Source organism: Apium graveolens, chromosome 7 (assembly GCF_009905375.1).
Source record: "Apium graveolens cultivar Ventura chromosome 7, ASM990537v1, whole genome shotgun sequence".
NCBI lineage: Eukaryota > Viridiplantae > Streptophyta > Magnoliopsida > Apiales > Apiaceae > Apium > Apium graveolens.
Genome location: NC_133653.1, coordinates 10,751,347 through 10,823,435, shown reverse-complemented (window position 1 = coordinate 10,823,435; position 72,089 = coordinate 10,751,347). Strand labels below are relative to the sequence as shown.

Below are 72,089 nucleotides of genomic sequence, written 5' to 3'. Positions count from 1 at the left end.
ATGTTACCTCCTTAGAAGGATTTGATACGACATATATGGACTCCGTATGGTTAGATATTAAGATTTCATGGAAAATGAATGACGACAGTAGGTCAGTAGTGGACCATAGTAATGCAGCAATGATTCTGCGAGTAATGAGCTGGTTACAACCGTGAGAGTTGTATTGGAATGGATGTTGAGATTGGGTACCACTAATCGGGTCGTGGTAATGTATAGGTTATCATTGATAGACTAATTAAGTAGAGTATCTACCTATTGAATATTTATTCCCTCTTATAAAAGAGAGTCGTATTACTATATGAGGAAGGTTGCGGTACAAGCATAGAATTCTAGAAACGATGATGTCTAGAATGAGATCCCAGATTCGATTTTCGATATCGAGGGAGTTTCAAAGGTGATTGTGTATAAGCTCGAGGAAGAGCCTGGGTCCATAGAATGATGGACGAAATAGTGAAAATATTTAGGCTTGTGAAATACGATGCTATAACACTTGATGTTGATATAAATATATATGTTTTGTTCTCCTATGACAGACCTCTATAGTTCAGAGGTAGATTCCAAGCCAGATATTTTATGGCAATAAATTTTTTTTTTACGTCTATACAATTCTCTTCAGTTCGTTCTTTTCTCTTCTTTTTATTTCATATAAACTGAGAAGAACAACCCTTCCAGAAGGGGAGGTATTGCCGAATGACTATCTATATGTGTGATAGAAGCCGAGTAGGATACCAGCTATTGTTTAATTGCTTGTCAAGTACTAAAGGCTGGCCACCTTCTGTACTAACTATGCGATATAACAAGTGTTCATGATCATAGTGATCTCTCAATAAGTTCTTTTACTTCTATATGATTGATCAAACCTTGGAAAATGGAAACAGCTGAGAAAGGAGTAGTAAAGTTATGGTGGTAATCAGAATGGAAGCACATTCGTGATACTAAGGTTGGCGTGGTTATTAAAAGGTTATCGAGCGCTAACGAGCAAAAGTATAACCAGTATAATATTAGGAACGGAAGGTAGTAGCGATTACGAACTGGAAAAGAATGGGTATTAAGACGCCAAAGTTATAGTGCTAGAAGCTGTGATAAAAATTCCATGCAATAGACTTGAAAGAATTTGGAATGATCACTTAACGCGGATTGAGTTATCTTACGACAATAGATCATATGTCATTATCGAGATATCGCCTTATGAGATCCTTGAGGGAAGACAATGTCGATCTCCCTTATGTTAGGATGAAGTTGTAGAGCGCAAGATACTCGGACCAGCAGTGGTCCAAAGGACCAAGGATTCAATAGATTTAATCAGAGGACGGCTGGTAGTAGCCCAAGATGGACATAAGAATTATGTTGATTTGACACGAAAGGACAAGGAATGGGAAGTAGGGGACCTAGTGTTGTTATAGGTATTCCCTTGGAAGGGGTTAATGAGATTCGGAAAGAAGGGAAAGCTAAGTCCACCAATTGTTGGACCCTTGGATATATTAAGAAGTATTGGGAAGTTAGCATATGAGCTAGCCTTACCCCAGAACATGTAGCAAGTCATAACGTGTTCCATGTATTAATGTTAAGGAAGTGTAATTCGGATGCCAGACAAATAGGGTGACTTTGTGTGGTTATCAAACTATTCAGAGTTTGATAGAAGAACCACAATGTGGGAAAATTTACTCGAGAGTTAGAAAGTGCAATGCTAAGAGAGTATCCCTATTCATTTTCTATCTGATTCCGGGACGGAATCCTTTTAAGGAGGGGAGACTGTAATAACCCCAATTTTTGGAAATTTTTGAAACCCTTATGAATAGTGTTTTTGCTGAATGAGAAAACTTTTCATGCCCCACTATGTAGTGATTCTGTTATGGATATTCTGAGATTTTATTAGTACTTTATATGGTATATAAGTGTATGTAAAGATCGTCAGAATCCAATTCCGAATACTTTGATTTTTCCCAGGAATCCACTAGATACGGAAAGAATTGAGTATAAGGTAACAGGATAAAAAGGATTTAAATAAAAGGATTATAAGAAAGGATCATAAAAGGATTATAATGTATTGAGAAAGGTTAAGGAAACCCAAGTAATAAGATCCCGGGTATGATCCCTCAAACGAGAAACGAGAATGAAAGTTAAGCGAACCGTATAACAGATCAGCGGTCATTAGGCAAACAATTAGAAGCTAATCAAAGAGATTAGAGGGGATGATGTCATCCAACCAATGAGAAGAGGGCAAGAAAGGGATGATGACATAGCAATGTGATGTAAGCATGACATAGGAGGGAAGGAAGTGTGGTTGAATGATAACCACACAAAGTCAAGGTTAATTAGGTAATTAACCTAAAACAAATCAAAATTCAACCAACCAAGCAAAACATTTCATTTTTCATCAAACAAAACACAAAACCCTCCATTTCTTCATGAAGCTCTCGGCTTCTTTCTTAGCAAAATGAAGATCCAAGCTCCACCACTTACTATTTAGCAAGGTATTTATCTAAGCTTCCCCATGGATAGTTACATACTTCCTATAAGTTTAAGCTTCTAATTCCAAGCCAATCTTTTTTTATAAATCAAGGAAGAAGATGGTGAATAGTAACCTTCAAGAAATAACTTTGGTTTTCTTGATTTTTTATGAAAGTTCAAGGTAGCTTAAGCATAGATCAAGGCTTACATGGGCATTCCAAGGATCTTTCATTGATTAAGAAGCTTCAAGGAAGGTATAAAATCTCCAAACCCTAGCTTTACTTTGTATATTAGAATGATTTTGGTTGATGTGGTATTAGAGTAGCTTAGTGATTATGGTTTAGAGTTGGGTTGGAATGGTGGTGAATGGATTGTTGAAATCTTATGATTTGGTTAAAGAATGTAGTATAGTTTAAATTCAAGTTTTAAGATTTATTAAATTGATTATAATGAGTTGATTTGGGGCTGTTGTAATGTAGTTTGGATGAAGTTTTGATTGGGTTGTGAATTGGGGTTGAATTGTGGTGGATTTGGAATGGTTTAAATTTGGGAAATCGCGTAAACATAGCCGTCTTAATGTCCGATTTACTTTAGACTGCTTTTGTTCATAACATTAGGACCCGAGAACTCCCTGATATATTTTTACCATTGCCATGTTTAGATAGTTCATGTTACGAGCTTCGTTTTGATATGTAGTTCGTTTGATTCCGATGTACGGTTTAGGAGAAACGACCGTTTTAAGTAACGGCATTTCGCGAACGAAACTTTTCCCCTCGCCTTACTTTGAAACATAGGTTAAAGACCAAAAAGGGTTAATTAGTGTATGAAACAATTATGGTAAGAGTGTTAGGCAGTTGGTAAGACACTCGCGAAGGAATCGCCTTAAAACTCGTAATGGTTAAATTATTAAAAATGGTGGAGCCGAGGGTACTCGAGTGACTTAAGAGAATCAGTAAGCGCAAAGCGAGCGTTAGAGTCTAAGTTGGTTAATGTATAGATTTACAAGTGACTTTGGCTTAATTCCAAATTACTTGTTGTTTATAGGTTACCAGACTCGTCCCGAGCCATTCGTAACCCCCAGTCGCTCAGGCAAGTTTTCTACCCGTTATACTGTTGTTGTGATGTATATATGTATATGCATTATCTTGTGATAGATGCATGTTGGTTAATTAGCAAATGTTGCGATATATTGAAGCATGCTGATATGGTATATATATGCATGCCTGTTTCGTATTCTTGCCATATATATCTGTTGGTTCAGTTGATAATACATATGCTAGAGAATAGCAGTAATTTGCATATACCCTTAGTATAGGGACCCAAAGGTGAAAACATTTTCTAAAACCGGGAGTCGAGGATCCCGAGTAGATCTTATATATATATATTTATATATATATATATATGGTTATAGTTTTCAAAACTATTAATCGAAGAAGGTTTATTCGATAACTTTATTTTATTATTGAATATTATTTCGAATATTCATCCGAGGACTTATGACTCCTTTATTTTATTATTGAATATTATTTCGAATATTCATCCGAGGACTTATGACTCCTTTATTTTATTATTGAATATTATTTCGAATATTCATCCGAGGACTTATGACTCCTTTATTTTATTATTGAATATTATTTCGAATATTCATCTGAGGACTTATGACTCCTTTATTTTATTATTGAATATTATTTCGAATATTCATCTGAGTACTTATGACTCCTTTATTTTATTATTGAATATTATTTGAATATTCATTTGAGGATCTATGACTCCGATTATTTGCTGAGATATATTCTTTATTTTATTAAAGAATAAGGTGTCGATAATCAAACTCACTTTTGATTATTCAAATAAAGATAGTACTTTCGTATAGGTATATCTTTGGTTATTTAATATTCATTTCAAGTATAAGTTTTAAAACTTCTACTTCAATTATTTTTATAAAGATTATTCTTTATGGGAATATTATTTAAATAATAATATTCAGATATTTTTTAATATATTGGGACTGATTTACCTTGTTAAATCAGCATCACTCCAAACATTCTTAAAAATATTTTGCGAGTCTTTAAAATGATTTTTAAAAGTTAGAGCGGATCCCAAAACTCATTTTTATATTTAAGATCCTCCTTTCGAAGGGTATTTAAATACTCGCTCAAAACCTGAGGGATCCGGCTCTGTATTTTGTATTCGCAACAAGGTTGCTGTTTTGATAAATGAATTAATTACTTACCCAACACTCGGGAAGTAAAATTCTTGGAACAAGTTAATCCATTAGCAGGCATCGCCTGGGAAATATCGGTGAGTTTTCCTTTCCAACTAGATACGACTTCTTGGTGGAGCCGTATCAACAAGTTTCTACTTAGGGAAAGGGGGAACGAGCTTTACGTTTCAGAGTCATGGATTTCATCTGAACTAGGAGTGGCGTAAGTGGTCGAGTGGCGCCGGCCCAGCCTTATTATATTGGCCCAAATGGCCTGGAAGTTCCGCTAAGGCGGTCCATTCCTTAGGAGTTCAGTGTTCGGTTGACAAGTAAATCCGACAGGTTCTCCTCTACATGTAGAAAATGGTGGGGTTGCACTACTACGACTGATCATCGTAAGTGGTCTTCCTGGCGCGGCAAACTCCCGTAATAAGTTCATCATCCAATTGGATATTTCTGCAACACTACCCAGAGCACTTCGATAGAAAGGTTACGGTTGGGCGATTGTTGAGTGTTGGCAGGGTCAAGTTTTCAGAATGATGTTTGCATCAAATGAAGTATCTCGTAACTTCATTTTATTTTGATGATATTTTAAATATTTAATCTATTCAAATCTGGTCTTGTAGTCTCATCTATGTGATGAACTTTGGAAACTAATTATAACTCTAATGGTGGTAGTTCAAGTAGTATTTGGAAAAAATATAAGTATATTGGAGTATCTTGTAACTTCATCATTTAAACTTATATCTAGTAAATGATTATCTTATGCATGACAAAGATTTTCAGAAAAACGTTGAGACAAGGTTAGATATATGAGATCACCTTGCAACGATATTTTTATACAGTTATACACTGGAACTCTGTGTGTATTATGCATGGAAGAGGACTTCCAATATTTTGAAAAGTATATATGTATATATATATATACTGAATGTTTTGCGACTTCATCGCATTAAGATATCAACTTGGTTCATGTCTTTTGACCAAGACTTTCACGAGTACTATGAGAAGGCTCATATATTGTTAATCATTATACATATTATTTTGGTGGGCTTGCTGCTCACCCTTGCTTTCTTCTTTCATCACACAACATCAGATAGACAAGATGAACAGGACCAAGCTCCCAATTCGCGAGCGGATAGGAAACGTTCCGCAGTTTCCTATAGGCGTTGATGTCGTTGTAGCTGAGGTAGGAGCTACCAATAGGCTAGGCTTTCAACTTTTGATGTACCAGATTTATGTATATTTATGAATTGTAATAATGGCAAAGAAATGTAAATTTATTCAGAAAACCCTTTTTAGGTGTATTGGCATATTGGTGGAATAAAACGACTTGTGATTATTTTTGGATATTCATCTCTGAGACTATAACTTGTGGTGTGTGTGTTTATTGTGGGGTCACAGTACAGAGTAGTTGATTATTTATTAAGATTGGGTGTTATTAAGGGAAATGGAACTCGTGACAACCCGGATCTCCGACCTCGGATTTGGGGGTGTTACACAGGTGTTGGAGCAAATCCTGAAAGATTGAATCGACTTGAATCTGTACAAATGGTTTACCATACCTTTTTGAAAGAACATATCTTATTATATTTTATGACAGATGGAAGGGTATACCAGATTAAGCAGAATGTTATACCACTGAAGTATTTTGAGGAACTGGAACATGTTCTATTCCTACTTCAAGTGAAAGACAGATTAACAAATAGTGCTGCAGGGTATTTAAAGTCTCAAATTCAAAGACAGAAGAAGCTTTATTCTGTAAAGTCTGACAGCACATACTGTCCCATGTACAGAGATCACAAAGGTGATATTGTCGAAATGAAGCCTAACTCTGCTAAGATTATAACTACTTTTCTGGGTTATAAAGCTGTGGAATTCAATCTAGAGTCTGACGAGGCATATCTGATAAGACTAGATCAGGAGATAAGAAAAGCTAAGATAAATGATCTCAGAGCAGCTATTTTTCAAATTGGAGAAGATACAACTGAATTGATAAATGCTAAAAGGAGGATGGTTAATGAACTTGAATATGCTGAGAGATGTTTGTTGAAGAACTATCTCAGAACAACTCCTGATATCAAAGAGATCAGAAATTGAAGCCAAGTCAAAGATCTACAACTGCTTAAATTCTGAAGTGTATACAGACTGAAGCTGTTATCAGAAGTTTAAGATGGTAAAGCTGAAAGGACTGTAAGTTGTAGTTATCTAGTCAAATTCTCATGCATTTGTACTTAATGTTTTTGACATCATCAAATATATGTTGAACTTGTATATTATGCTAATTTACAAGTTGGGGGAGATTGTTAGATATATTTGATAATGTCATGTGTAATATGATTTGTATTTAGTTTTCAGATCTTACTTAACAGGACAAATCAGTTCTTAACTGGAAATCAGCACTTATACTGAAGACAGAACTTAAGATATCAGAACTTAAGTTATCAGAACCTAAGTGATCAGAAGATATTTATCATGAGATAATATCAGGACTTAAGATGACTTTTAGATAAGACAAACGGCTGATTGAAAGGAAAGAAGATCGAGACTAAGACAAAAAGAATTATGCATGAAGAAAGAATTCTATGAAGAATAGAATACTTGGAAAAAAAGATAACTAGTTGATATATTTTAGGAAGCAGAATTATATTCCATATCAATTAGAATTTATCTTGTAATTGTGTAGTATATAAACACAGGCATAGGGTTTACACTAAAAGTGTTATCATTATCGAAGTTATTATTCTTTATAACCCTAGCAGCTCTCGTGATAATTTGTTCATCACTGAGAGAGGACAGTTCCATATTGTAACAGAGTTTATTGTGTTGAATAAAATCTGTTTTCTGTTACTTGAATTCTTATATTCGATTTGATTGTGCTAAACACTGTATTCAACCCCCTTCTACAGTGTGCGTGACCTAACATAGGCAATATGTGAACAGTCAATAGTTAAAGCAGGAATTAATGGGCACGGGAAATAAGTAATAATTACTGTGCACATGCAGTTTTTCAAGGCAAACACATTTGCCACTAACCCAAATGATTATGACTGTTTTTATCTCACCTAATTATATTCTGATTAAATATGACCATTATAGTATTTACCACAAATAAGTCAAGTAAATAATAATGCCACGTAAGCATCAGAGTTTCCATCAGGATTTAATATCAGAACTTGACTATTATCATATTTTAAAAGTCATCAGAACATATCTTCTATACTCAAAAAGTGAATGTCTTTTTCTGTGATTCTTCATACAAATACTGTCTTGTTTCTTCAGAGTTTAATCATCAGAACTTGTCCTCGGAATTTATGCAAATGACACTTAACTGTTTGTCAAAAACAAATTAATCACCACAGTAATTTTCATCATTCATATGGAGTGAGAGTGTGTGTATTAGCAAAATATCTAGATAAAGATTAAAGTCTTATATACTTCTGTACATCTTAGAAATAAGGCATAACTAAGAAAAGTGATTAAAATCTGTCATTAATAATTAAGTCTACTATAGTATAAATTTGTGCATGAGTCCACCTCAACTGTTTGTGCTCATTTTATGCATCTTTTAGAATTCTTTTTCACAGTGGCTTCTCAGTGTAAATGAGTCACAACTATTATCAGAATTTATGCTCTTATTAGAGTATTTCTTCAGTAATTAGAGAATGTGAAAAGTCACCAAGAAAGATTTATTTGCTTTTCTAATGCATATTACTTAATACCAGCAATACACTTGGGTCTTCCCTTCCATATATTTACTCTATGTTAGGTCACACACACATTGTAGAGGGGGTGAATACAGTGTATAGTACACTCAAATCGAACTTTAAGATCTTAAGTAACAGAAAACAAACTTTATTAAAATAATAAACTCTGTTACAGTATGGAACTGTTACCTCTCAGTGATGAACAAATATCACGAGAGCTGCTAGGGTTATAAAGAATAATAACTTCAATAATGATAACACTTATAGTGTAAACCCTATGCCTGTGTTTATATACTACATAGTTACAAGATAATCGCTAATTGATATGGAATATAATTCTGCTTCCTAAAATATATCAATCAGATATCTTTTCTTCCAAGTATTCCATTCTTCACGGAATTCCTTCTTCATGCATATCTCTTCTTATGTTTATCTCGATCTTCTTTCCTTTAATCAGCTACTGTCCTTATCTGATTATCCTTCAGCACTTAAGTTCTGATATCTATCTTCTGATGATTATCTCCTGATAATATAAGTACTGATATCCTTAAGTCCTGACTTCCAGTATAAGTACTGATCAACAGTTAAGTACTGATTTATCCTGTTCACGTAAGATCTAAAAGCTAAACATAAAACATATTAGCCATGACATTATCAAATATATCTAACAATCTCCCCCAACTTGTAAATTAACAAAATATACAAGTTTAACATATATTTGATGATGTCAAAAACATTAAGTACAAATGCATGAGAAATAGACTAGATAACTACAACTTACAGTCCTTAAAGTTTTTACCAATTTCAACTTCTGATAACAACTTCAATCTGTATAAATATCATAATTTAAGCAGTTGTAGATCTTCGACTTGGCTTCTTCATTTTCTGATCTCTCTGATGTCAGGAGTTGTTCTGAGATAGTTCTTCAACAAACATTTCTCAGCATATCTTAGTTCATCAATCATTCTCCTTTTAACACCTTTAAACTCTGCAGTATCTTCACCAGTTTGAAAGATTGCAGCTCTGAGATCATTAATCTTTGCTTTTCTTAACTCCTGATCTAGTCTTATGACATAAGCTTTGTCAGATTCAAGATTGAATTCAAGTCCCTTAATACCAAGATACGTTCTGATCTGTGCAGTATTAGGCTTCATATCAACAATATCACCATTGTGATCTCTGTACTTTGGAACATATATGCTGTCAGACTTAACAGAATAAAGCCTTTTCTGTCTCTGAATCTGTTCTTTTAAGTAGTTTGCAGCAGTCTCTGTTATTCTGTCATCCACTTGAAGTAAGAAAAGTACATGCTCCAATTCTTCAAAATACTTCAAAGGAATGGCATTTTGTCTTATATGATAAACCCTGCCATCTGTCATGAAATACAACATGATGTATTCTTTCAAGTAGGTATGGTAAACCATCTGTACAGATTCCAGTTGATTCAATCTCTCAGGAGTTGCTCCAATACCTGGTTCACTCAAGGAAGTTGGATCATTGGTAGTGTTGTGTACTCTTCTTTCATCAGCACTTCCCAATCCAGTTTTATCTCTAGCTTCCTTTTCAGTAACTACTCTTGCTTCAAAACCACTTGCAGTAGTCTTCAAAGATTGAGTTTGTTTTGCTTTAGTGAATCCTGGTAGGAGTGTTTTAGTTCTATTTTCTGATATCAAGTTAACTTGAGCACTGTCAGAGGTTACTTGCTTCTTCTGAATATCAGAACTTACAATTTCTTGACTCTGAATAACTTGAGCCATGTCAGAGGTTGTTTTAAGAACTTTTCTTGTAGTTAGAGCAAGATCATCTTTTCCATCAGTAATTTCTTCTTCCTCAGGAGGTACATAAGGCTTGATAGGTTCACCAACCTTTTCTTTACCCTTGGATCTTGGATCTATCTGTGGTTGTGATCTAGCCAAAGTTGCTTCAGTATGTATCCTTTCTTTGATCACAATGCCTTTAGGTTTTGGAAGTAACTTTTTACCAGAAGCTTCAGATTTAGATGTGACTTTCTCTGATTTAAGTCTGGCTTCTTCTTCCTTTAAACTTTCCAAGTCCATCCCTGGATTTTCTTGAAGAAATAACTGTCTTGACATTTCCTCATCAAGATCTAGAAGTTCATCAGAACTTATCCTTTTACCAGCAGCAGAACTTATTCTTTTCCCAGTATCAGAACTTGTTCTGTGACTAGCTTGTCTTGATGTAAACCTTCTACCTTGACTATGACCACTACCCATTCCAGAGGTTCCTTGGTCATCTTTTCCATCATCCTTTCCTTGCAGTGTCTTGTTGGTTTTGCATTTGGACTTAATTACCTTCTCCCCCTTTTTGGCATCAGCAGGTAATAAAAGAGAGATAAGTAGTTCCACTGAGGTCTGGATTTCAGTAAGTTGCGATTGCTGAGAAGCTTGATTTGTCAGAATTTGATCAATCTGAGCTTGTTGCTTCTCTTGAGTTTTCTCAATATAAGCAACCCTGTCAATGGTAGGTTGGAAGAACTTTTTCTTATCAATTTTTCAAACTTGTTCCTGTTTGATAAAGTTCTCCTGAATCTTGTGTAGCTCTGTATGAGTATTGGAATGAAGACCTTGTAGATGTTTAGTACTCAATGCAGTGACTCTAAGCTGGGTTTTAAAATCATCAGAATTTAACATTTCATCAGCTTTAGTCAAGTGCTCAGCAAGATGTAAAGCATTTGGAACACATGAAACTGAGTTCCATTCCTTAGTCCACTCCTGACCTGCAGGAGTTTCACTCCAAGGTACTGGTGCATCCCTGATAACAAACTCCTTTACCAGTTCAGACTTAGGAAGAGTCGGTGGAGGAGTATGTCCTTAAGGACCTGCTTCATCAGCATCTACAGTTGTAGCAGCTTCACCAGTATCTCCAACATTTGCAGCATCAGAACTTAAAGAATCAGTATCTTCTGATAAGACAACAGTGTGAGTAGCAATGGAGGCTTCAGCATCCTCTAATTGCTGATCTGATACTAAGTTCTGATCAACAGCCATATCCTGATGCTCACCTAAAATCTGATCATCAGCATCTTGATGCAGAGAAGGTGTTGTTGATAACTCTGGAGTTTGAACAACATCAATAACAGGTGTTGTAGAAGTATTATTTGTTGTTGGAGCTTCTAAGAAAAGTATTTCAGGCACAACCAGGTTCTGAATATCAATTTCAGCACTTGTGCCTGGATCAACAAGAGACACAGATGGTGAGTTAGCCTTGTCAGATACAGCTTCCTGAGATGGAGTTGATGCAGAAGAAGTGACTGGAGCAAATTCCTTGTCTTGTGAGAACAGAGATTCCTGATCCCCTTCCTTAGCTGCTTCCTCCTCATCATCTGAAACTGGCCTTTGTGCCCTCTGTTTCTTGTACTTCCTTGTTGATTTGGATTCCTTGGGAGTTTCAGGAACTATCATGCGTCTAAGCCTCTTGAGAAGCCTAGAACCCCCAATTGCAGAATCCTTCTGAGAAGTTGCGTTCTCAGCTTCAACCACAACAGGTTCTGAAGAAGGAATCTGTTCCTCAGAATCTGATTCATCTCTCAAAGTAAATCTCCTCCTCTTTTGAGGTGTTTGAGGAACAGTCTTTGTTCTCTTTGGCTTAGAGGATGTAGGCTTCACAGTAGGTGCTGAAGAAGAAGGTTGAGCAGTCTGTGAAGTGGAGAGATAGGATTTGAGATAAGTTCTGAGGGTAGATTGAGTAGAATGAGAGGTAGGTACTGAGGTTGATGGATTTTGGTTATGGTGAGTTGGTTGAACATTTAAGTAAATAGATTTGTAAGTAGCAGGATCAGCATTTACCAGAATCTGTTTCACAGACTGAGGAATCTGTAATTGTCTCACCATTGATTTCTTTGTGTCAGCATTTATCAGGTCGTTAAAGTACCTTTTTGCAACCTTAAAAGGTGGGGTTTGAGTGCTGACTAACTGGGGTTCAGCAGTACAATATGTATAAATAAGTTGACAGAATCTAGCAAAATAAACAACATCTCGATCCTCTGTCATCCTATCCCCAATAAAACCAATTATTCCAGTTGCAAAATCAAAATGAGTTTGATGGATAATAGCATACCCTATGTGCTGACTCAGAATTGGGATAGCATCAAAATTTGAACATTTGTTCCCAAAAGCTTTGGTGATGCAATCAAAGAAGAAACTCCATTCTCTTCTGATATTAGCCCGTTTCAACTGTCCAAGTTTCGTCAGACTCTTTTCATATCCCAATTCAGCCATTAACTCCCGAAGGGCTGAGTCCTCTGGAACTGAGAAAGTACAATCCTCGGGAAGATGTAAAGCCCTGCGTACTGTACCAGGAGTGACTACAAAAGATGAATCACCCACTTAGGAAGATAATACTGGGAGTTCCTACGGTTACCACCATCATCAAAAACGCCAGTCCTCCAGAACCTCAGAACTTGTTGACTTGAAAATAATTCAGGCTGAGTTAAGGCGTACCCAACCTCACTATGTGCAAGAAGATCTTGCACAAAGTGCAATTCAGATGGAGCTTCAGCATGATCAAGAATTGCAGCATAGTTGTTTGGAACAAACTTTGCTCCATCAATGATTAAATCCTTTGGTGCCATGAAAAAATTGAGAATTAAGAATGCCTGATAGTTGTTTGATATAATGTCTGTAGGAAAACAACGGAAAAAGTAAAGTGAAGGAGAGTAAAAGTAAGAAGAGAGATAAAAGATGAAGAAATTAAAAAGATTACAGAAATCTTCTCTCTGCTGTACTTATACAAAAAAAATATTACCGTTGGACACCTGTCAGACATGCAGTAATAACGGATAGTTACTGGGCTCGAGAAAACAGGAATGATTACTTACCCAGTTGCCTTGTTTCAAGGAAAAACCGTTCCTTTAATCAAGAGAAACAGTTTTAATTCAAAATTTAAACCGTTAGCACTGATTGAATTATTTTTCACTGCAACATTAATATTCTGAAAATAAATCATGTTAAAAATGACCGAGATAATTTCGATGAATAAGTGCTGACAGAGAATCAGAACTTAAATAAAAGCACAATTTAAATGGTCATCAGAATATCAATCAGGATTTATCAACACAAGATAAAATAACTCAGAGACAAAATCTTGAAGTAAAAACAATTTTCATTAATATATCAAGTCAATACATTTATGAAATGGAAATGACATCAGTACTTATACAAGATTTTCCCTAAGCTTCTAATCCTAACGTCAACAGCTTTAGTCCTAGCTAAGAAGCCTGACAAAGCTGATGATGAAGAAGAACAGGAAGAAGACGAGATTAAGTCATCTTCCTCTTCCTATCTTCGACGAACAAGATGGCGAGTCGTATGATTCGCTCTTGCTGACGGATAGCTTCCCGCCTTTCCTCCTCCAATCGCTCCAGATGGCGATGGTAATCCATATAGAAGAATAGAAGGTGAGTCAGCACCTCCTGTGGGACAGAATCCCAGATCTCCTCAGGAATGGCTGTTACATGCCACTCCTGCTGCCAATCGGCACAACTTAGCTCCATTGTGAAGGTTTGGTTGTTCAAAAACATGTTGTATCGAACCATTGTGTTTTTGATAGAAGAAGGAGGATAAGTGTGTGAGAAGAATGTGATGGAAAGACTGATGTGAAGTGGTTGCTTATATAGGCAAGAGAATGCCAAGAGACGCAAAGATATTTAATGCTGACAGGTAGAATTAATTCTACCTCGTCTCCCTAGACTTTGAAAAAGAATAACAGTCATTGGAAAGAGGAAGCATGGTCTAGACCGCACAAAACACAAGAAACAGTGGTCTGTTCAAGTACAAATACCATTAATCCTAATCACAGTGACTATTAATCTTCCACTTCAACATATTCGAGTACAAACTGAGACTGTTATCAAATTTTATTCAAAGATAAGCCAAGTAAAGGATTAGACTGAGAAATCAGAACTTAGACCTATACCAGAACTTAACAGTCATCAGAACATAATTTCTTAACTCGAAAAAGGAATGCCTATCTTAGTAAATACTCATACAAGTTCTGAGTTATGGACGTCAGTACTTAATCATCAGAACGTGTAACTTAGAACTTGTCCTCAGAATTTGTGCAATAATGACACATTGACTGTTTTATCTAAAATAACATAGACCACCACAGAAATTTTCATCATTCAGATGGAGTGATTAGTGTGTGCATTAAGCTAAAAACAGACAAAGAGTAAAGTCTGATTCACTGCAGTACATCTTAGAAATAAGGCATAACTAAAATTTTGCTAAAGATCTGTCATTGTCCTGAAACCGACTGAAGAATGAGTTTATGCTTGAGTCCACCTCAACTATTTTGTGCTAATTTTATGCATCTTTTGAAATTCTATTTTACAGTGGCTTCTCAGTGTAAGTGAGTCACGACTGTTTATCAGAATTTATGCTATTTTCAGAGTATTTCTCCAGTAATCATAGAGTGTGAAAAGTCACCAAGAAAATATTTTGCTTTTCTGATGCATATTTACTTAATACCAGCAATGCACTTGGGTCGTCCCTTCCACATTTTTACTCTAGATCTCAAAGGAGTACCTGATTTTAATCTTTGATCTTTTTGCTTTTGCTTTTGATAAGAGAGGTCTATCAGCACTTAGTACATTCAGCAGTTTTACTAGTATCAGAACTTAACAGATGAGTAGCATTATTCTAATTTGTGACTTAGTAATAAGATATACAAAGTGAACTTAACTAAGCTCAATTATCAGAATTTGCTAGTGTCATAAGTTTTCCACTGAAATAATTACTTCTTCCATGGAATCATTTGTTTATTGAAGACTACTAGGTCAGTATCTAGCACAGTTATCCTCATAGGATTGAATAGGTACTAGAACAGACATATCACTTATCAGAGTTTAGAAACATATATCAGACAACAGTCAGTACTTAAAGACATTTATCAATTAAGCACAGAATACACAATGAGATGAATTCTGTAAATACTGAGCATAAAGTCTGATAACACAGAACAAGTCTAAGCAGATTTAGAGAAGGAACCTGAAACCATTCCAAGTTCATTTACCAATCTTGTAAAAGTAGCTTCACATAATGGTTTTGTGAAGATATCTGCCAACTATTGATCTGTGGGAACAAAATACAATTCCATTGTACCTTCATCCACATGTTCCCTGATGAAGTGGTACCTGATGCTGATGTGCTTTGTCATTGAGTGTTGAACTGGATTACCTGTCATAGCAATAGCACTTTGATTATCACAGTAAATAGGGATTTTGAAATATGTTAACCCATAATCCAGTAACTGATTCTTCATCCAAAGAATCTGTGCACAACAGCTTCCTGCAGCAATATACTCTGCTTCTGCAGTTGATATGGAAATTGACTTTTGTTTCTTGTTGTACCAAGAAACCAATCTGCCTCCAAGAAATTGGCAGCTTCCACTTGTGCTTTTCCTGTCAATTTTGCAACCTGCAAAATCTGCATCTGAGTAACCTATTAGTTTAAAATCTAATTCTCTAGGATACCATAATCCCAGAGCAGTTGTTCCTTTAAGATACTTAAAGATTCTTTTTACAGCTGTTAAGTGAGGTTCTCTTGGATCTGCTTGAAATCTTGCACAAAGACAGGTAGCATACATGATATCAGGTCTACTAGCAGTTAGATAGAGTAGAGAGCCAATCATACCTCTGTAGTCAGTAATATCTACTGATTTACCGGTATCCTTATCCAGTTTTGTTGCAGTGGCCATTGGAGTGGATGCACTTGAACAATCTTGCATTCCAAATTTCTTTAGCAAGTTTCTGGTGTACTTGGTTTGACAAATAAAAGTGTCTTCCTCATTCTACTTGACTTGAAGGCCCAGAAAATAGCTAAGTTCCCCCATCATACTCATCTGATATCTTGACTGCATAAGTTTGGCAAACTTCTTGCAAAGTTTGTCATTTGTAGATCCAAAAATGATATCATCAACATAAATCTGGACCAGAAGTAAGTCATTTCCATGGTTGAGGTAGAACAGTGTTTTGTCTATTGTCCCTCTGTTGAATCCACTTTCCAGAAGAAACTGAGCTAAAGTCTCATACCATGCTCTAGGAGCTTGCTTAAGTCCATAAAGTGCTTTGTCAAGTCTGTAGACATAATCTGGATGTTTGGTATCTACAAAACCTGGAGGTTGTTCAACATATACCTCCTCCTCCAATTCTCCATTGAGAAAAGCACTTTTCACATCCATTTGAAAGACAGTAAACTTTTTGTGAGCAGCATAAGCCAAAAATATCCTTATGGCTTCTAACCTAGCAACTGGTACAAATGTTTCATCATAATCAATTCCCTCCTGTTGAGAATATCCTTTTGCAACCAGCCTTGCCTTATTCCTTGTAATTATGCCATCACTGTCAGTTTTGTTTTTGAATACCCACTTTGTACCAACAACAGATCTATTCTTTGGTCTTGGTACTAGGGTCCAGACTTTGTTTCTTTCAAATTCATTCAACTCTTCCTGCATTGCTTGCACCCAATCAGCATCTTGAAGAGCTTCTTCCACTTTCTTTGGCTCAGTCTGAGAGAGAAAAGAATTGTAAAGACACTCATTTGAAGTACCTATTCTAGTTCTGACACCTGCATCAGGATTTCCAATTATCAAATCAGGTGTATGTGATTTTGTCCACTTCCTTGCAGATGGAAGGTTTTCTCTAGAACTGGATGCTCCCCCATGATCCATGCTATCTTTATTTTCATTTTCTGATGCTCCCCCTGAAACTATGCTTTCTGAGTTGGATTCTTCAGTATTTAGATTTTCAGTACTATCAGAACTTGGCTTATCAGAACTTGACGAATCAGAACTTGAAGAGCCAGATGCATGTTCGAATGTTTCTTGAGATGTGGTAGGATTTTGAGTATGCTCCCCCTGCATAGGAACATCTTCATTTAACGTAGTCACCACAGTTTCAATAACATCAGAGTTTAATCCATCAGAGTTTGCAGTATCAGGACTTAGACTGTCAGGATTTTCAGTATCAGAATATGAGTCTTCATTTTCAAATCTCAGCTGATCATGGTCAACGAAATCTTTAAGACCAGTGATCTTCTTATCATCAAAAGAGACATTGATAGATTCCATGACCACTTTTGTTCTCAAATTATAGACTCTGAAGGCTTTTGTGGAAAGTGGATATCCAACAAAGATTCCTTCATCAGCTTTTAGATCAAACTTTGATAGCTGTTCAGGATGAGTCTTGAGAACAAAACACTTGCATCCAAATACATGAAAATATTTCAGATTTGGCTTCTTTTTCTTCACCATCTCATATGGTGTTTTTCCATGCTTGTTAATGAGTGTTGCATTTTGAGTAAAACAAGCAGTCTGCACAGCTTCAGCCCAGAAATAGGTTGGAAGCTTTGCTTCTTCAAGCATTGTACGTGCAGCTTCAATGAGAGTTCTATTCTTCCTTTCAACAACTCCATTTTGTTGTGGAGTTCCAGGAGCAGAAAATTCCTGCTTTATTCCATGGCTTTTGCAGAACTCTTCCATTATCAAATTCTTGAACTCAGTGCCATTATCACTCCTTAAAATTTTTATAGAATCTTTGACCATTTTATCCAGCCGTTTGACATGATCAATCAAGATAGATGCAGTTTCACTTTTTGTGTGCAAGAAATACACCCATGTGTATCTGGTGAACTCATCCACTATGACCAACGCATACTTCTTCTTTGCAATAGACATGACATTTACTGGACCAAATAGATCAACATGTATAAGATGATAAGGCTCAAGAATTGATGATTCAGCCTTACTCTTGAATGAAGATTTTCTTTGTTTGGCTTTCTGACATGAATCACAAAGACCATCAGGAGCAAATACTGTGTTTGGCAATCCTCTCACAAGATCTTTCTTGACCAGTTCATTTATATTGTTGAAATTTAAATGAGAGAGTTTCTTATGCCAATTCCAGCTTTCTTCAATTGATGCTCTACTTAACAGACAGATTGCAGAGCCATCAGTACTTGTTGAAAGCTTAGCTTCATAAATGTTACCACGTCTGTATCCTTTCAGAACAACTTTGCCTTTAGATTTACTCACAACTTCACAGTGTTCTTCAAAGAAATCAACATGATAACCTCTGTCACAGATTTGACTTATACTCAGTAGGTTGTGTTTAAGTCCTGAGACCAGAGCTACTTCTTTAATGATGACATTCCCAAGATTGATATTGCCATATCCCAATGTTTTTCCAATGTTGCCATCTCCATAAGAAACACTTGGGCCAGCTTTCTCCACAAAGTCTGATAGCAGGGCCTTATTTCCAGTCATATGACCTGAACATCCACTGTCCAGAACTAGAATATTTTTCCTGTTGCCCTGCAATCACAAAGACGACTAATTATTAGTTTTAAGGACCCAGACTTGCTTGGATCCTTTGGCCTTATTAAGTTTGTTAACATTTGCAGCGGATTTAGCATCAGAGTTTATGTTAACATTTTTCTTATCAGAATTTACATTATCAGGCTTTGAATCAGAATTTACACTAGAAGGAACAATGGAAACTTTCTTCAAAGAAGGTTTTATTTGATAATAATCATAGTACAAACTATGATATTCCTTACAAGTATAAATGGAATGCCATAAACTACCACAATGAAAACAAGGATTTTGTGGTTTGTATCTAACTGACTGACTCTTAACTCCTGATTTTGAAGGTAAGGAGTTAATATTCTTATTTTTCCTGTAAAAAGAAGCCAGATGGTTAGAACTTCCACAGTTATGACATGTTTTCCTAGGAGCATCAGGAACAGGTTTATAATCATTGCTTTTATTCACACCTTCCTTTCCATTCCTATTTTTCCTAGGTGATTTTACCTTGTTTGCATTCTTGACATCTTTCAGCTTATGCTTAAGCTGGTTCTTTGTCATTAAGCCTATGTTTACTTCAGCTGTCTTTTCCTATTTTAGTTTGTCAGAAGTTAATTCCTCTTTAACTTCTGATTTCTCATTATCAGACTTTACAGTTACAAACTTAACAGGTTTTAACTTTGGCTTTTGCTTAACAACAGGCTTAATTTCTTCAGTTCCTTTGTCATTCTTATTCTCTCCATAACCTAAGCCCTCTTTCCAATTTTCACTACTTAGCAAATTTTGAGTTGTTCTGCCAGAGTTAGTCCAAGTCCTGATTATCTCTCTTTCCTTTTCTAACTCAGTTTTTAGAGATTCATTCATTTTTAGCACTTCATCCCTAACATAAAAAGCATCATCTCTATCCTTCTGAGTTTGATGGAATATAACTAACTCTTTTTCTAAGAAATCATTTCTTTTCTTAAAAGCAAGATTTTCAGAAGTTAATCTTTCACATGTTAAGGTTTGATATCTATAACTAACAAACATGGTTTTAAGATATCTTCTCAACTCATTAATATCATCAGTATAAAAAGCATAAGTAGTCTGAGGTACCTTTGTTTCAGCAGCTTCAGAACTGCTCTCAGCACTTTCTTTATCAGCATTTGCCATCAATGCATAGTTCTCCTCACTTTCAGAGTCTGAAGTGTCTGTCCAGCTTTTCTGCTTTGTGACAAGAGTCTTGCCTCTGTCACCCTTTACCTTCTTGCAGTCAGGAGATATGTGGCCTTTCTCACCACAGTTATAGCATTTAACATTGGTGTAATCTCCTCTGTCAGACTTTCCTCCTCTGCCTTCAGATCTTCTGAAATTCTTCTTATCAGAACTTATGTTTTTTCTGGAAAACTTCTTTCCCTTCCTGAACTTCCTGTATGCAATCTTGGTGATTCCTTTCACCATAAGAGCACACAGCTTCATCATCTCCTCATCAGCATCGGTCTCAGGCAAGCTTTCAGAATCTGAGTCATCATCACTCTCAGAACTTGATGACTCAGTATCAGACTTTATGAAAAGAGCTTTACCCTTGTCTTTCTTTAAGGAAGCTGCCTTGGGAATTCTTCTTCAGCCTTAAGAGCGACTGTCCTTGACTTTCCTCCTTTCCTCTTGCTTCTTTGTTCCATCTCCAGCTCATGAGTCTTGAGCATTCCATAGATTTCGTCAAGAGTTGTTTCATCAAGATTGTAGTTGTCTCTTATTGGCGTTGCCTTCAAATCCCAGCATTCAGGAAGAGCTAACAGGAACTTAAGGTTTGAATCTTCAAGATCATACTCTTTATCAACCAATGACAAATCATTCAAAAGTTTGACAAATCTATCATATAAATCATTCAATGACTCATTAGTCTTTGAGTCAAAGTGTTCATACTCTTGAGTGAGTATTGTCTTCCTGTTCTTCTTAATTGTGTCAGTTCCCTGACACCTTGTTTCCAGAGCATCACATATCTCCTTAGCAGTCTTGCAGTTGATTACCCTGTTTGACATTACATTATCAATGGCACTATGCAGTAAGTGTTGTACCTTAGCATCCTTAGCAATTGATGCTATGTCTTCAGCAGTATAATCACTCTTCTCCTTTGGTACGGTCATTGTTGCTTCACCTGCAACTGCAACAGCGAGTTTGGTTGGTTTGTGAGGACCTTCCTTGATTCTATCCAGGTATTCTGGATCTGTTGCTTCCAGGAACATGGTCATCCTTACCTTCCATATGGGATATTCAGATGGTCTCAGTATGGGGACTCTGATGGTCTCATACCGACTCTGAATTAGTGTCTTTGATGGTTCCTCAGTTGTGGTAGGCTTAGTTGGAGTTTCTGTGTCCGACATGATTGTGTTTGGATCTTTAACTGTATGTAAGTTAACAGATAGGCTCTGATACCAATTGTTAGGTCACACACACACTGTAGAGGGGGTGAATACAGTGTATAGTACACTCAAATCGAACTTTAAGATCTTAAGTAACAGAAAACAAACTTTATTGAAACAATAAACTCTGTTACAGTATGGAACTGTTACCTCTCAGTGATGAACAAATATCACGAGAGCTGCTAGGGTTTTAAAGAATAATAACTTCGATAATGATAACACTTATAGTGTAAACCCTATGCCTGTGTTTATATACTACACAGTTACAAGATAATCGCTAATTGATATGGAATATAATTTTGCTTCCTAAAATATATCAATCAGATATCTTTTCTTCCAAGTATTCCATTCTTCACGGAATTCCTTCTTCATGCATATCTCTTCTTATGTTTATCTCGATCTTCTTTCCTTTAATCAGCTACTGTCCTTATCTGATTGTCCTTCAGCACTTAAGTTCTGATATCTATCTTCTGATGATTATCTCCTGATAATATAAGTACTGATATCCTTAAGTCCTGACTTCCAGTATAAGTACTGATCAACAGTTAAGTACTGATTCATCCTGTTCACGTAAGATCGGAAAGCTAAACATAAAACATATTAGCCATGACATTATCAAATATATCTAACACTCTACATCTCAAAGGAGTACCTAACTTTAATTTTCTTTTCTTTTCTTTTCTTTTGATAAGTGAGGCTTATCAAGCATGTGGTTCATCCTTAAGATTTACTGACATCAGAATTTGACAGATAAGAAGCAAGAATCTAGTTTGTGACTTAGTAATAAGATACACAAAGTAATTTTGACTAAGTTCAAAATCAGAATTTGCTTGTGTTAATGAGTTTCCACATAAACAACTAATTCAAACATGGAATTTCTAGTATGTTAAAGACTACTAGGTCAGCATCTAGCACAGTAATCCTCATTGGATTAAATAGTCACAGAACATTCAAATCACTATCAGAGTATATAGATCCACATCAGATAACAATCAGCATTTAATGTATTTCAATTTAAACACAGACTACATGAAGATAAAATAATCTGTAAACATTGATCATAAAGTCTGATGCATGAGAACAAAAACTAAGCAGATTTTGAGAAAGAACCTAAAACCATTCCAAGTTCATTTACCAGTCTTGTAAAAGTAGCTTCACATAGTGGTTTTGTGAAGATATCTGCTAGTTGTTGATCTGTTGGAACAAAATGCAATTCCACTGTACCTTCCATCACATGTTCCCTTATGAAATGGTACCTAATGCTGATGTGTTTTGTCATTGAGTGTTGAACTGGATTACCTGTCATAGCAATAGCACTTTGATTATCACAGTAAATAGGTATTTTAGAAAATTCTAACCCATAATCCAGTAACTGATTTTTAATCCAAAGAATATGTGCACAACAACTTCCTGCAGTAATATATTTTGCTTCTGCAGTTGATGTGGAAATTGAATTATGTTTCTTGTTAAACCAAGAAACTAATTTACCTCCAAGAAATTGGCAGTTTCCACTTATGCTTTTCCTATCTATTTTGCATCCTGCTAAATCTGCATCTGAGTAACCTATTAGCTTAAAATCTGATTCTCTAGGATACCACAATCCTAGATCAGCTGTACCCTTGAGGTACTTGAAAATTCTTTTCCTAGCTATTAGATGAGGTTCTCTTGGATCAGCCTGAAATCTTGCACAAAGACAGGTAGCATATATTATATCAGGTCTATTTGCAGTTAAATTGAGTAAAGAGCCAACCATACCTTTGTAGTTAGTAATATCTACTGATGGAACAGTATCTTTATCTAACTTGATTGCAGTGGCCATGGGAGTGGATGCAGTTGAACTGTCTTGCATTCCAAATTTTTTGAGTAAATTTCTGGTGTACTTGGATTGACAGATAAAAGTACCTTCTTCATTTTGATTGACTTGAAGTCCCAGAAAATAACTAAGTTCTCCCATCATACTCATTTGATATCTTGACTGCATTAGCTTTGCAAACCTTTCACAGAGTTTGGAATTTGTAGAACCAAATATGATATCATCAATATATATCTGTACCAAAAGTAAGTCCTTTCCATGGTTGAGGTAGAACAGTGTTTTATCAATTGTACCTCTGTGAAATCCACTTTCCAGAAGGAATTGAGTTAATGTCTCATACCATGCTCTAGGAGCTTGCTTAAGGCCATAAAGTGCTTTGTCAAGCCTGTAGACATGATTTGAAAATTTTGAATGTACAAAGCCTGGAGGTTGTTCCACATAAACCTCTTCTTCCAATTCTCCATTGAGAAAAGCAAATTTCACATCCATTTGAAAGACTTTAAACTTTTTGTGAGCAGCATAAGTCAAAAAGATTCTTAAGGCTTCCAATCTAGCAACTGGTGCAAATGTTTCATCATAATCAATACCCTCCTGTTGAGAGTAGCCTTTAGCAACCAACCTTGCTTTATTTCTTATAATTATGCCATCACTGACAGTTTTGTTTCTAAACACCCACTTTGTGCCAACAACTGATCTGTTCTTTGGTCTTGGCATTAGGGTCCAGACTTTATTTCTTTCATATTCATTTAACTCTTCCTGCATTGCTTGCACCCAATCAATATCTTGAAGAGGTTCTTCCACTTTTTTTGGTTCAGTCTGAGATAGAAAAGAATGATAGAGATATTCATTTGATGTTGCAGTTCTAGTTCTGACATCTGCTTCAGGATCTCCAATTATTAAGTCAGGTGTATGTGATTTGGTCCACTTCTTTGCAGATAAAAGTTGATTTCTAGAACTGGATCCTCCCCCATGATCCATGCTTTCTCCATCAGCATTTTCTGATGCTCCCCCTGTAGCTATGCTCTCTGAGACTTCAGAATTTGAGTTGGATCCATCAGGATTTGAAGAATCAGAGTTTCCAGAATTATCAAAATTTGGCTCATCAGAATTTGATGAATCGGAACTTGAAGAGCCAGTGACAGGTTTTGATGCTTCTTGAGAGTCTTGAGTTATGGTAGGATCTTCAGCTTGCTCCCCCTGGACAGGTGCATTTTCCTTCGGAGTTGTTACCACAGTTTCAATGAAATCAGAACTTAACTCGTCAGAACTTACAGGATCAGAGTTTAAGTCATCAGAATTTACAGAATCAGAATTTAAATCTTCATTTTCAAATCTCAGTTGATCATGTTCATTGAAATCTTCAAGTCCAGTAATCTTCTTATCATCAAAAGATACATTGATAGATTCCATGACAACTCTTGTTCTTAAATTGTAGACTCTGAAGGCTTTTGTGGAAAGTGGATATCCAGCAAAAATTCCTTCATCAGCTTTTAGATCAAATTTTGACAGTTGTTCAGGATGAGTCTTAAGAACAAAATACTTACATCCAAATACATGAAAGTATTTCAGATTTGGCTTCTTTTTCTTCACCATCTCAAATGGTATTTTTCCATGCTTGTTTATGAGTGTAGCATTCTGTGTAAAACAAGCAGTGTGCACAGCTTCAGCCCAAAATTAGGTTGGTAGCTTTGCTTCATCAAGCATAGTTCGTGCAGCTTCAATGAGAGTCCTGTTCTTTCTTTCTACAACTCCATTTTCTGTGGAGTTCCAGGTGCAGAAAATTCCTATTTGATTCCATGCTCTTTGCAGAACTCTTCCATGATTGAATTCTTGAACTCAGTGTCATTATCACTTCTTATAATTTTGACAGAATCTTTGACCAACTTATCCAGCTGTCTGACATGATCAGTTAGAGTAGATGCAGTTTCATTCTTCTTCTGCAAGAAATACACCCAAGTGTACCTTGTAAACTCATCAACTATAACCATAGCATATTTCTTATATGCAATAGACATGACATTGACTGGACCAAGTAGATCAACATGCAGTAGGTGATAAGGCTCAAGAATTGAAGATTCAGTTTTGCTCTTGAAAGAAAATTTTCTTTATTTTGCCTTTTGACATGAATCACAAAGGCCATCAGGAGTAAATACTGATTTTGGTAGTCCTCTCACAAGATCTTTCTTTACAAGCTCATTTATGTTGTTGAAATTTAAATGAGAGAGTCTTTTGTGCCAATTCCAACTTTATTCAATTGATGCTCTACTCAACAGACAGATTGCAGAACCATCAGAACTTGTTGAAAGTCTGGCTTCATAAATGTTACCATGCCTGTAACATTTCATAACCACTTTCCCTGTAGAATTGGTTACAACTTCACAGTGTTCTTCAAAGAAATCCACATGATAACCTCTGTCACAGATTTGACACACACTTAGCAGATTGTGTTTAAGTCCTGAGACAAGAGCTACTGTTTCAATAATGACATTCCCAAGATTGATATTGCCATATCCCAAAGTTTTTTCCATGTTGCCATATCCATAAGAAACACCTGGGCCAGCTTTCTCCACAAAGTCTGATAGCAGGGCATTATTTCCAGTCATATGTCCTGAACATCCACTGTCCAGCACTAAGATATCTTTCATGGTGCCCTTCAATTCAGCAGTTTCAGGACTGCTATCAAGATTTGCCATCAAGGCATAGTTCACCTCATATTCAGAATCTGAAGTGTCTGTCCAGTTTTTCTTCTTTGTGATAAGTGCCTTGCCTTTGTCACTTTTTCCTTTCTTGCCGTCAGGAGATATGTGGCCTCTTTCACCACAGTTGTAGCATTTGACATTTGAGTTGTCTCCTCTGTCAGACTTTCATCCCTTGCCTTCAGACTTTCTGAACCCTTTCTTATCAGAACTTCCACTTTTCCTGGAAAACTTCTTGCCTTTTCTGAATTTCATGTAGGCTATCTTTGTGATACCCTTTACCATAAGAGCACACAATTTCATCATCTTTTCATCAGCATCTATTTCAGGTAAACTTTCAGTTTCTGAATCATCATCATCAGAATATGATGACTCTGAATCAGACTTTATGATGAGAGCCTTTCCTTTGCCCCTTTTAAGGCAGCCATTTTAGGAGATTCATCCTCAGCCTTAAGAGCAACTGTCCTTGACTTTCTTCCATGCATCTTGCTCCTTTAATCCATCTCAAGTTCATAAGTCTTGAGCATACCATAAATTTTATCAAGAGTAGTTTCAGTAAGGTCATAACTGTCTCTTATGGTAGTAGACTTCAAATCCCAATTTTCAGGAAGAGCTAAAAGGAATTTTAGATTTGAATCTTCAAGATCATATTCCTTGTCCACCAGTGACAGATCATTCAAGAGTTTGACAAACCTGTCATATAAGTCAGTTAAAGACTCATCAGCTTTCGAGTCAAAGTGCGCATACTCTTGAGTGAGTATAGTCCTCCTGTTTTTCTTGATTACATCGGTTCCCTGGCATCTTATCTCCAAAGCATCACATATCTCCTTTGCAGTCTTGCAATGTATTATCCTGTTTGAGATGACATTATCAATGACACTATGCAGCAAATGCCTTACCCTTGCATCCTTGGTAATAGATGAGATGTCTTCAGCTGTGCACTCACCTTTCTCCTTTGGTATGGTCTTTGCTGGTTGATCAGCAACTACAATAGAGAGCTTGATAGGCTTATGTGGTCCTTCATTAATTCTATCAAGGTATTCTGGATCTGTAGCTTCCAAAAATATAGCCATCTTCACTTTTCATACGGGATACTCAGAAGGTCTCAGTATGGGAACCCTAATAGTCTCATATCGACCGTGGGGTTGATTCTTTTGAGTTTCTTCAGTTTTGGTGGGCTTGGTTAGAGTTTGTGCTTTTTCAGACATGATTGTTTGGATGTTTACTGTATGTGTGTTAACATATATGCTCTAATACCAATTATTAGGTCACACAACACTGTAGAAGGGGGTTGAATACAGTGTTTATACAATCAAATCGATTTAACACAAGTATGTAACAAAGATCAAGTAGATTGAATAAACTCTGTTACAATAAGAACTGTTGTTCTCTCTCAGTGATGAACAAATATCACTAAGAGTTGTTAGGTTACAATATATAATCTTCTCGATAATGATAACACATATAGTGTAAACCCTAAGTCTGTGTTTATATAATATACAGTTATAAGATAACTTCTAATTGATATGGAATATAATTCTGTCTCCTAAAATATATCAATCAGTTATCTTCTACAAGTCTTCTAGTCCTCTAACTCTTTCCATGCATATCTTCTTTTATTTTAGTCTCGATCTTCTACTGTAAATCAGCATCCTTCCTTATATGAAAGTCTTCCCGTACTTAAGTTATGATATGAATATCTGTAAACACTGACCAAAACTGAAGAACCTCCAAAAACCATAACCTATAGTCGATATGAGACTATAAGAGTTCCCATATTGAAACCCTAGGAGTATTCTATATGGAAAGTGAAGATGGCTATGTTTCTGGAAGCTACAGATCCAGAATATCTCGACAGGATTAATGAAGGACCACATATGCCAACCAAACTCTCTGTGGAAGTTGCAGGTCAGCCAGCAAAGTCTGTACCAAAGGAAAAAAGTGATTGGGTTAAATATCAAAGTGGTCACTCAACTGAACGCCATATTTCAGTTTAATCATCAAAGTTAACGGGGTATCATTTGAATCACTAAAGTCATAATAAATATCATACATATACCTCAAAATATGTGCTCGAGAATTAAAATTTATTTTTTGGAGTTCTATATATTTTTCTTGAATCCTATTACAACCAAATGAAAATGTATGAATTCTAGTATTTTCTATAATATAATAAGATTTTTTAAAATTTATCTACTATTTATTTTTAATTTTGTAGTCATTTTTTTATTTAAATAAAAATAATTAGTATATAATTTTTTAAAAATCTCAAAAAATCATCTAAAATACTACGTATTCATAACTTTTCATTTGGTTGTAATAAGATTTAAAAAAAATGTTTAGAACTCCATAAAATAAATTTTAATTCTCGAGCACATATTTTGAGGTATCTGTTTGATATTTATTATTACTTTAGTGATCCAAATGATACCCCATTAAGTTTAATGATTAAACTGATATATGACCTTCAGTTGAGTGACCACTTTGATATTTAACCCAAAAGTGATTATACTGCTGAAGATATCTCATCGATTGCAAAGGATGCAAAGGTAAGACACTTGCTACATAGTGCCATTGATAATGTCATGTCAAACAGGGTAATTCAATGCAAGACTGCAAAAGAGATATGGGATGCTTTGGAAACAAGGTGTCAGGGAACTGATTCAATCAAGAAGAACAGGAAGACTATACTCACTCAAGAATATGAGCACTTTGACTCAAATCCTGATGAGTCATTAACTGATTTATATGACAGATTTGTCAAACTCTTGAATGATTTGTCACTAGTTGACAAAGAGTATGTTATTGAAGATTCAAATCTTAAATTCCTGTTAGCACTTCCTGAAAGATGGGATTTGAAGGCCACAATCATAAGAGACAGCTATAATCTTGACGAAAAAACTCTTGATGAAATTTATGGGATGCTCAAGACTCATGAACTTGAGATGGAACAAAGAAGCAAGAGGAATCGAAGAAAGTCGAGGACAGTTGCTTTTGTGGCTGAGGAGGAAAGTCCCAAAGTTGCTTCCTCAAAGAAAGGCAAAGGAAAAGCTCTCATCACAGAGTCTGATATTGAGGCATCAAGTTCTGATAGTGATGATGACTCAGAAACTGAAAGTATATCTGAGACAGACCCTGATGAAAAGATGATGAAGCTGTGTGCTCTTATGGTGAAAGGAATCACAAAGATTGCATACAGGAAATTCAGAAGAGGGAAGAAATTTTCCAGGAAAGGTGCAAGTTCTGAAAAGAAAGGTTTCAAAAAATCTGAAGGCAAAGGAGGAAAGTCTGACAGAGGAGATTACTCGAATGTTAAATGCTACAACTGTGGTGAGAAAGGCCACATATCTCCTGATTGCAGAAAAGGGAAGAGTGACAAAGGCAAGGCTATTATCACAAAGAAGAAAAGCTGGTCAGATGCTTCAGATTCTGAGGATGAGGAAAACTATGCCTTGATTGCAAATGCTGATAGCAGTTCTGATATTGCTGACTTAAAGGTACCTCAAACTACTTATGCCTTAAAACCATGTTCATTAGTTATAAAGATCAAACTTTAACATGTGAAAGATTAACTTCTAAAAATCTTGCTTATAAAAAGAGGAATGATTATTTAAAAAAAGAGTTAGTCATGTTCCATCAAACTCAGAAAGATAGAGATGATGCCTTTTATGTTAGGGATGAAGTGTTAAAAATGAATGAATCTCTAAAAACTGAGTTAGAAAAGGAAAAAGAGATTATCAGGACTTGGACTAACTCTGGTAAAGCAACTCAGGATATTCTTAGTAGTGGAAACTGGAAAGAGGGCTTAGGTTATGGAGATGATAAGAACAGTAAGAGAACTGTAGAAACTGAGCCTATAGTTGTTAAACAAAAACCAAAGGTAAATCCTGTTAAGTTTGTAACTGCAAAGTCTGATATTGAGAAATCAGAAGTTAAGGAGGAAGTAACTTCTGACAAACCTAAACAGGATAAGCCAACTGAAGTTAACATAGGCTTAATGACTAAGAAGCAACTTAAATATAATCTGAAAGATCTTAAAAATGTAAATAAGGTAAAGCCACATAGGAAAAATAGGAATGGAAAGGAAGGTGTGAACAAAAGTAACAATTATAAGCCTGTTCCTAATGCTCCTAGAAAAATATGTCATAACTGTGGAAACTCTAACCATCTGGCTTCAAGAACATAAGTTCTTATCTTCAAAATCAGGAGTTAAGAGTCAGTCTGTTATATATAAGCCATAAAATCCTTGTTTTCATTGTGGTAGTTTATGTCATTCCATTTATAATTGTAAGAAATATCATAGTTTGTACTATGATTATTATCAAATAAAACCTTCTGTAAAGAAAGTTAGCATTATTCCTTCTAGTATAAGTTCTGATGCAAAGTCTGATATTTCATATTCTGATAAGAAAACTGTTAACATAAACTATGATGCTAAATCCGCTGCAAATGTTAACAAACTTAAAAAGGCCAAAGGATCCAAGCAAGTCTGGGTCCTTAAAACTAATCATTAGTGGTCTTTCTGATTGCAGGGCAACAAGAATAATATCCTAGTTCTGGACAGTGGATGTTCAGGACATATGACTGGAAATAAAGCCCTGCTATCAGATTTTGTGGAGAAAGCTGGCCCAAGTGTTTCTTATGGAGATGGCAACATTGGAAAAACTCTGGGATATGGCAATATCAATCTTGGGAATGTCATCACTGAAAAAGTAGCTCTGGTCTCAGGACTTAAACACAATATGCTGAGTGTGAGTCAAATCTGTGACAAAGGTTATCATATGGATTTCTTTGAAGAACACTGTGAAGTTGTAAGCAAATCTACAGGCAAAGTTGTTCTGAAAGGATACAGGCATGGTAAAATTTATGAAGCCAAGCTTTCAACAAGTACTGATGGTTCTGCAATCTGCCTGTTGAGTAGAGCATCAATTGAAGAAAGCTGGGATTGGCACAAGAAACTCTCTCATTTAAATTTTAACAATATAAATGAACTAGTCAAGAAATATCTTATGAGAGGACTGCCAAAATCAGTATTTGCTCCTGATGGCCTTTGTGATTCATGTCAGAAGGCAAAACAAAGAAAATCTTCATTCAAGAGCAAGACTGAATCTTTAATTTTTGAGCCTTATCACCTACTTCATGTTGATCTATTTGGTCCAGTGAATGTCATGTCTATTGCAAGAAGAAATATGTTATGGTCATAGTGGATGAGTTCACCAGATACACATGGGTGTATTTCTTGCACATAAAAAGTGAAACTGCATCTATCTTGATTGATCATGTCAAACAACTGGATAAATTGGTCAAAGATTCTGTGAAGATCATAAGAAGTGATAATGGCACTGAGTTCAAGAACTTGATCATGGAAGAGTTCTGCAAAAAACATGAAATAAAGCAGGAATTTTCTGCTCCTGGAACTCCACAGAAAAATGGAGTTGTTGAAAGAAAGAATAGAACTCTTATTGAAGTTGCACGAACTATGCTTGATGAAGCAAAGTTTCCAACCTACTTTTCGGCTGAAACTGTGCAGACTGCTTGTTTTACTCAAAATTCAACACTTATCAACAAGCATGGAAAAACACCATATGAGATGGTGAAGAAAAAGAAGCCAAATCTGAAGTATTTTCATATATTTGGATGCAAGTGTTTTGTTCTTAAGACTCATCCCGAACAGCTATCTAAATTTGATCTAAAAGCTGATAAAGGAATTTTTGTTGGATATCCACTTTCTACAAAAGCCTTCAGAGTCTACAATTTAAGGACAAGGGTTATCATGGAATCTATCAATGTCTCTTTTGATGATAAGAAGATTACTGGACTTGAAGATTTCAATGATCATGATCAGCTGAGATTTGAAAATGAAGCTTTCAATTCTGATTCTGTAACTCCTGATAGTCTAAAACCTGATACTACAAACTCTGATGGATTAAACTCTGATGTCATTGGAACTGTGGTGACTACGCCAAAAGAAGATGCACCTGTGCATGGGGAGCATACTGAAGATACAACCACATCTCAAGAAGCATTAGAATCTACAACAGACTCTTCAAGTTCTGATGGGCCAAGTTCTGATAATTCTGGAAACTCATGTTCTGATATTTCTGGAAACTCAAATTCTGAAGGATCCAACTCAGAGAGCATAATTTCAGGGGGAGCATCAAAAAATGTTGATGGAGACAGCATGGATCATGGGGGAGCATCCAATTCTAGAGAAAACCTTCCATCTGCAAGAAAGTGGACTAAAGCACATACACCTGACTTAATTATTGGAAATCCTGATACAGGTGTCATAACTAGAACAGCTACATCAAATGAATGTCTATATCATTCTTTTCTTTCTCAGACTGAACCAAAGAAAGTGGAAGAAGCTCTTCAAGATGCTGATTGGGTGCAAGCAATGCAAGAAGAGTTAAATGAATTTGAAAGAAATAAAGTCTGGACCCTAGTGCCAAGACCAAAGAACAGGTCTGTTGTTGGTACAAAGTGGGTGTTCAGAAATAAAACTGACAGTGATGACATAATTACAAGGAACAAAGCAAGGCTGGTTACAAAAGGATGCTCTCAACAGGAGGGAATTGATTATGATGAAACATTTGTACCAGTTGCTAGATTGGAAGCCATAAGGATATTATTGGCTTATGCTGCTCACAAGAAGTTTAAAGTCTTTCAAATGGATGTGAAAAGTGCTTTTCTCAATGGAGAATTGGAAGAAGAGGTATATGTTGAACAACCTCCAGGCTTTGTAGATCCCAAATTTCCAAATCATGTCTACAGGCTTGATAAAGCACTTTATGGCCTTAAGCAAGCTCCAAGAGCATGGTATGAGACATTAGCTCAGTTTCTTCTGTAAAGTGGATTTAACAGAGGGACTATTGACAAAACATTTTTCTACCTCAACCATGGAAAGGACTTACTTTTGGTGCAAATATATGTTGATGATATCATTTTTGGTTTTACAAATGACAAACTTTGTAAGAAGTTTGCCAAGCTGATGCAGTCAAGATATCAAATGAGTATGATGAGAGAACTTAACTATTTTCTGGGCCTTCAAGTCAAGCAGAATGAAGAAGGAACTTTTATTTGTCAATCTAAGTACACCAGAAATTTCTTGAAGAAATTTGGAATGCAGGATTGTTCAAGTGCATTCACTCCTATGGCCACTGCAACTAAGTTGGATAAGGATACTGGTAAATCAGTAGATATTACTGATTATAGAGGTATGATTGGCTCTCTACTCTATCTAACTGCAAGTAGACCTGATATCATGTATGTTACCTATCTTTGTGCAAGATCTCAAGCAGATCCAAGAGAACCTCACTTAACAGCTGCGAAAAGAATTTTTAAGTACCTTAAGGGTACAACTGATCTGGGGTTGTGGTATTCTAGAGAATCAGACTTTAAGCTAATAGGTTACTCAGATGCAGATTTTGCAGGATGCAAAATTGACAGGAAAAGCACAAGTGGAAGCGGCCAATTTCTTGGAGGCAGATTGGTTTCTTGGTTTAGCAAGAAACAGAAGTCAATTTCCACATCAACTGCAGAAGCAGAATACATTATTACAGGAAGCTGTTATGCACAGATTCTTTGGATGAAGAATCAGTTACTGGATTATGGGTTAGAATTTTCTAAAATCCCTATTTACTGTGATAATCAAAGTGATATTGCTATGATAGGTAATCCAGATCAACACTCAATGACAAAGCACATCAGCATTAGGTACCACTTCATAAGGGAACATGTGGATGAAGGTACAGTGGAATTGCATTTTGTTTCCACAGATCAACAACTAGCAGATATCTTCACAAAATCACTGTGTGAAGCTACTTTTACAAGATTGGTAAATGAACTTGGAATGGTTTCAGGTTATTTCTCTAAATCTGCTTAGTTTATGTTCTGATACATCAGACTTTATGATCAGTGTTTACAGATATTATTGTCTTTGTGTATTCTGTGCTTAAATTGAAAATTACTTAAGTGTTGATTGTTCTCTGATGTGAATTTCTAAACTCTGATAGTGATATGAATGTTTTTGTGACTATTCAATCCAATGAGGATAACTATGCTAGATGTTGAACTAGTAGTCTTTAATATACTAAAGATCCCATGTTTGAAGTAATTGTTTATGTGGAAATCTTTTAACACAAGCAAATTCTGATATTGAGCTTAGTTAAGTTTACTTTGTGTATCTTATTACTAAGTCAAAAACAAGAATAATGCTTCTTATCTGTTAAGTTTTGATGTTAGTAAATCTGATGGATGTACTAAGTGCTGATAAGCCTCACTTATCAAAAGAAAAGGAAAAGAAAAGAAATAAAAATCAGGTACTCCTTTGAGATCTAGAGTAAAAATGTGGAAGGGAAGACCTAAGTGCATTGCTGGTATTAAGTAATATGCATTAGAAAAGCAAAATAAAAAATTTCTTGGTGACTTTTCACACTCTATGATTACTGGAGAAATACTCTGATAGCAGCATAAATTCTGATAAGCAGTCGTGACTCACTTACACTGAGAAGCCACTGTAAAATAGAATTTCAAAAGATGCATAAAATGAGCACAAAACAGTTGAGGTGGACTCATGCATGAACTCATTCTAAAGTAGACTTCAAAATAATGACAGATTTTGAGTAAAGTTCTTAGTTATGCCTTATTTCTAAGATGTACTGAACTGAATCAGACTTTACTCTTTGTATGATATTTAGCTTAATGCACACACATACACTCCATATGAATGATGAAAATTACTGTGGTGATAAATGTTGTTTTAGATGAACAGTTTATGTGTCAGACTGCATAAATTCTGAGGACAGGTTCTGATGGAAGTTCTGATGATTAAGTTCTGATGAAACCATATCAATATTTGCGTGAAGAATTACAGGAATACACATTCACTTTTCGAGTTAAGGAGCCATATTCTGATGACTTTTAAATCCTGATAATAATCAAGTTCTGATGCTGACGTGACAGTATTTATTTACTTGGTTTATTTTTGGTCATTACTTGAACGATAATATTTTTACAGAATATTGGTTAATGTGAGATAAAATAGTTATAATCATTATGGGTTAGTGGTTAACGTGTATGTCCTGAAAAACTGCATGTGCACGGTAATTATTGCTTATTTTACGTGCCCATTAACTCTTTTTCTAACTGTTTACTGACGGTTCACATGGTGCCAGGTGTAAAGTGTATCACATGCTTCAAAAATACAATTGTTGAGTGGAGAGCGTATATATATGAGAGATAAAAGATTTTCTAATCTTTTACTTAATTTTCTATTCTAAATCTCTTTTTCTCTCTCTCTCTCTCTCTTTTATTTTCTGAAGTTGTTTTTCTCTCAGGACTTTTTACAAACACTTTGCAAACATTCTCTTATTCACTTAATTTCTTACAGAGATGGCACCAAAAGACGTAATTTTTGATGGAGCTAAGTTTTTTCCTAATAACTTATCCGCTATTCTTAGCAAGTCAGAAGCCCCATCAGAACTTCACTTCATTCAGGATTTTCTTGCTAGTTCTGATATTGGGTACGCTCTGACCGAACCTGATGCAGTCTCTGGTACTCAAGTACTGGATTTCTGGAAAAGTGGAGTATATGATGATGGTGGTGCTCAAGGGTCCCCAAGTATTATTTTTTCATCAGGGGAGGATGAGCATGTCGTGACATTGGCTACGGTTCGACAAGCACTGCAACTGCCTAAGAACTGTGTTTATTCTACTTTTGAAGAGCCAGTTCTTCAAAACATGATGGCCAGTCTGGGGTATGAGTGGACATTGGCCAAACTGGGTCAGTTGAAGAGATCCTACATTAGAAGGGAATGGAGTTTCTTCTTTGACTGCATAACCAAGGCTTTTGCAAACAAATGTTCTAATTTTGATGCAATTCCCATATTCAGCTAACAAATCGGGTATGCTCTCATAAATCAAATTGATTTTGATTATGCAAGTGTTGTCTTAGGTTTTATTAGGGATAGAATGACAGAAGATAGAAATACTGTTTATTTTGCTAGATTCTGTCAGCTTATCTGTAGTTTTTGTTGTGATGATAAGCCCCAATCAGCTAGTGAATTAATTTCATCATTCAGACTAGCTAAAAGAGCTTTTAATGACTTATTATCTACTGATAATAAGAAGGCTGTGTTAAGACCCCTCCTAGTTCCTTTATCTGTCAAACAAGCCTTAATAACCTACGATCCAGTTAAATACACTGAACTATATCCTGATGTTCAACCATCCGAACCTCTTCCATCAACACCTACCACCTCTACAAAAACACCTCAAATTCTCAACCTCAACCTTCAGATCCTACAGTGAAGCCTTCATCTTCCAAACCCAAGAGGACTAAGAAAGTACCTCAGCCTCAACAGAAGAGAAGCAGAATTATTCTGCGAGATGAATCAGATGTTGAGGAATGGGTTCCCATATCAGAACCTGTTGTTGTAGAAGCTGAGAAGGTTTCTTCTCAGAAAGATACTGTAACTGGGAGTTCTAGGCCCCTCAAAAGGCTTAGAAAGTTAAATTCTGATGATAAAGCTCCTACAGTGTCTCCACCTTTGAAGAAATTAAAGAAACAGAGAGCTCACAGGGACATAGTTGAGTCAGATTCAGATGTAGTGGAAGCAGCTAAGGAAGGGGATCAGGAATCTCTGATCTCAACAGAACCAATTGTTATTGAATCACTTCCTTCTCCAGAAAATGAAACTGCTCAAGAAAAAATTTCTACACCTCATATGTCACCTATAGTTGATCCAGTACATATTGAAGAACCAGGTATAAGTGCTGAAATTAATATTCATAAATTGATTGTGCCTGAGGTTTTGTACTTGGAAGCTCCACCAATTCAACTCACTCCACCAACAACATCAATTTTGGATGTTGATCAAAACCTGGCTGTAGAACAGAATTTAGAGGATGATGTTGAAGCCTCTATAGCCTCGCATACTGCTGTTTTATCAGAGGATGCTGATACGGCAGGCTCTACAAGTTCTGATGCTGCCAATGAAGAAACTACTGGTGAAGCTGCTGCTGATTTAGATGTTGATGCAGTTGGTCCATCAGGACATGCACCTCAACAAACAGTTAATAAAGCTGATTTAGTTAAGAAGTTTGTTACAGGGGAACCAGTACCTTGGAGTGAAACTCCTAGAGTAAAGGAGTGGACTAAGGAATGGAACACAGTTAGTTTTGTTCCTTCTGAAAAGATTCTTGCTGAGCATCTGGCAAAAGCTGATGAAATGCTGATCAATGATGATTTCAAGGCACAACTGAGAGTTACTGCATTGAGTATTAGGCACCTTCAGGGTCAACACTCAATAACTCATGCCAAGGTGAATAAAATTCAAGAAACTTTGATCCAGCAAGATATGAATATGAAACTTGAAAAGAACAGATTTTTCAAGCCAGCCTTTGACAGAATTGCCTGCATTGAGAAAACTCAGAAGAAGCAACAAACTTAAATTGAAGAAATTCTGAAGAATCAAGCTTCTCACCAAAATCAACTCAATGAGATCCAATCCTCAGTGGAATTGCTTGTCTCTCTTCTTTTACCTGCTGATGCCAAAAAGGAGGAGAAAGTGATTAAGTCCAAATGCAAATCTATTCAGATACTGAAAGGAAATGATGATGGAAATGATGACCAGGAAACTCTAACAAGGGTAGAGGTCAAGGTCAAGGCAAAGGATTTTCATCAAGTAAAGCTAGAATTACAAGTCAAGGAACAAGTTCTGATACTGGGAGAAGAATAAGTTCTGATACTGGTAAAAGGATAAGTTCTGGTGAACATCTGGAACTTGATGAAGAAATTTCAAAATAGTTATTTCTTAAAGAAAATCCAGGAATGGACTTTGAGAGTCTAAAGGAAGAAGAAGCTAGACTCAAAGCAGAAGGTGTCAAGACAAAATCTAAAGCTTCTGTTGTTGAAAAGAAATTTCCATAGCCTAAGGGTATTGTGATAAAGGAAAGAACAAGTTCTGAGGCAACCAAAGCCAAATCACAAGTGGAAATTGATCCAAGGTTCAAGGGCAAAGAAAAATTTGATGAACCTGTAAAGGTTTATATGCCAGTCATGGATGAAGAAATAATTGATGATGAAGAAGATGCTAATCTTACTCTGATGCAAAAGAAGATTTTTCAAACAACCTCTGACATGGCTCATGTTGTTCAGAGTCAAGATATAGTAAGTTCTGATATGACAGTGAAGCAAGCAACCTCTGACATAGCTTAAGTTGGCTTGATATCAGAAGATAAGGAAAAGGAAACCTCTGACATTGCTCATGTTAAACCTTCAAAGATACTCCTACCAGGATTCACCAAAGCTAAACAGACTCAACCTTTGAAGACTGCAATAAGTGGTTTTGAAGCAAGAGTTGTTACAGGAAAGGAAGCAAGAGATCAATCTGGGTTGGGTAGTTTTGATGAAAGAAGAGTATATAACACTACCAATGATCCGACTTCCTTAAGTGAACCAGGTGTTGGAGCAAATCCTGAAAGATTGAATCGACTTGAATCTGTACAAATGGTTTACCATACCTTTTTAAAAGAACATATCTTATTATATTTTATGACAGATGGAAGGGTATACCAGATTAAGCAGAATGTTATACCACTGAAGTATTTTGAGGAACTGGAACATGTTCTATTCCTACTTCAAGTGAAAGACAGATTAACAAATAGTGCTGCAGGGTATTTAAAGTCTCAAATTCAAAGACAGAAGAAGCTTTATTCTGTAAAGTCTGACAGCACATATTGTCCCATGTACAGAGATCACAAAGGTGATATTGTCAAAATGAAGCCTAACTCTGCTAAGATTATAACTACTTTTCTGGGTTATAAAGCTGTGGAATTCAATCTAGAGTCTGACGAGGCATATCTGATAAGACTAGATCAGGAGATAAGAAAAGCTAAGATAAATGATCTCAGAGCAGCTATTTTTCAAATTGGAGAAGATACAACTGAATTGATAAATGCTAAAAGGAGGATGGTTAATGAACTTGAATATGCTGAGAGATGTTTGTTGAAGAACTATCTCAGAACAACTCCTGATATCAAAGAGATCAGAAATTGAAGCCAAGTCAAAGATCTACAACTGCTTAAATTCTGAAGTGTATACAGACTGAAGCTGTTATCAGAAGTTTAAGATGGTAAAGCTGAAAGGACTGTAAGTTGTAGTTATCTAGTCAAATTCTCATGCATTTGTACTTAATGTTTTTGACATTATCAAATATATGTTGAACTTGTATATTATGCTAATTTACAAGTTGGGGGAGATTGTTAGATATATTTGATAATGTCATGTGTAATATGATTTGTATTTAGTTTTCAGATCTTACTTAACAGGACAAATCAGTTCTTAACTGGAAATCAGCACTTATACTGAAGACAGAACTTAAGATATCAGAACTTAAGTTATCAGAACTTAAGTGATCAGAAGATATTTATCATGAGATAATATCAGGACTTAAGATGACTTTTAGATAAGACAGACGGCTGATTGAAAGGAAAGAAGATCGAGACTAAGACAGAAAGAATTATGCATGAAGAAAGAATTCTATGAAGAATAGAATACTTGGAAGAAAAGATAACTAGTTGATATATTTTAGGAAGCAGAATTATATTCCATATCAATTAGAATTTATCTTGTAACTGTGTAGTATATAAACACAGGCATAGGGTTTACACTAAAAGTGTTATCATTATTGTAACACCCCCAAATCCGGGGTCGGGGATCCGGGTTGTCACGAGTTCCATTTCCCTTAATAACACCCAATCTTAATAATTAATCAACTACTCTGTACAGTGACCCCACAATAAACACACACACCACAAGTTATAGTCTCAGAGATGAACATCCAAAAATAATCACAAGTCATTTTATTCCACAATTATCTGCCAATACACCTTAAAAGGTTTTCTGAATAAATTTACATTTTCTTTGCCATTATTACAAATCATATTATACATGAGTCTGGTACATCAAAAGTTGAAAACCTAGCCTATTGGTAGTTCCTACCTCAGCTACAGCGGTATCAACGCTTCCCGAAGACTGCAGAACGTTTTCTAACCGCTTGCGAATCGGGAGCTTGGTCTTGTTCATCTTGTATATCTGATGTTGTGTGATGAAAGAAGAAGGCAAGGGTGAGCAACAAGCCCACCAAAATAATATATAATATGATTAACAATATATGAGCCTTCTCACAGTACTCATGAAAGTATTGGTCAAAAGAAATGAACCAAGTTTGATACCTTAATGCGATGAAGTCGCAAAATATTCAGTATATATACATATATACTTTTCAAAATCTTGGAAGTCCTCTTCCATGCATAATATACACAAAGTTCCAGTTTATAACTGTATAAAAAAAATATTGTTGCAAGGTGATCTCATATATCTAACCTTGTCTCAACGTTTTTCTGAAAGTCTCTGTCATTCATAAGACAACCATTAACTAGATATAAGTTTAAAACGGTGAAGTTACAAGATACTCCAATATACTTATATCTTTTCCAAATACTACTTGAACTACCACCGTTCAAGTTATAATTAGTTTCAAAAATTCATCACATAGATGAGACTACAAGACCAGATTTGAATAGATTAAATCTTTTAAAATATCATCAAAATACAATGAAGTTACGAGATACTTCATTTGATGCAAACATCATTTTGAAAACTTGACCCTGCCAACACTCAACAATCGCCCAACCGTAGCCTTTCTATCGAAGTGCCCTGGGTAGTGTTGCAGAAATATCCAATTGGGTGATGAACTCATTACGGGAGTTTGCCGCGCCAGGAAGACCACTTACGATGATCAGTCGTAGTAGTGCAACCCCACCATTTTCTACATGTAGAGGAGAACCTGTCGGATTTACTTGTCAACCGAACACTGAACTCCTAAGGAATGGACCGCCTTAGCGGAACTTCCAGGCCATTTGGGCCAATATAATAAGGCTGGGCCGGCGCTACTCGACCACTTACGCCACTCCTAGTTCAGATGAAATCCATGACTCTGAAACGTAAAGCTCGTCCCCACTTTCCCCAAGTAGAAACTTGTTGATACGGCTCCCCCAAGAAGTCGTATCTAGTTGGAAAGGAAAACTCACCGATATTTCCCAGGCGATGCCTGTTAATGGATTAACTTGTTCCAAGAATTTTACTTCCCGAGTGTGGGGTAAGTAATCAAAAACTCTTTTATCAGAATAGCAACCTTGTTGCGAATATAAAATACACCACAGAGCCGGATCCCTCAGGTTTTGAGCGAGTATTTAAATCCCCTTCGAAAGGAGGATCTTAAATATAAAAATGAGTTTTGGGATCCGCTCTTACTTTTAAAAATCATTTTGAAGACTCGAAAATATTTTTAAGAATGTTTGGAGTGATGCTGATTTAATAAAATAAATCAGTCCCAATATATAAAAATATCTGAATATTATTATTTAAATAATATTTCCATAAAGAATAATCTTTATAAAAATAATTGAAGTAGATGTTGTAAAACTTATACTTGAAATGACTCTTAAATAACCAAAGATATACTTATACGAAAGTAATATCTTTATTTGAATAATCAAAAGTAAGTTTGATTATCGACACATTATTCTTTAATAAAATAAAGAATATTATTAAATAATAAGCGGAGTCATAATACCTCGAATGAATATTATAAATAATATTCATTAAATAAAATAACGGAGTCATACATCCTCAAATGAATATTTAAATAATATTCATCAAATAATATGAACTGAGTCATAAGCCCTCGAATGAATATTCAAACAATATTCAATAAATAATATAAAGGAGTCATAAGTCCTCGAATAAATATTCAAATAATATTCAATAAATAATATAAAGGAGTCATAAGTTCTCGAATGAATATTCAAGTAATAGTCAATTAATAATATAAAGTTATCGAATAAACCTTATTCGATTAATAGTTTTGAAAACTATAACCATACATATATATAAATATATATATATAAAATCTACTCGGGATCCTCGACTCCCGGTTTTAGAAAATGTTTTCACCTTTGGGTCCCTATACTAAGGGTATATGCAAATTACCGTTATTCTCTAGCATAGGTATTATCAACTGAACCAACAGATATATATGGCAAGAATACGAAACAGGCATGCATATGTACCATATCACATGCTACAATATATCGTAAGAATTTGCTAATTTAACCATCATGCATCTATCACAAGATAATGCATATACAAGTGTATACATCACAACAACAGTATAACGGATAGAAAACTTGTCTGAGCGACTGGGGGTTACGAATGGCTCGGGACGAGTCGGGTAACCTATAAACAACAAGTAAGTAGGAATTAAACCAAAGTCACTTGTAAATCTATACTCTAACCAACTCAGACTCTAACGCTCGTTTTGCGCTTACTGATTCTCTTAAGTCACTCGAGTACCCTCGGCTCCACCATTTTTAATAATTTAACCATTACGAGTTTTAAGGTGATTCCTTCGCAAGTGTCTTACCAACTGCCTAACACACTTAACATAATTGTTTTATACATTAGTTAACCCTTTAAGGTCTTTAACCTATGTTTCAAAGTAAGGCGAGGGGTAATGGTTCGTTCGCGAAACGCCGTTACTTAAAACGGTCGTTTCTCCTAAACCGTACATCGGAATCAAACGAACTACATATCAAAACGAAGCTCGTAACATGAACTATCTAAACATGGCAATGGTCATAATCTAGCATTGAGTTCTCGGGTCCAAATGTTATGAACAAAAGCAGTCTAAAGTAAATCGGACATTACGACGGCTATGTTTACGCGATTTCCCAAATTTAAACCAATTCAAAACAACCACAATTCAACTCCAATTCACAACCCAATCAAAACTCCATCCATATTAATTTACAACAGCCCCAAATCTACTCATTATAATCAATTTACTTAATCCTAAAACTTGAATTTAAACTATACTACATTCTTTAATCAAATCATAAGATTTCAACATTCCAATCTCCACCATTTCAACCCAACTCTAAACCATCCATCATTAAGCTACTCTAATACCAAAACAACCAAAATCACCCTAATATACAAAGTAAAGCTAGGGTTTGGAGATGATATACCTTCCTTGAAGTGGTGTGAGTAGCTAGGAAGCCTTAGGAAGCCTTGAGGAGTCTTAGGAATGCTTGGATCTTAAAGGAAAAGCAAGAAAATCAAGTTAAAAACCTTGAAATCACTATTCATTGTCTTCTTCATTGATTTATTGGAGAAGATAGAGAATGAATGGGATGCTTAAACTCATAATATAGCCATATCTATGCATAAGGAATACTAGGGAATTATCTTACCAATTTAGGAAGCTTGAATCTTGGTTTTTGAAATTTCTTCCCTTTAAAATTGTAAAAAGCCGAGAGCAACTCTTGGTTGAATGAAAGAAATGATTTTGTGTTTTGCTTTGATTTGTTTTGGTTGGTTGTTTTTGTTTTGTTTTGGTTAATTACCTTATTAACCTTGAACTTTGTGTGGTTCTACTTCAACCACATCTCCTTTCTTCCCATGTCATGCTTATGTCATGCTATGATGTCATCTTTCCCTCTTTGTCCTCTTCTCATTGGTTGGATGACATCTTCCCCTCTAATCTCTTTGATTAACTTCCTAATTGCTTGCATAATGACCGCTGATCTGTTATACGGTTCGCTTAACTTTCGTTTTCGTTTATCGTTTGAGGGATCATACCCGGGATCTTATTACTTAGGTTCCCTTAACCTTTCTCAATATATTATATTCCTTTTATGATCCTCTCTTATAATCCTTTAATTTAAATCATTTTTATCCTGTTACCTTATACTCAATTCTTTCCGTATCTAGTGGATTTTCCGGGAAAAATCAAAGTATTCGGAATTGGATTCTGACGATCTTTACATACACTTATATACTATATAGAGTACTAATAAAATCTCAGAATATCCATAACAGAATCCCTACATAGTGGGGCATGAAAAGTTTTCTCATTCAGCAAAAACACTATTCATAAGGGTTTCAAAAATTTCCAAAAATTGGGGTTATTATAATTATCGAAGTTATTATTCTTTGTAACCCTAGCAGCTCTCGTGATAATTTGTTCATCACTGAGAGAGGACAGTTCCATATTTTAACAGAGTTTATTGTGTTGAATAAATTATGTTTTCTGTTACTTGAGTTCTTATATTTGATTTGATTGTACTAAACACTGTATTCAACCCCCTTCTACAGTGTGTGTGACCTAACATAGGCAATATGTGAACAGTCAATAGTTAAAGCATGAATTAATGGGCACGGGAAATAAGTAATAATTACTGTGCACATGCAGTTTTTCAAGGCAAACACATTTGCCACTAACCCAAATGATTATGACTGTTTTTATCTCACCTAATTATATTCTAATTAAATATGACCATTACAGTATTTACCACAAATAAGTCAAGTAAATAATAATGCCACGTAAGCATCAGAGTTTCCATCAGGATTTAATATCAGAACTTGATTATTATCAGATTTTAAAAGTCATCAGAACATAGCTTCTGTACTCAAAAAGTGAATGTCTTTTTCTGTGATTCTTCATACAAATACTAACTTGTTTCTTCAGAGTTTAATCATCAGAACTTGTCCTCGGAATTTATGCAAATGACACTTAACTGTTTGTCAAAAACAACTTAATCACCACAGTAATTTTCATCATTCATATGGAGTGAGAGTGTGTGTATTAGCAAAATATCTAGATAAAGATTAAAGTCTTATATACTTCAGTACATCTTAGAAATAAGGCATAACTAAGAAAAGTGCTTAAAATCTGTCATTAATAATGAAGTCTACTATAGTATAAATTTGTGCATGAGTCCACCTCAACTGTTTGTGCTCATTTTATACATCTTTGAGAATTCTTTTCACAGTGGCTTCTCAGTGTAAATGAGTCGCAACTGTTATCAGAATTTATGCTATTATTAGAGTATTTCTCCAGTAATTAGAGAATGTGAAAAGTCACCAAGAAAGATTTATTTGCTTTTCTAATGCATATTACTTAATACCAGCAATACACTTGGGTCTTCCCTTCCATATATTTACTCTACATCTCAAAGGAGTACCTGACTTTAATTTTCTTTTCTTTTCTTTTCTTTTGATAAGTGAGGCTTATCAAGCATGTGGTTCATCCTTAAGATTTACTGACATCAGAATTTGACAAGATAAGAAGCAAGAATCTAGTTTGTGACTTAGTAATAAGATACACAAAGTAATTTTGACTAAGCTCAAAATCAGAATTTGCTTGTGTTAATGAGTTTCCACATAAACAACTAATTCAAACATGGGATTTCTAGTATGTTAAAGACTACTAGGTCAGCATCTAGCACAGTAATCCTCATTGGATTAAATAGTCAAAGAACATTCAAATCATTATCAGAGTATATAGATCCACATCAAATAACAATCAGCATTTAATGTATTTCAATTTAAACACAGACTACATGAAGATAAAATAATCTGTAAACATTGATCATAAAGTCTGATGCATGAGAACAAAAACTAAGCAGATTTAGAGAAAGAACCTAAAATCATTCCAAGTTCATTTACCAGTCTTGTAAAAGTAGCTTCACATAGTGGTTTTGTGAAGATATCTGCTAGTTGTTGATCTGTTGGAACAAAATGCAATTCCACTGTACCTTCCATCACATGTTCCCTTATGAAATGGTACCTAATGCTGATGTGCTTTGTCATTGATTGTTGAACTGGATTATCTGTCATAGCAATAGCACTTTGATTATCACAGTAAATAGGTATTTTAGAAAATTCTAACCCATAATCCAGTAACTGATTTTTCATCCAAAGAATATGTGCACAACAGCTTCCTGCAGTAATATATTTTGCTTCTGCAGTTGATGTGGAAATTGAATTATGTTTCTTGTTAAACCAAGAAACTAATCTACCTCCAAGAAATTGGCAGTTTCCACTTATGTTTTTCCTATCTATTTTGCATCCTGCTAAATCTGCATCTGAGTAACCTATTAGCTTAAAATCTGATTCTCTAGGATACCACAATCCTAGATCAGTTGTACCCTTGAGGTACTTGAAAATTCTTTTCATAGCTATTAGATGAGGTTCTCTTGGATCAGCCTGAAATCTTGCACAAAGACAGGTAGCATACATTATATCAGGTCTACTTGCAGTTAAATTGAGTAAAGAGCCAACCATACCTTTGTAGTTAGTAATATCTACTGATGAAACAGTATCTTTATCTAACTTGATTGCAGTGGCCATGGGAGTGGATGCAGTTGAACTGTCTTGCATTCCAAATTTCTTGAGTAAATTTCTGGTGTACTTGGATTGACAGATAAAAGTACTTTCTTCATTTTGATTGACTTGAAGTCCCAGAAAATAACTAAGTTCTCCCATCATACTCATTTGATATTTTGACTGCATTAGCTTTGCAAACCTTTCACAGAATTTGGAATTTGTAGAACCAAATATGATATCATCAACATATATCTGTATCAAAAGTAAGTCCTTTCCATGGTTGAGGTAGTGTTTTATCAATTGTACCTCTGTGAAATCCACTTTCTAGAAGGAATTGAGTTAAAGTCTCATACCATGCTCTAGGAGTTTGCTGAAGGCCATAAAGTGCTTTGTCAAGCCTGTAGACATGATTTAAAAATTTTGAATGTACAAAACCTGGAGGTTGTTCCACATAAACCTCTTCTTCCAATTCTCCATTGAGAAAAGCAAATTTCACATCCATTTGAAAGACTTTAAACTTTTTGTGAGCAGCATAAGTCAAAAAGATTCTTAAGGCTTTCAATCTAGCAACTGGTGCAAATGTTTCATCATAATCAATACCCTCATGTTGAGAGTAGCCTTTAGTAACCAGCCTTGCTTTATTTCTTATAATTATGCCATCACTGACAGTTTTGCTTCTAAACACCCACTTTGTGCCAACAACTGATCTGTTCTTTGGTCTTGGCATTAGGGTCGAGACTTTATTTCTTTCAAATTCATTTAACTTTTCCTGCATTGCTTGCACCCAATCAACATCTTGAAGAGGTTCTTCCACTTTCTTTGGTTCAGTCTGAGATAGAAAAGAATGATAGAGATATTCATTTGATGTTGCAGTTCTAGTTCTGACACCTGCTTCAGGATCTCCAATTATTAAGTCAGGTGTATGTGATTTGGTCCACTTCTTTGCAGATAAAAGTTGATTTCTAGAACTGGATCCTCCCCCATGATTCATGCTTTCTCCATCAGCATTTTCTAATGCTCCCCCTGTAGTTATGCTCTCTGAGACTTCATAATTTGAGTTATATCTATCAGGATTTAAAGAATCAGAGTTTCCAGAATTATCAAAATTTGGCTCATCAGAATTTGATGAATCGGAACTTGAATAGCCAGTGACAGGTTTTGATGCTTCTTGAGAGTCTTGAGTTGTGGTAGGATCTTCAGCTTGCTCCCCCTGGACAGGTGTATTTTCCTTCGGAGTTGTTACCACAGTTTCAATGAAATCAGAACTTAACTCGTCAGAACTTACAGGATCAGAGTTTAAGTCATCAGAATTTACAGAATCAGAATTTAAATCTTCATTTTCAAATCTCAGTTGATCATGTTCATTGAAATCTTCAAGTCCAGTAATCTTCTTATCATCAAAAGATACATTGATAGATTCCATGACAACTCTTGTTCTTAAGTTGTAGACTCTGAAGGCTTTTGTGGAAAGTGGATATCCAACAAAAATTCCTTCATCAGCTTTTAGATCAAATTTTGACAGTTATTCAGGATGAGTCTTAAGAACAAAATACTTACATCCAAATACATGAAAGTATTTCAGATTTGGCTTCTTTTTCTTTATCATCTCATATGGTATTTTTCCATGCTTGTTTATGAGTGTAGCATTCTGTGTAAAACAAGCAGTCTGCACAGCTTCAGCCCAAAATTAGGTTGGTAGCTTTGCTTCATCAAGCATAGTTCGTGCAGCTTCAATGAGAGTCCTGTTCTTTCTTTCTACAACTCCATTTTCTGTGGAGTTCCAGGTGCTATAAAATTCCTATTTGATTCCATGCTCTTTGCAGAACTCTTCCATGATTGAATTCTTGAACTCAGTGTCATTATCACTTCTTATAATTTTGACAGAATCTTTGACCAACTTATCCAGCTGTCTGACATGATCAGTTAGAGTAGATGCAGTTTCATTCTTTTTCTGCAAGAAATACACCCAAGTGTACCTTGTGAACTCATCCACTATAACCATAGCATATTTCTTCTATGCAATAGACATGACATTGACTGGACCAAATAGATCAACATGCAGTAGGTGATAAGGCTCAAGAATTGAAGATTCAGTTTTGCTCTTGAAAGAAAATTTTCTTTATTTTGCCTTTTGACATGAATCACAAAGGCCATCAGGAGCAAATACTGATTTTGGCAGTCCTCTCACAAGATCTTTCTTTACAAGCTCATTTATGTTGTTGAAATTTAAATGAGAGAGTCTTTTGTGCCAATTCCAACTTTATTCAATTGATGCTCTACTCAACAGACAGATTGCAGAACCATCAGAACTTGTTGAAAGGCTGGCTTCATAAATGTTACCATGCCTGTAACATTTCAGAACCACTTTGCCTGTAGAATTGCTTACAACTTCACAGTATTCTTCAAAGAAATCCACATGATAACCTTTGTCACAGATTTGACACACACTTAGCAGATTGTGTTTAAGTCCTGAGACAAGAGCTACTGTTTCAATAATGACATTCCCAAGATTGATATTGCCATATCCCAAAGTTTTTTCCATGTTGCCATATCCATAAGAAACACCTGGGCCGGTTTTCTCCACAAAGTCTGATAGCAGGGCATTATTTCCAGTCATATGTCCTGAACATCCACTGTCCAGCACTAAGATATCTTTCATGGTGCCCTTCAATTCAGCAGTTTCAGGACTGCTATCAACATTTGCCATCAAGGCATAGTTCACCTCATGTTCAGAATCTGAAGTCTCTGTCCAGCTTTTCTTCTTTGTGACAAGTGCATTGCCTTTGTCACTTTTTCCTTTCTTGTCGTCAGGAGATATGTGGCCTCTTTCACCACAGTTGTAGCATTTGACATTTGAGTTGTCTCCTCTGTCAGACTTTCATCCCTTGCCTTCAGACTTTCTGAACCCTTTCTTATCAGAACTTCCACTTTTCCTGGAAAACTTCTTGCCTTTTCTGAATTTCATGTAGGCTATCTTTGTGATACCCTTTACCATAAGAGCACACAATTTCATCATCTTTTCATCAGCATCTATTTCAGGTAAACTTTCAGTTTCTGAATCATCATCATCAGAATATGATGACTCTGAATCAGGCTTTATGATGAGAGCCTTTCCTTTGCCCCTTTTAAGGCAGCCATTTTAGGAGATTCATCCTCAGCCTTAAGAGCAACTGTCCTTGACTTTCTTCCATGCATCTTGCTCCTTTAATCCATCTCAAGTTCATAAGTCTTGAGCATACCATAAATTTTATCAAGAGTAGTTTCAGTAAGGTCATAACTGTCTCTTATGGTAGTAGACTTCAAATCCCAATTTTCAGGAAGAGCTAAAAGAAATTTTAGATTTGAATCTTCAAGATCATATTCCTTGTCCACCAGTGACAGATCATTCAAGAGTTTGACAAACCTGTCATATAAGTCAGTTAAAGACTCATCAGCTTTTGAGTCAAAGTGCGCATACTCTTGAGTGAGTATAGTCCTCCTGTTTTTCTTGATTGCATCAGTTCCCTGGCATCTTGTCTCCAAAACATCACATATCTCCTTTGAATTCTTGCAATGTATTATCCTGTTTGAGATGACATTATCAATGACACTATGTAGCAAATGCCTTACCCTTGCATCCTTGGTAATAGATGAGATGTCTTCAGCTGTGCACTCACCTTTCTCCTTTGGTATGGTCTTTGCTGGTTGATCAGCAACTACAACAGAGAGCTTGATAGGCTTATGTGGTCCTTCATTAATTCTATCAAGATATTCTGGATCTGTAACTTCCAAAAATATAGCTATCTTCACTTTTCATACGGGATACTCAGAAGGTCTCAGTATGGGAACCCTAATAGTCTCATATCGACTGTGGGTTTGATTCTTTTGAGTTTCTTCAGTTTTGGTGGGCTTGGTTAGAGTTTGTGCTTCTTCAGACATGATTGTTTGGATCTTTACTGTATGTGTGTTAACATATATGCTCTAATACCAATTATTAGGTCACACAACACTGTAGAAGGGGGTTAAATACAGTGTTTATACAATCAAATCGATTTAACACAAGTATGTAACAAAGATCAAGTAGATTGAATAAACTCTGTTACAATAAGAACTGTTGTTCTCTCTCAGTGATGAACAAATATCACTAAGAGTTGTTAGATTACAATATATAATCTTCTCGATAATGATAACACATATAGTGTAAACCCTAAGTCTGTGTTTATATAATACACAGTTATAAGATAACTTCTAATTGATATGGAATATAATTCTGTCTCCTAAAATATATCAATCAGTTATCTTCTACAAGTCTTCTAGTCCTCTAACTCTTTCCATGCATATCTTCTTTTATTTTAGTCTCGATCTTCTACTGTAAATCAGTATCCTTCCTTACATGAAAGTCTTACTGGAAGTCAGAACTTAATATCAGAACTTAAGGTCATATCATAACTTAAGTACTAGTTTTCAGATCTTAACAAACAGGACATATCAGGACTTACTGAAATCAGGACATCTCAAATATATCTAACACACAACTTAAGCTCTTAGCTGACTCATCAAACTGGAACGAGACTTTAACCGTTCCTTAACACTATTTTACAAAAATTATACATAAACCACAAAATCATTTATCCTTTTATTTTATTCACATAAATCCACGTAACAACACAAAAATTATACTTTATTCATATAAATACATCGCGAAAATCTCAGTCGCTACAGGTACGCTAAATGAATCTCAACAATTAATTTTTTTAAAAAATAGACGACTACAATTATGATTTTAGAAAGTAATTTAATAAATTATAAACATACAGTCTTCCTATTTGCTCTTATATTGTCTTAAGTGATAGTTATTACTTAAGATACATTATGATTGCAATCTCTCATCTCCAGATAATGGCATTGTAATTAAGGACTTGTTTGATAATTTTAAGGTTTAGACTGTTTCTCAATTAAAAGAATTTCAGTTGGGTTTGAAGTTGAAAATCAGGAAGATATAGATTATTCGGTATGTTATTAAATTACACATTTCTCGAGATCGACTATTTACTTCTAACATTGGTCGACCTTACGATTGTGTCAGACTTCTTGTTGCCGCAACTTAACGATCTTCGAGATGAATTAGTACTACTTATGAGCAAAGTAAACTCCATTATATTTTACGCACTTGTGCCTCTAAATATTTTGTAGAGACTTTTGCTAAGTTCAATACTATTTTTAGTAAAATTTTGGATAATATTGTAATACTTGAAGAGCCCGAATTTGATATTATTCAATGGAATTTAGGTATCTTACTGATCCTTATAACTCAATTAGGGGCGTGTGTGTATGTGATGCAGTGATACTAGTTTATTTGATTTTGTTGCTTCCCGAATATAGTCTCTTGATTTATTAAATCGTATAATGTGGCAATGTGATGAAATTCCAACCAAAGAACATTTTGGTTCAGTATGTTATACTCACAAACATGAATGTGACAAAATTAACTATTAAAGACTCTGTCACCCTAAAATCAATACGCTATTTAGCATATTTTTTTTAGTAATGTTTGTAAAATCCAGATACTGTGTTTAATATTTAATTGCTTAGGAGATGTGACAATTTATGACACCATCCGAGTATTAGATAATTTTACGTTACAGGCTCATGATCCTCTTATTTTTAGGGGCGCACACTATCTTTTGTGTTTTATGATATATTTGGAGTGTATGTTGTTCACCATTTAAAGTAGGCGGGTTTTAAGTGTCGTTGTGACATGGTCATAAATATTATGTATGACATTATTTGAAGGGCTAAAATTCTAACTAAGAAAAAGGCACCAATGAACGTTTTCACCCCCTTAGGAGAAGTTAAATCGACGACTGCGTGATATTTTGGTTTATAGCCGAATTGCAAGAAAATACACTTGTACTCATCTTATATAAGTTTTCCTATTGAGCGATTTTAATATTTGGGTGTTTTTAATTAATCAGTTAGGAATTAAGACAACCGCAATAAAGTTAAATAAACATGATCAAGCTTGTAAAAATAGTTAACATGATCTTATACCTTTTTATTTTGCAAATTCAGATTTCTTGCTTGTGATGTAATGACAGTATACATATTTGAACTAGTAGAATTTGTAATTAAATAAGGTATCACAACGAAGTTTGTTGCTCATTCAACTCCCACATTTGTGACTCGAATCATAAATTACAAATATTTACAAGTTAACAAGAAAATCATTTAATTGATATAATTTTATGTTAAACATTGTACTACCATTTTTTTAAAAAAAAATATATATTTAAAAGTAGCATGTATATATATTTTTATAATAAAAAAATTTCATTTGTATAATTGTCTAATCTATAAACTTTAATTGGATTTTGATCGATTTATCAGTAAAATTCAAAATAAATAGTAATTTTAAAATAAAATTGGTTATTAGATTTGCAAACAAAACACACGCAATTCACATATATTTATTTTATTTTTAATTTGAAATTATTCAAAATAAAAATATTTCTTTTAATAATAATAATAATAATCTATACTATTCTATAACAACCGGAATGAGGTATAATTTGTTTAAACGGTTATTCCCTAATTTTGGTTATTATAATAATAAATAAACAGTGTTATATATCTGTTAAACTACTAGACATAGTCTACTTATCATATTAAACTACGATAATTTATTCCATTATTAAAAAATAAATAAATAGTTTTATATATCCGCTAAACTAATAAATTGTTAAATTATTAGACATAATTTACTTATCCTACTAAACTACGATCACAAATTATCCTATAATTTTAATTATATATTTATAATTATTAAATATTTTGAAATTATAATTTGACGGGATAAATAAAAAATTTAAATATTAACGGGAACCCGTGCATCTAGAGATGCACAAAAAATCCATCGAGTCGGGTTTTATTCTCCCTTTAAAAAGCACGATTTTTTTGAAAACGGATCGAGACGGGCTTCCTGAGAAATATAAGGCCCGTTTAAGCCCCGCGAATCGAGTCGAATCGGGGTTTATCCGGACTTTTTATTTATATATTAAAAAAATATTTTAATATTTTATGACTCGAATTATGAGCAGTTTAAATACCGGAGAAAATAATATCTTGATATATCAGATAGAGTAGTTCAGACACCGAAATAAATAATTATTTTTTAATATAATATATAAATAATCATATATACATTAATTGCTTCTAATATTATAATATAATAATTTAAAAATTATAAAAAGTATTGTATATTTTCAAATTTTATATGAAAAATCGGTTTTTTAATCGGGATTTTCAAAAAGCCCAGATTTTAATCCGGGGCGAACCAGACTTTTATCCGAGCTTTTTTATATTTGGACTTGTATCCGGTCTTTTTTAGATCCGGACTTTTATCTGGGTTTTGCAGGTTTCGGGTCGGGCCGAATTTTTGAGAAAAAAGAAGTCTATTTAATGCCCGCGGGTCAGACCGAACCGGGCCTGGCTTTTCTCGGAACGGAATTTTCAGTTTTTTTTGGAATCGGATCGGATCTTAGGATTTGGAATTTTGAACATCGGGTAATAATAATTAACAAAAGTGTGAATATATAAGCGCAGTAGAAGCAGGTGCTTTGTTCCGATCACATGGCGTACCCTTCTCCCCCAATTCATTTCTCCGTCCCTCCTGACCCAGGTATATACACACAAATTATCCTGTCTATATTTTTTCACACCTTATTCTAATTACATGTTTTTTTGTATATTTTCAGTTAATTTCAATTCTAATTAATAATTAATTGCAATATTGATTGATTAATTGATTACTCGTATTGTTTCATCACTGTATTGAATCTGCATATTACATACCTTCTATGTGTGTGTGGCAATTTGGAATTAGGGTTTGGTTTGATGTTTATTTGAACTAATTAGGGTTTGAGGTGTTTGGGTGAATTAATTTGAATTATCGATTATCGAGTTTCGAACTTTTCGAATTGGTTATTGATCGTAGAAATGGATCGGACTTCGTTACTAATTACTGCTTCAGTATAATCAGTCTTAGTCGTAATAATTAATAACCTCGTTTACGGGGATTTTCGAATTTATTTAAATTTGTTTTGTGGTACAGGATTGTATGTTAGTATAGTAGCTACGGTAATGTGATTATATTTTGAAAAATTATTGTGAGTTTGTTTGAAAGGGCGCGTAGGATGTATTTAAATGAGAAGTGAATGTAACTTGAAATATTGTGGGAGTTAAAATTTGTCAATGGATGCTAAGATATCTGTTTCTCTTGTAAATAATGTCGAATATGTATGACTAGCAGAGTTATTGGTGTATAAGTAAAAGGGAAACGCCAATGGATGCTAAGGTATCTGTGTTATCTTGTAAGAACCATTTAAATGTTAGAAATTCGATATTAGGTGTTGCTTTTAAGTAATTATATATTGGTTTTCTTACGACCTTGGGTCTATTGTTTTTAAAACTTACTTATATTACAGGCGGGGGACCCCTTTTTAACAGTGGCAGCCTACCTCCGGTTCCCATTTATATTGTAACTCATGCATCTCAACTTCCAAATGAATTTCTGCACCCTTCCCCAGATAGGCAATTGGTGATTGGTCTTGATTGCGAGGGTGTTGACCTTTGCCGCTCTGGAACCCTTTGTATAATGCAGGTAAATTAATAGTTAGCGCATGTGTATAAACTACTGAATACACATCTTAACAAGTCCTTGTGCTCTTCATTATATGGTTTATGTCATCGGGTTGGTATGATTTTTTTATGCAAATTTAAGGAATTTTGATGTTAAAAGTTTTTTTCAGGAATGCCATTCTAGGTTCCTGTAGTTAATTTTGTGTCTTACCATATTTGTATAGGCCATATACAGGGTGCTCCTATGTTTAATGTCTCAAGTGTTTGTATTCGACTTGTAGCTCTTATTCGAATATTTTCCATATATTATGGAGAAATATTTTTTTCAGAATACCTTATGGAAGGTTATTTCTTTTGGTAATAGTTGGAGTAATCCTTTTGTTTGTATCTAGAAATACCTTGCGGAAGGATATTTCTTTTGGTACTATTTTTTGGTCAAAGATGCGCGGCACATCTCAGGTATCAAAGGTGTAAAGAGTCATTCAAAAGAACTGAAAACATTGAACTTCCTGGACAATGTGTCTCTCAGTTTACAACTGGCATTTTGAGATGTTTCTAAATGTGGTAAAACTGACATTGCCTTTCAGTCCATAAAGTTTGTGGATGCTGTAGAGGGGGAATGCAATACTTTGAAATATTGAAGGCACGCTTTGCAAATATTGTATTTGTTGTTCTGTTAGGTATATGGTTGTAAGAGAATTTTAAATTTCCATTGTATTCCTGTTCATTTCTACGGGCAGGATTGTGTTTTACCTTTCTGTAAGGTTCAGGATTCTGGGTATTAGGCGAGAGCAATTTTGACAATTATCTAAATATTTTGTATTTAATGGGAATGTCTCCTTTGCAGCTTGCTTTTCCAGATGCTATATATCTTGTTGATGCTATTCAGGGGGGAGAGGCGCTTATTATAGCTTGTAAGCCTGCACTTGAGTCTGTTAACATCACTAAAGTTATTCACGATTGCAAACGAGATAGTGAGGTCTCTAATGGTTATACATGTCTCTCAAACTTTAGACCATGTAATTGATGCTACAATACTTAATGCCTTGGATAATTCTAATTTTGCAGGCCCTTTACTTTCAGTTTGGCATCAAATTGCACAATGTTGTGGATACCCAGGTATGAGACCTTTTTTTGGTTTGCAGAAGTGGGTATTGTCTTGTTTACCGTGTTCTTTCTTTTTCGAACTGATGTGCATTTTCTTACTTTTGATAATGCTAACAAGTTGCTGGTCATAAGTATAATGCACAATGTATTCATGATAGGTGCAAAAAGGAAAAGGGGGGAATGGAATTGTATTTTCATCCTTGTTGGCCTCAAGTGTAGGGTTGAGGAAATAGGAGGGAGTGCCTTACATGATTGTGTCTGAATACTCATTTTTTATTAATTTCTCGCTCCTAGCATACTACTACATTATTTCGCATAGTTTGCGTGAGCTATTGTTATTTTTAGCCTTCTAATGAGTTGTTTCAGTACATAATTCAGTGATTCAGGTTTTATCTGGTACTCTTTACTTATTTATTTTTTACCGAATTACTTGCATTTGTTTGAAGTTCAGAGGTGGTATCAACTTTGGTATACATTTCATTAGTTCTTCATTCTTTTTTGTCATCTTGGGTATTAGTTTATTAGACAGAGACAATGTTTGGCAGTTTGGACCTAATATATTCTTTTTGTTAACAAAAAGTACTCTCAAGTAGCCTTTTAGGTGGCCGAGTCACAAGCAATTGCATTCTTTTATTTTGTACTTGTTTCTTCATTTTCAATTTACCTCATTACCTGTATAGTGGACAGTAATATTGGGTTTCCAGTTCATTAAGTATTGCATAGTAAAGTGGATTAACATATAGGCATTACAAAGTAACATCTTTAATTTGTATCAGATTGCTTATTCTTTGATTGAAGAGCAAGAAGGTCGTACAAGAGCGCCAGACGACTACATATCATTTGTTGGGCTCCTTGCAGATCCACGCTATTGTGGTACTAGTTTTAGCATTCATGTAATATTTGTTATTTTATCGATTGCATTAAGGTCGAGATGGTGAATGGTTGTTAGTTAAGGTCTCTCCCCCCTCTTTCTCTTTCATTTCTAAATGTTGTGATCCATTAATCCCTATATTTTGCATTTGATAGACCTACGTATCCATGTCGCCCATTCATGTACGTTAGTACTTCTGTCTTATGAAAATTATAAATTATGTACCTTCTGGTGGCAAATCTGGCTCGTTAGGCTTGTCTTGACACTTTTACTTGCAAGTAATTTTATGAACCTTTTAAAAGTTATTATGTGTCTCTTTGGTAATATATAAATAGTAAGTATATAAAATTTAAAAATGATGTAAACAAATCCTTAGTTACTTTTAACTTTTTCAATTAGAAGGCGGTTGTAACCAATACAATGAAGCAAGTAATATTGCTTTGTTAATTTCATTTCTTTAAGTATTTACCAACTTGCAAATATTAAAAGTAACAGAAGCGTTATGTAATTTGATATATTCTAGATTTATAGTTTTGGATTTCAATACAGGTGTTTCTTATCTGGAGAAGGAAGAAGTCCGCTACCTTCTTAGGCAGGTTCGTCCTGTCTTTTAGTAATTTAATACTTCTTGATATTTGAAATTAAGATAAACTTCTGATATTTGCATATAGGGTATACAATAATGGTAAAGGTTATTTTCGGTTTGACTGAATTTCTTGGTGATCAGAATCACTATGTTCCTTTAGTAACTTAGATGCCCTTGCATCATTGTGGTGACAATTTTAAAGAACTTACGAGATTTCTTATCCTCAGCCTGCTTCGTGCGATGTGCAATTTGAACTCTCCTATTCGTGTACATTATGTAAATATATTTTCTGGGCAACATTTAATAGTTCTATTGAATTTATTGTTTCTTAATCTTAAAGGTGTGTTTTCCTTTAATAATGGCCTGAAATTATGCATCATACTTGTGAAGTGCATTGTTAGGTACTTAGGTCTGGGCCCGTTGCCCTTCAACCCGTTGCCCTTCAACTCCTTGGTCCAAATCTCATTTTGTATTCTATTTTTCTTTGTTAAATCACTTGAGTTTAATTTTAATATGTTAAGTGCTCAATATATTTAAAAAGATGAGAATACCCTTTATTTTCACTCATGTGTAGGATACATGTTTTTTTTAGGCAAAAGGTTTTATTAAAATGATGTGAAGTATTAATGTTTATTTTACTAAAATACAGGTTTTAGAGTTTAACAGTGTAAACACACACATTCTTTAGTGTTGAAATTATACTTATGCCTATTTGCTGTTATGTATATTAGTACCGTCTGCAACGTCTAAGAGTAATATACGCATTTACATTAAATTACTAATATCTTTGAGCCATTTGTGTAAAATTACATGTTCTGATTCATCCATGATACATTCAGGACCCCAACTTTTGGATCTACAGGCCCCTGTCCGAACAGATGGTTCGTGCTGCTGCAGATGATGTCCGTTTTCTTCTTAGCATCTATCACAAGATGGTAGAGAAATTGAATCAGAGATCCTTGTGGTATCTTTCCGTTCGTGGTGCACTTTATTGTCGATGTTTTTGCATAAGTGATAACAATTATGCGGACTGGCCTCCTCTCCCTCAAATTCCAGGTTAGCTATATGTCTATTTTGTTGAGCCTCTTGTATTGTTTTTTAAAAAAATGGAACACATTAACTCGGTGATTTTTTAAATGCATTTTGCTTCAAGGATCCTTGTCTGTTATGCTTAGCACACTTAAATGTTAACTCCAAACTGTCAAAACCATGAGAAAATGAAAATGTTTTGTACTGTCTATGTGTTTTTACCTTTTCCACACTAAATCGTGTCCAATTTACTACTGTGTCATAGAAATGAGTTCAATACAGTCGCTTCATTGCAAATTTTTTCTCAAATAATGTGATACAATATGCTAGTGTCTTCCAACTCAGTTATATAAGTTGGCAAATTGATGAGGAAAGAGTAGCTGAATTGTCATTATAATCAGGAAGTGAAAGGTTTGCAGCTGACAATTGTCCGACCTGAGTTTCTGACCTTCACCTTCAACCCCTCCCCCCTTTTCTCCATCCCCCAGCCTTATTGTGCAACCAGCTATATTTTTGTTCATTGTTAACCAAGTGCGCTGATAAAATAATGAGCAAACTAGTTATGTCTTAATTTATTGTAATCATAATTCGAAAGTGTGTTCCACACATTCAATATTACTGATGGGAATTGGTGAATTATCTATAAAGCAAGAATGTGTAGCTATTGTATTATTGCATTTTCATTCTTGTTAGTTAAAATGAAAGCTTTGTAGGTGATAGTCCTATTATCACAAGATTATGTGTTGTTTGGAACCATGCCATTGACATACATGCAGATATCCTTGAGGAACAAGGGAGTGCAATTCATATCTTTCATCTTCCTGGGACACTGATATAGTAATGAATTCATCTTTGCAGCTAACCTCGTCGCAGATAATTCAGAAAATGCTTCTCTAGAAGAAGAAATCTTGTCAGTACTTGATGTCCCCCCTGGGAAAATGGGATGTGTGATCGGAAGAAAAGGGGCGTCGATCTTGTCCATCAAAGAGTCTTGCAAGTACTTTTCTTTCCAAATTTACTGACTTGTTATTTTGTTCATTTAGGTGTAAAAACTTGTTTTGTTTCTCCTATTATTCGAACAACTTTCTTTTAAACTAGAATGTTTTGCATCTTTGCAGTGCTGAAATTTTCATTGGAGGTGCAAAGGGTCCACCTGACAAGGTCAGTCTTTCCTTTCATACATTCAAGTAAACAAGTAAAACATCTCCACATTTGTTTATAAAGCTCAATCTTAAGGTTCCCTTTTAATTATTTGAGTATCAAGACTTCTTGGGTACATAAGATATCACATTGAAATTCTGTACTTGTTAACTTTTTTATTTGTTCCAATTTCGAGTTGTTCTAGATTTAAATTTCATTTTAAAGATGTTTTCCGTACATAATATATATTTTCATATTTTTGGAGTACGTAATATTTAGTTAATCTTTAAAAAAAAGCTCAACTCCCTTATGAGGTTCCACTTTTACACTCCTGCTGTTAATTAATTTTTGTCTTGGTTGAAATACGTTTTTCAAAACTATTATCAATGTTGAGATATTTGTACTGTTTCTACTTAAAACCTCAGCATGGTCTTTAACTTTTTTGGTTTTGTCTTGGTTGGGAAAACATTTTTTGGAAACTATAATTAATGTTTCTACATATGTGTGTAGGATGCCTATAGTTCATAATTGTCCCAGTACTGAAATATTATAATTCTGGAGTTCGGGTTGACGTTTCATGCTTGACAGCAAAATTGCTGCCTGTATCATTGAAACTAATGGCTATGTTCCTAAATAATTGTTGTGCAGGTGTTTATAATCGGCCGAGTGAAGCAGGTGAGGAAAGCAGAAGCTATGTTGAGGGGCAAGATGCTAGAAATATATTAAGACCTTGTGTAAATTGGCCCTTTAGTTCCCCTATTTCCGTTGTCAACAACAATAAGCTCAACTAGATTTGGTATGCAGTTAATGTGCGGACTTAAGATCACATGTCCTTGTGTACATATTGTCTCAGTTCTCTTGAAGCAACCTGTTTCTATCAGAAAAGAAAATTAACATTTGTGTCCTGTATTTTTTTTTTATGATTTTAGAAACATAAACACCTTGTTCCGGAGTTTTTTAGGTGAAGAAAAGAAAAGAAAGGGAGTAAATATGAGAGAAATTAAAAGAAAATATTTGGTGCGTAATTTGCTTTCTTATGTTCCTGAAGAAAAGAGAAGTGAGGATTTTAATTTGTAACATTAAGTATATTTGTTAATACTTTTGGAAAGAAAAATTTTGGGAGAAATTGATCCACATTTAATCTCCGTTTTTCTTCTTTTTTTCCCATAAAAATCAATTGGCATTTTGTAACCTATTTCGATTCAGGTTTATATTTCGTTTTCTTACAAATTGCATCTTTAATTTTGAATTTCGCTTTGTTTTGCACCTCTAGACCGTTTTTAACTTTTATATCATAGGTAAAATCGGGAAATTTCTGGTTTCCAAGATCACCAGATCTTTTGATTTCTCGGACCATATCTACAAATAAAAATCAATGAATCGATTACAAATCACAAGCAAAAGCTACCTGGAGTATCAAATTTCATGAAAAATGCTCGGAAATCAAACTCCCAATTCGAAGTAATAATCTTATAATCGAGTTTAATTTTTAATTTTTTTACCTCTTTTAATAATTTTGAGGTTAGAATCTGTTAGGGCTTGATTGAAGATTCATTTGGTTACTAGAATTTGCAATTTTAGCTCAATAACATCTTCAAAACAGGTTCTTGATCTTTGGAATTTGAAATTACGAGATGTATTATGTTACAACCTAAACTTGAATATTTTTTTTTTATTTTATCCCTGGTGAAATTAATAATTTCAACAGAATTTTGTTCCAGGGATACATAACGAAGTGAAATTCAAAATTAAAGATGCAACTTGTCAGAAAACATAGAAATGAATTAAAAAGGACCAATTACTCAAAAATCGCCCGTACAAGTAAATATGTACTTGTTCCCTGCTCCACTGAAATAAACTCAGGGGAACAGAGCATAAGGTGGTGTGGTGAATTGATCTATTTTCTCGAATGCTAGTAATTGATATCTGGATAAAAAAAAATTGGTTTTTGCTTCCATTAAAAGTTGGATACGATGCACTCTATTATTCCAAACTCATTCAGTTTTTTCACCAATATATGCAGGGTCATATTTTCACTCCCTATCAAAATAGTAGATTTTAAAAAATAAAATAAAATTGAGATTGGTTGTTCAATTCAAATTTTAATATAGTTTTTTTAAATGACTTTTCAACATTATCCACTTGTTTATATTTTCAAGACTGTCATTTTACATTTAGGGAATCGACTCTATTTCTCATATTTTGATATATATTTTTTTTAAATTGTGATATATATTATATAAGAAAATATTGTCATAAATGAAAGTTCTCTGTTAACATTAAATTTGTAGATATTCGTAATTTTTGAAAGTGTACGTGCTATTTGAAATGGTGTATATGGAATCGAAAGTTGAAGGCCTTATTTTAAACAAATGCAGCTATTGACCACTTTGTTCTTTATCATTTTTATCAACTTGCTTTAGCAATTATTTATGTTTTAGTGCTTATTTGGTATATATTGGGAATTAACTTCCCATTATAAGTCATATTTCCTACATTTTAAAGTTTTTGGGTTTTAAAGTTTTTGGGAAATGAAATTTTCTGTTTGGTTAACATGCAGGAACTTGTAATTACAAAATATATATACACATATATATATAGTTATAAATAAATGTGTCTATACCTATTTTTTAGGATGGGAAGTGTAGATAATCAGGGGGAGTGGGTAAGTAACTTCCTGTATTATACATGTATTTTAACTTTTTAGGTATTTCTACTTCCTTTTGACAACCAAGTGTATCATAAATAAATTCCTAAGAAGTTCAAATTCCCGGATAAAAGTCTGCGTACCAAACAACGTGGATCAGTTTATTTGCATCTCACACCCAAATTTGTCTGAGTTCTCCATGTAATAACATGAACTAGTCAAGATTATAAACACGATATTAAAATTATTATCATGGTTTACTTTCTTGTAAAAAAAAGGTTCAATTTCTTGATAAATAAATAGAAGATTATTTTTGAAATTTACAAAACTTAATCTCTAATTTATAATCGGACAGTTAAAATCCTATCACAGAATTAGAATAAAAGTGTACATGTTTGATATTAAATATGGTAAAACAATCCAATTTAACAAAAAAAAATAGAATAATAATAATAATGCAAAGGTACAAAGCTAGTTACATACACATAGTTGTTGCATTTCGGATTTTGGAACCAGAACCAGGAACTAGGAACGAACGAGAACAGTAAATGTGCAATTTACAGGTAAGTATAAAAAAATTCAGGTAGATTCACTGCACTGTGTGGCTGCAACAGCCAGTTGGATGAACGTTTATTACAAAAACCAAAAGTTCACTCGTACTTTGATCTTACAACTTTTTCAAGAATCACATCAATATTACACATTACAAAACATTTTTAAAGGTAGCCAACGCATCATCAAATTAACCGCAGTTCTTACATGAGCATCATAGACATGTTTTTGGCACAAAACCTGTGATTTTAACAAAATATTTAAGTAACCTAATTGAAGATTTTACTTTTGGAAACCACCAAATTGGTAATCTTGGCCACTGGGACTTGAGAAAAAGTCATCTCCACCGGTTGATGTGAAACCAGATATACCAAGACCAGAACCTGAACCCATAGCTCTACCCATGTGGTATGCAGGTGGCGTTGCCTTTGCATTTTCATCTAATTCTGTCAGGCCACCCACAACGCCGACATCTGCTAAATTCACTTTCTTGGCTGTTGACATATTTAAAGACAACAAAGAGAAAAATAGTTAGCAGAGTAAGATCCAGGACCTCTAGTCAGTTTATCAGGAATACATGGTCACAAAAGGTTTCACATTCCACACTCAATGCAGTTAAGTATTATCCTCCTCATTCAAGGTGATAACGTACATTGGTATAATATCAATAAATAATTCAAGGTATTATGAAGATAAGTGGGTATGACACGGGCTCACCACAGTTAGAGCATCATGCAACATCTTAAATACGCAATCAGGGATTTCATGTGAGGAGATAATCCTCAATATTTGTTGGTAGTGGTACCTTTGTGGACAGATTACATGTTACAAATGAAGAACATAATCAAGAATAACTCAAAGGTACCTTGAACCATAAATTTCATGGGTGCAGGGACTCAGCATTTAAGAGTAACACACAAATTTCCCATATTCCCAATTTCCTAAACTTTCCAAATGATATTGTTCATTACCAACAAACTAAATGGAGTTTAATGGTAATGTCTATCTGTACATTCGTGAAATAAAATCAATAGTAACTTTTTAAAAAAAGTTGTCTACGGGCTTTACATTACATTGTGGACTCAATTACAAGAGAGTGTCAGGGTGAAGTGTCCGTCTCCGACGTGAAGGATCAAACACAGATCACATATAGCACAACCATGTCGTGTCATGTTAGAAACGACAAGAGTTGATGGCAAAACTTAAAGACTCTGGGTAATGCAGGCCTCCATAAAATATAATCCACTCAGGTTTAAAACTAACTGACAAGGGGCTGATCAACTGCCCACATCAATTACTATGATTGCAGAGGGAGGCAAATTAGCTGCTTTGAGTAATAACAAGTATATCACATTTATATATCCATATGCAGCAAGGATAATGGACTTGGGTGTTTAATGCATTATGTACAATACAATGCAGGTCATTTATGGATAAAGCATGTCTAATCTCAATCTCATAACATAAACAAATATATTCAGGTACTTTATATCTTGGATTTCATTTCAGAAGCAGAGATGTAACCCTGAGTAACGCGATATTTTCGAAATAATCTTTCATTATCATGTGCAAGATGGTTAAAACTATATAACTAGGAGAGAAAGACTTACGTGCACTTATATTAAGATCAATCAATCCACGACTTAAAGAATCTGCCCATATTCCAGATTTAACTTGAAAACCTCCAGCCTTCGTTGGAGTTTGAGTCTTTTCATTTCTGATGCTAGGACTGACGTCAGAAGGACTTTTCGGGAGCGACTCTTTAGGTGATGAATCAGTCTGGGAAGTAAATGAACCAAAGAAATCCGAGCTATCATAATTGTTCATTGGGACAGCAGCAAATGGATCAACTGCTTTGGTCACCGTTTGCTCAGATTGTAGAGGTTTGACCTCATGTTGCGAGTCAAAGGGTTCATCTAATTTTGTTGTCACTGGATCAGGAGCAGCGAAAAAGTCTACTGTTGAGGAAGCAGGCGGGGATGCAAATAGATCAACATTAGCCTGCACCAAGTGACACAGACATTATAAAATTAAATTGCAGAAAGTAGAGTAAAGCGTTTAAGTTCATTAATGAACATTCCCTATACTCGAGCATTAATAAAATATAAAAATAAACTTTTTTGAAAGGTTAACAAAATCAATCACATTAAAGAAAAACATGATCATGGACATGATAGAACCAGTACAAAACAAGTGTCCATCAAATAAGATTTTTAAGCTCGCATATATAGCTATTACTCTGAAAGCAGCTCATGATGTAAAGAAGACAGGTGACTATTCACCACTAACCACATCTACAGTGTCTCAAGCCACAGATACGTTACCAGATACTGAATTGGCATTATTAATGCTCTTTTAGATTGTGATTTGCACAAATTAAATTTAGATGGACTAGAAATTGGTATTTTTTGACAACCCATTCAAGTATTTAGATCTGTTTGTAGTCTTTTATCATCAATACTAACTACCAGATATAATGTAATAGGTGACTGACAACGTGTAGCCATGAAAATTTCTCTTCTCCCAGTAATGACCAAAAAGTGAAAGTTGTGCATCTTTTATTGCCCGGCATGCATCTACCGGCTAGAATAGGGAATATTCTTGTTATATTATGCTCACAAGCCCAAACCAAATTCTCTAAATCCTAAACAAACATTTCAATACTTTCCTTAAGGTAAGAAAATATCATGCAATTACAGCTTCCTAGATACGTAGTTATCTACATAAATAATAGTATTTAATAGTATCTACAAGGACTAACAGGAAATTCACTTGACCTAGTTAGTAATTTCAAATTCACATACAAATTTAATTAGTAATTTCAATTTTAAGAACATCTATAGTTAGTAGTTTCAATTTTAAGTACATCTTCGGTTAGTAGTGTAAATTTTAAGTACATCCTCAGTCCTCGAAGGCTTGAACCCTGTTAAAATTTCTATTTAAATCTTGCTATGGAGATCATATTGTTGAGTAACCAGTTCATCTAAAACCTTAAGGTGTTAGAGGAAGGCCCCAATAGGGTCATATATTTAACACTCCCCCTCACTCGAAAGCCCATTTATGGGTCGAAGAGTGGAACATCGACGCCCATCTTTGGAACATTAATTGCCTTTAGTGTCCACAATAAATTGTGAGAATGTTAGGGTGGCTGGATTTGAACCTTAGTTCTCCCGCCAGCCTAAGCTCAGCCATCGATGAATTTGTATAAATCATATCCAAGAAGTGTTGCCTCTAGTTGAGTTTTCCATGAGATATAGTTAGTGGATGTGAGTTTGATTATGTGACAAAGAGAAATGAGGATGAAGGGTTTTGTAGGATCAGAATTGTTGGGAATAGTGGATTGGGAATCGGCAGAAGCCATTGATAGTATAGAAGAGAAGAAGCAGATGAAAAAAAATGGATCTAAGCTCTGATACCATGTTGAGTAACCAGCTCATCTAAAACCTTAAGGTGTTAGAGGAAGGCCCCAATAGGGTAGAGCCTATTTCTCCTTTTCGATGGTTGCCCCAAGCTGGGGTCATCAACATCGTGATAGAGCTCATTCATACTTCTTTCCTAAATAAGGACAAAGATTTTTAGGAAACAAATTCTTGTAACAAAACATAAAAGCAAAATCCGTAAGCTTGTAAGTCCAAGCAGTTTGGAAAGCTAAAACAAACGATAACTATGTATGGATGTCAGCAGTAGATGCCTCCCTCCCAATGAAAGTCTAGCATAAGAGCATATTTATTCATATATAACGAGAAGGGAAACATCTACAATGTTTGAGTCATTTGATAGTTGATAAAGTACTTCAAGACAAGTATATGACCAAAGTCCCAAAACTTACCACTGGTTCTACATTGGATGGTGCTGATACAAAATCTGCATCTGCAAACAAATCAACGTCTGCTGAAGGGTTACTCACACTATGATTTTCAGTGGGAACAGTTGCTGGTGCATCTAGGAGTCCAAACAAATCCAATTCATTAGTGCTTCCAGCAGCAGACTCTGCAAAAGTGTAAAAGCGCGTGAGGAAGAGTAAAGACCGTGTATTTAACTAGAAAGATAGATTCTGTAACATCACAGCTTAGCAAATATTGACCCCCGTTTAAAAAGAAGTTATAAAATACAAATTCTAGGTATAATTTTCTCAAGGAACGTAACAATTAAAGGAACAAATGTGAAAAAGTTTATTCCACTCAGATTTTTCCAGAGTTTCATGTTGTATTTCAGTGACACTAGTTTGAGACATATATTCCCTTTCAAACATCATCATGCATGAACCTCCACAAGGGATGAACTTAACAGTTTAGCATCCACAATAAGCACACAACTGAGACGGTTCTTAAGAGGAATAGACATAAAATTATTAAAAATGTGTTGCATATCGGAAACTGACAAAGAAAATGGTAGAATTTTAATTCTGTATGGTGAATGCAGCAAGATACATACTAGAGGTAGTTCCACGAGGATCAAAATCATCAAAAGTATCCTCATATTTATTAGAAGGCACAGTAGAGCTTTGTGAGGGAGTTGATCCATGCTTATCACTCACATTCTTTACTGGCTTTGATGCAGCAGAAGTGCCCTGAATCCTGGAGAGCAATATTAAGTTTTAGAGAAAAGAATATGCAAAACATTATAGGCAAAGAGACATGAATATCTGTAGTAAATTACTAAATCGCAACAGGTCTATATGTTCTGCCCCTGCTGACATCAAGAACTAGCTAATCACATTCATATCATTATATTGAACAGGAAATGCTGAAAATTATAAAATATAAATTCACAATCCCAAGTCTGGATTATGATTCTCTCTCATTTGATAGTAGTGTAATCGTCCATTGAAACATCAGATTTCACAGGCAAATATTCTAGGGTTACTCGTATCGTTTTATATATTAATCTCAACAAGTTAAGAGTGTCAGAACAAAAGCAGAAATCAGGGTAATATTCTTAAAAACCAGAAAGGAAACTAGGGCAATAAGGAAGATATAAGCAATAATAGCATAAACTTCCATACAAGTGATGAATCGCTTATAATTTCCTATGAGCAAGACCATGTGTTTTCTCTACGTGATACAATGACTGACTTCAGGTTTTACAAACACCAGATATTGTATATATGTAATCAGCCTCTCTCTCTCTCAAACACACACACCCAGTCATCCACGCCGAATACCTAGCATGTATGGCCATATGAGGGTAATACAGACCTGTCCTCGCGAGAGGTTCCCTTCTTGAATGTATTATCATGATTATCACCAGTTACCCCTCGTCGAGTCTTACTGGTACTCTTCTGGAAACTATCTTCACCAAATCGGTCCCTGTCTTTATAGCTATCACTAAACGCGTCAGCATCTCTGGAATTACCAAAGCCTCCATAACGATCTCCACCCCTAAAACTACTGCTACTGCTACCCGAGGAGGCTGAACCAGACTTGTATGTTATTCCAGTTGAAGAAAGTCCGAAGTACCTACCAGTGCATGGACTAAGTTTAGAGACTTCAAAAATATATAAGTTCAGCTCATAATTCAATAATACTAATACTTACTTATCACGGGTTGCAGAGGCTTTATCTCTTACTTCTTGAATCTTTTCTTTGTTATTTAAAAGAGCCACTATGTTCTCTACCTTCTTCCGCACATTAATTCCCATATCCTTCCCATTTGGTTCAACATATTCAAAACTGGACAGGGCCTTCATAAAATATACACATGTTCAGTTGTAAATATACACCCACATGTATACATAGTGACACAAGAGACGTGAATAGACAAAACCGTTTGCAAGAATTTGGATAGGCTTATATCGTTGAGCCACATACATACCGAGATCTGAAAAGTATGCTCTATAATGTCATCCACTGCTCGCTCAGATCCATTAGCCACCAAATACTCTATTACTGCTAATGACTAGCACACGGAAGTTTCATAAATTAGAGATATAAAACCAATAACTAGCACACGTGCAAAATAAAAGGTCGCATACATCTGGAGGCTTCTTTCATATGAAGGTACGTACATATATAGTAACATGTGAATGACAAATCAAAAAAGATACCTTGTAAACAAATCTCCAGTTGCGGCCAGTTTCAGTCAATCTTGTCCAGAGAACGTTCATGACCATCTGACACTCTGAGCTGGAAGAATCCAATCGATCACATATATATTAAAATTTAAAATGCATCTTTCAATAACCAGAAAAGATAGAGTTCAGCGAATAATGCAAGTTAATAGAATAGATAAATTTAGGACGTACAATTTTTTTGTAGCTTGTGCGATCTCTGCCAATACAGTACCATGAGGTCCCCAAGGCTCATCATCAGTTGCATCTAGTACCTATACAAGAAAGAAAGATTAAATTCCAAAAAGCAGTTCACAATCACTTATAAATACTACCCCCAAGTTTAAGCACAACACTGTAACATTGTACCATATCTAATTAATCAATAAGATTTAAGAAAACGAACATCACCTTCACCACAATCAATATGCATTTCTACACATTATTTAGGAAAAAAAACACAATAACACTTTTTCAATTACAAGAAGTAATCGTATAGATCAAGAAACGTTCAATCTGTTCTTACTCTAAAGTGTGCATTATATATGAAAGCGAGTATTTAAAAAATCGTGCAAGTTTAAACCTTTTGCTTGATCAATAAGCAGCTCTTTTATTATATTTTAACAGAAAACGCAACATCATGTAGATCAACAACATTCAAGCAGCTCTTACTAGACAATGACATTAAAACATATCGACATACACAAATGCACATTAACCGCAGCAACAAATAAAAAAAGTAAAAGTTTGAACCTTTTGTTTATTCCTATATTTTAACAGAAAAGGCAACATTGCATAAATCAACAATATTCAAGCTGCTCTTACTAGACAGTGATATACAAACATATCGACGTTCACAAATGCTCATTAACCGCGACAACGAATTAAAAAAAAAATTGTACTAGTTTCGACCTTTTGTTCGATTTCCGGAACCTTGAGAACTTTCAAATTCACCTCCCTCTTACTGCACAATTCAAACACACGAATTCACAATCACATAATTAATCATCAATATTTTCATAAAAACACACATATTATGTAAATTGAGAGATTGAGACTCACATTTCGCGAACAGTTTGATCAAACACCTTCATGAAATCCATAGCTAAATCTGCAAAAATCACACAAATGTGAGAATTGATCTGATCAATTACATACAGATCTGTGAAATAACAACGCGAACATTTAATTTGATCGAGTGTTGATTAAAAGTACCTTTTTGTGGATCAAAAATAAAAGCTGACAGAAGAATAAAATTTATAAATATTTGTGTAAAATGTATAGGAGAGATAGATCTGAAGGAAGGGGATAGATGAATAAAAAATGAGGTGGGCGGAATCAGGCGATTTGCTGGCCTTTTGGTGATGCCAATTGCGCCGATATATATATTTATTATTTTAATTTCTTTCAATGCAAATTTTTAAACTGAGGAAAAAATCAATTAGGATATTGGTATCCGTGCAATTGTCAGATTTTATTTCAAATACAAATAATATCGTTTTTCTCGAATGCGGATATTTCAGATTATAAAAGATACACAGTGTAATCTAATAAAATTAAATTTAAATTATATATATATATAGGCCTTTACTCCGCGGAGAACATCTTATATGGAGAACCATTATTTTTATCATAGAATCTCATCATAAATTGTAAATTTTTATTTTAAAAAATATTAAATTCGATACTAATCTAGAATATAAATATAATAAAAAAATTAACAATTAAAATTTGATAAAATTACTTGATTTTAAATTTAACTCTACAGTTGAATAATTTTTAATAAGTGTGATTTTACTGTGATTCTCCTATAGAACCAATTTAAACTTTTTCAATCATTTTTTAAATAAAAAATTGTGTAGCTTCGATTCTCAACTTGATAATTAAAATTTTTAACTGTATATAATGAAAAATAAAATAAATTATATATTATATATTTTTTAAATAATGGTTCTCCACGATTCTGTACATAAGAGGGTATTTCATGGAGTGTTACCCTATATATATATTTTTTAAATATTATAATTTACATATATATATATATTTAATTTCAGATTCGGATCTCAATAATATTCGCTTTTTTCGATTACGAATGCGGATTTTTCGGACGGATATTGAATTTTTTTAAAAAAATTGACATTCATAAACAAATATATTTGTGAAAAAATTTGGTGCTCCCAAAATTTATTTTATTGACAAAACTTTTAAACTCTCAAATAAAAGCCTATTATAACATATGACATGCGGTAATCAGCTTTAATTAGTAAAAGTACTATTGGGGAAGGAATTAAACATGTAATTGATGTAAATGATTAATTGTTATTACCCGGAACAATTTCATGTTACTTTTACATAAAATTATTATTATATATATGTAATTATTTATTATCTTTATTATACAAATATAATTATCATATATATATATGAATAATTATTTATATAGAGAAAGGTTTTATGAGAAACCAATTATTTTGAATAATCTAGTAAATCCTTTTCAACCACTGAATTTGTAAATGATCCCTAATTCAGATTATAACACGTTCTTCTACTCGACTGTAAAGACAAATATTGATAATTATCATATATGTTTTAATTTCGTCATTCGGTTTCATTTTCATTTCTTATTTTTGTGTACATTTTTGATACGTTGCGTACTTTGATAAAACACTTTGCTAATTTTAATTTAATTTTATTTGTATACAAAACGTAATAACATGTTTAATAATATTCTATAGAACGTAAAAAAATTTAGGGAACAAAAATAATTTATTTATCGAATACGTTATTTTTATAGAATATACAGTATATTTTTTTTTAAAATATTTTTACTAGAGCATGTGTGTTTAAAATTTCTTTACAGACTACACACTTAATTTTAGAAAATTATTCGATTTTCATGTCATGTATTTTATACAAAACTCATATTATGTATTTTTCTAAACTCATGTTCTATATTTTTTAACTAACATAACTCATGTCATATACTATTGTTTTTTACAAAACAATAATTTATAAGACATTACAAGTTTTAATGGAACATATATTATACAAAATATAATATATTTTTACATAATATTGATTATCTAAAAGAATATTACTATTTCACTCAACGTAATTTTCTTCGGCTATGAAATTTGTATTTTTAAATCTAAGATTTTCTATCGAAAATTTTAATTATAAAACACGCATTTTTAAAAGATTATTTTTAAATTGCACATTTATGTTACATTTAAAAAAACATGTGTTTTTAACTTATTCACTCAAAAATAGTTGTGTTCAATTTTTGATAAACATGTGTAATAGTACTAATAGAAGTTTTTATTTTACTAGTTTGGGTGGTTTCTCATTGGGATCTACCATATTTATTTATTAGATATAGATAACATTATCATGATAAATAATATTTTCAAGACCTAACTTTCAAACCATGATGCAGTTGAAAAAAAAATTAAAAAATTGTAATTTATTTAATTAAAATATTAATTACTTATATGAGAGTAATATTTTTTTCTTGATTTTATTTAATTTAATATTTTTAATTAATATTATCTTCTTCTTTTTATTTTTTATCAATTAATTCTATTTTTAAACTGGTTAATCCAATTTTCACCCGACTAATCTGACTTTTGCCATTTTACCTAATTTTTGTAAAAAATAATTTTTA

The 72,089-nt window shown here is 34.4% G+C and overlaps 2 protein-coding genes across 2 annotated transcripts; one reads left to right on the top strand and one right to left on the bottom strand.

Annotated features, from left to right (window-relative positions):
* The first annotated feature begins 53,326 nt into the window (after positions 1 to 53,326).
* Positions 53,327 to 60,075, top strand: LOC141671575 (uncharacterized). Its single transcript, XM_074477855.1, has 10 exons — positions 53,327 to 53,485; positions 54,291 to 54,466; positions 55,292 to 55,423; positions 55,513 to 55,563; positions 56,328 to 56,424; positions 56,972 to 57,018; positions 57,848 to 58,064; positions 58,896 to 59,034; positions 59,156 to 59,198; positions 59,826 to 60,075. Exons 1-10 carry the CDS (start codon positions 53,437 to 53,439, stop codon positions 59,901 to 59,903), a joined length of 1,029 nt encoding a protein of 342 aa, XP_074333956.1. The 5' UTR covers positions 53,327 to 53,436; the 3' UTR covers positions 59,904 to 60,075.
* Positions 60,076 to 62,369: 2,294 nt separating this feature from the next.
* LOC141671591 (clathrin interactor EPSIN 1) lies at positions 62,370 to 69,798 on the bottom strand. The gene is made up of 12 exons (XM_074477873.1): positions 69,641 to 69,798; positions 69,488 to 69,536; positions 69,338 to 69,389; positions 68,621 to 68,700; positions 68,423 to 68,501; positions 68,191 to 68,274; positions 67,914 to 68,059; positions 67,575 to 67,835; positions 66,811 to 66,953; positions 66,206 to 66,366; positions 63,987 to 64,377; positions 62,370 to 62,870 (listed from the first exon to the last, which is right to left on the bottom strand). Exons 2-12 carry the CDS (start codon positions 69,526 to 69,528, stop codon positions 62,659 to 62,661), a joined length of 1,650 nt encoding a protein of 549 aa, XP_074333974.1. The 5' UTR covers positions 69,529 to 69,536; positions 69,641 to 69,798; the 3' UTR covers positions 62,370 to 62,658.
* Between the last annotated feature and the right edge of the window lie 2,291 nt (positions 69,799 to 72,089).

Coding starts and splice junctions, on each gene's coding strand:
- LOC141671575 (XM_074477855.1), top strand. CDS start 53,437: ATGGCGTACCCTTCTCCCCCAATTCATTTCTCCGTCCCTCCTGACCCA. Junction 54,467..55,291: donor GAACCCTTTGTATAATGCAG/GTAAATTAATAG, acceptor TCTCCTTTGCAG/CTTGCTTTTCCAGATGCTAT. Junction 59,035..59,155: donor TCCATCAAAGAGTCTTGCAA/GTACTTTTCTTT, acceptor GCATCTTTGCAG/TGCTGAAATTTTCATTGGAG.
- LOC141671591 (XM_074477873.1), bottom strand. CDS start 69,528: ATGGATTTCATGAAGGTGTTTGATCAAACTGTTCGCGAAAT. Junction 68,060..68,190: donor AGCATACTTTTCAGATCTCG/GTATGTATGTGG, acceptor TATTTTATGAAG/GCCCTGTCCAGTTTTGAATA. Junction 62,871..63,986: donor TGATCTTAATATAAGTGCAC/GTAAGTCTTTCT, acceptor ATATGTCAACAG/CCAAGAAAGTGAATTTAGCA.